General features: G+C 47.8%; 2 protein-coding genes across 2 annotated transcripts; one reads left to right on the top strand and one right to left on the bottom strand.

The window, feature by feature from the left end:
- The first annotated feature begins 8,181 nt into the window (after positions 1 to 8,181).
- MFSD13A (major facilitator superfamily domain containing 13A) lies at positions 8,182 to 19,181 on the top strand. The gene is made up of 8 exons (XM_032795749.2): positions 8,182 to 8,454; positions 9,206 to 9,285; positions 10,032 to 10,481; positions 12,086 to 12,203; positions 13,200 to 13,296; positions 14,180 to 14,351; positions 15,288 to 15,481; positions 16,141 to 19,181. The coding sequence occupies exons 1-8, from the start codon at positions 8,290 to 8,292 to the stop codon at positions 16,392 to 16,394; spliced, it is 1,530 nt and encodes a 509-aa protein (XP_032651640.1). The 5' UTR covers positions 8,182 to 8,289; the 3' UTR covers positions 16,395 to 19,181.
- A 4,555-nt stretch (positions 19,182 to 23,736) lies between these two features.
- Positions 23,737 to 46,504, bottom strand: ACTR1A (actin related protein 1A). Its single transcript, XM_032795750.2, has 11 exons — positions 46,369 to 46,504; positions 40,313 to 40,377; positions 39,507 to 39,582; positions 37,932 to 38,057; positions 36,851 to 36,975; positions 35,138 to 35,354; positions 32,462 to 32,554; positions 31,327 to 31,501; positions 29,565 to 29,626; positions 29,115 to 29,155; positions 23,737 to 28,302 (listed from the first exon to the last, which is right to left on the bottom strand). The coding sequence occupies exons 1-11, from the start codon at positions 46,414 to 46,416 to the stop codon at positions 28,200 to 28,202; spliced, it is 1,131 nt and encodes a 376-aa protein (XP_032651641.1). The 5' UTR covers positions 46,417 to 46,504; the 3' UTR covers positions 23,737 to 28,199.
- Between the last annotated feature and the right edge of the window lie 4,353 nt (positions 46,505 to 50,857).

The raw sequence follows: 50,857 nt of genomic DNA, 5'->3' as shown, positions 1-50,857 counted from the left end.
CCCCCCCCCCATCATAGGGGTCTGTCCTGGGTAAAGTGCTGTGGGGAGAGTGTCTGTGTCCCCCCCCCCCTCCCCCATCATAGGGGTCTGTCCTGGGTAAAGTGCTGAGGGGAGAATGTCCCCGCCATCATAGGGGTCTGTCTTGGGTAAAGTGCTGTGAGGAGAGTGTCTGTCCCGCCCCCTCATAGGGGTTTGTCCTGGGTAAAGTGCTGTGAGGAGAGTGTCTGTCCCCCTCATCCACATCATAGGGGTCTGTCCTGTGTGGGGAGCAGGGAGTAGGGTCTCTATCCCCATTCCTCTTAACAGTCTGGTAGCAGTTTCCATTGTAATTTGCACTTCTCTAGTGACTTTTATCTGAACACTTCAAAGCATTTCACAAACAGAAACTCCATCTCCTGCCCTGGGGAGGTGTAGGTGTGTGTTATCCTCATTTCACAGATCAGGAAATGGAGGTATGGAGTAGGGAAGTGACTTGACAAAGATCACACAAGAAGTCCATGGTAGAGCTTGTGACTAGAACCTAGGAATCCTGCTTCCCCATCCCCTACTCCAGTTACTAATCTCTTCTCAATATTCAGTTTCAAGGGTGTCTGAATGACCAGATGAAGTCCTAGTTCAGATCAAGTTTTCAAGTGGAGATGATGCTGTCACCACTTCTTGAACCATCCCCCTTTGCGACAAAGCAAACAATTCCTGTATTAGTCTCTAAGGTGCCACAAGTACTCCTATTCTTTTTGCGGATACAGACTAACACGGCTGCTACTCTGAAACCTGTATCCAGATGCTGCACAAATAGTGTGAGTGGGTAAAGGAGAACTTGCATTGTTCCGTATTGGGAAGTTCTTTCTTGCATGGGGAAATGCTCATAGCAGTGTAGGTAAATCTGCTTAAACTGGTCCAGTGATATCTTTCAGGATTGAATCATTACAAAGGTTCCTGACTGCCTCAATTTTGGGCCCTGTGACAGACTTCAATAAACCTTTCAGGAAACACCTTATGATCTGGTGATTGAAGCCCTAGGGTGGGAGAGAGAGAATGACTGCAGTTTTCAAAAGATTGTAAGCAAAAACAAAAAAACCCTCACTGACCAGTCCATACTGAAATGAGTTCTGTGGGGGAATCCTGCTCCAATACCATGATGATGAGTGGAGAAGAACTACCTAGACAGAGATGTTCTCTTTAACAGCATGAAAAGTGACACCAATGCTTCTCAGCTTGCTGTACGCTTCCTACTAATGCTAATGAGAATAATGGGCAGGTACTGAAGTGCTGTATCTCCAGGGTTTCAGCACAAGAGTAGTTGAGTTTTGTTTTAAACCTGAACACAAAACAAAATTAAAGTAATGTTAAATATCTGGCTTGTGAGTGAACCTGTCAACTTGATGTTTTATTCAGGTTCTTATACCACCCTTATCACTAGTATCTGAGCCAGGAGACTAACATCTGTCAGGTGTGGGTTGTTCTCTTTCTTGTCCTCTCTGTAAGGAAGAATTTTGTGTGCAGTTATGTCTCTATAGGAGATTGTTTTAATATATTTTTAACATGTACACATTGCTGAGTGTTTGCCAGAGAAGGCAGTTGGAAGACAAGCACCTTGCATTTGGAGCAGAAGGTGGTGCTTGTGATGGTCATTAGTTCCTGGGGGGGTTGTCCTGCTGTCTGGGACAGGTCCCCAAGAAATCTCAGACTTTTGCACAGATGAGCTTTACCCTTCTGGTAAAAAGTTCCATTCTGCCTGAGGAGCAAAGCTGCCTAGAAGGATCTTTATGAGGCAGTCTTTTAGATATGCTGGGCCCAGGCCACTGACTGATTTGAAGATGGACTGAGATATGTGACTCTGTGCCATAAACTCATCTTTAAAGGCACACTGTCAACATCAATCTTTTGATATCAATTACTCTCTTAAAATGTTTTTTCCCGTTCTCTCACTGACAAGTTGCAATCAGTTTCTCCTTTGCTGATTGATTATATAGGGAAACAGTGAAACTGACTACGCATCAGCTGCTGTCAAATGCACAAAGTAGACAAACTGGATCTCAGGAGGCTCTTGCTGCTTTATTTTAGAAAGTCTAGTTGTAATAACAAGAGGTACAGAAGTCAAACAGAAATGGTTTTCAAGATGACTGTGTCCCTTTAACCTTCCCAGTATTACAGTAGCTCATGTGTTCCTTAAATAGTGAGTTAATTTTGTATGGCATAGGCACACCTGGATGTGTTAAAGGCATTCTCAAACCCTTGGTTGCGGCAGTCAAAATAAGCTTCATTGTTTGCAGTGTTGTAGATATGTTGGTCTCAGGATAAAGAGAGACAAGGTGGGTGAGGTAACCTCTTTTAGTGGACCAACTTCTGCTGGTGAAAGGAACAAGCTTTTGAACTCCACAGAGCTCTTCTTTGGGCCTGAATGTCTGTCAGCTTCTTCGGGCGTAAAGAAGAGCTCTGGGGATCTCAAAATCGTGTCCCTTTCACCACAGAAGTTGGTCCAGTAAAAGATATTGCCTCACCTGCTCTGTCTCTGATAGAAAAATCATACATTTACAGAATTTAGAGCCAGAAGGGACTGTTAGATTATCCAGTCTGACCTGTATATCACAGGTCATTACATTTCACCCAGTTACCCTTTATTGAGCCCAATAATTTGTTTGGCTAAAGCGAATCTTCCAGGAAGACTCCATCTTTTATGAAGACATCAAGAGATGGGAATTCACCACTTCCCTTGGTAGTTGGTTCCAAAGCTTAATCGCTTTCACTATTTAAAAACTTGTGCCTTGTTTCTAATTTGAAAATTTCTGGTGCCAGCTTCCAGCCACTTGTTCTTGTTATGCCTTTCTTTGCCAGATTATTTCTTGTTATGCCTTTCTCTGCATTAGCAGCACCTGTTTTTTTCTCCCCATGACACTACCGATATACTATAATCAAGGCAGTGCTCAATCTTTTTGATAACTTAAACAGATCAGGATCTTTAAATTTCTCACTGCAAGACATTTTCTCCAGCCCTTGAATCATTTTTGCATCCTGTCCAGTTTTTCAACATCCTTTTAAAAACATGGCCAAGTACTGATTCTCGTGGAACATCACTAGAAACCCACTCATTCAGTGGGAATTCTGTATTGACATCTACTTTTTGAGATCTGTCAGTTAGCCAGTTCTTAATCCATTTAACATGTGCTTTTTGTCATGTAGTACTAATTTTAATCAAGCTGTTGTGTGATGCGAAGTCAAATGCCTTACAAAAATCTAAGTATTTTGTGTCTGTGCAGTTACCTTTATCAAGCAACTTGTGATCCGTTCAAATAAGGAAATGGGTTTGTTTGACAAGCCCTGTTTTCCATAAAACCATGTTAATGCAGAGCATCAACTAATATAAATCGTGTGAATTATATCATCTGTGTAGCACAAAGTTATATTTGCGTATATGCACCAATGAACGTCATTAAGGGTGTGAACCAGTTAGACAGAAGCACGACTGGATAGTTAGAAAAGAAAAGAGATGTTCAATTTCCTCCAGTATCTGGGTGTCATATGGCTGGCTAAATAAACCAGCTGGGCGCCTCCCTGCCGTGCTTAGCAATTAAAGGGCATGTGATATGTTTCCTTATTTGTGGTGTTCCTTGTCTGAGCCAGTTGGTATCACATTACTGCGCACACATTCCATTGCTTTATAAAAATATAATTATAGTACGAATCCATGTTCTGAGAGTTTGTTAGTATTGTCAGTTGGTATCCCATCAGTACTTGTCTGTAATTCTACCTGTGTCACCAATGACTCCCCAATGGACTCCTGAAGAAACATAGAGGAGTTAAGATTTCTCAGATGACTTGCAACTAAATCCACGGTCCTAGAACTTGACCCCTAGTGCCCCCTTGAGAACAATTAGAAACTCTGCAACAGCTTTATCCATCCAACCCACGGGCTCATGAAGATTAAGAATAAGATATTAGTGGTTTTGTGGAAGATGGACCTGACTGTCTTGGAGTTTCGTTTTGCTCTGGGGGTGGTGCTTGAGGGAAAGAGCTAAGGTTGTCTGGGTGAACTAAACTATTAAATGTGGTGGGTTTTTTGGGTAAAGGAGGAGCTTTGCTGTGAACTTCTTGGGGGATTTTAACCTTGTATCTTTCTCACAAGAAGGGAGAACAAGGCTTTTTTCACTGATGTGATTGATTCTTTCAATCTTAATGCAGAGTTGAAAGATTTGGGTTTTTTTGCCTAGAAATCTCCATACATTTTAGAAAAAGTATAAACTGCTAATCAGTGAGGAACAAGTCATTTAATACAATAAAGGTAAATTTATAGTAAAAGGTGAAAATTGCCCTTTATGGAAAGCTTGTATGAGGCCTTCCATGCTCTGGAGAGTCCCAAGGTTAGAGTATGTGGGATAGGAACGGGGTTTATGGAATGGTTGTTACCTGTTCGCGCTCCAGCTGTGATTGGCTAGAGAACTAGGCCAGATGTTGCAGGAATTCTAAAATGCAAAGCCAGCTTCAGTCTGCTAACATCCTTTGTAACAAAGGCAGTGCCTTCCAGATGTCTTATGTATGAACATCACCTTCTTAGAGAGTAGACTGTAACTGGCAGGAGTGAAACATATGTAGTAAATGCAAACTTTGCAGAAGCTAAAGTTTCTGAAACTGAAACTGCTGTGTATGTTGCTTTTGAACTTAAAATTCCAGCTCAGTAGTTGCGCTTCTGAGATTCAGAATAACTGACAGATATACCTCTCTTGAAACTCTTCTGGCCTGTATTTCTTGAAGCTGAATATTGCAAAGTTCTGAAATATGTCACACACAGCTTCACCCAAGGGAAAAGGCTATAAAAATAGCAGTGGGGCAAATTTAAACATAGTGCTTTTATGGCTCTTGGAGGACAATTAAGTTATTTACATGCAACTTCTTTATAATGTTATTCCTTTCATCCACACACTTACAAATGGAAAAAATGAATGACTTCATGACTACCCAAACAAACTTTAATTGCTTACAGATGTCAATGCTTTAACCTTCTGTGAGAGATTATACATCTGTGATGGAGTCACAGGGAAAACGCAAAGCTTCTTTTACTCCTATTTAAATCAACAGTATGGTATGTAAATGGCAAAATGGAATGTCTCTGGATGCTCCAGGAGCTCTCTTGCCTTTACAAATTCAGGGCAATGTACAGTGTTAGATTGACTCTTTGCTCTGATACGGGCTTTGGGTCAGGGCTTCACTTCTCAAGATACGGAGTTCTATCAGTGCTTGTGAAAGATGCTGACAGCACTGGAGACTTTAGGTCCTCTGTTTTCTCACTAAATGTTTATGATTTAGTACTGCCTTATATTGAGTCAAAGTAGTAGGGAGATTTTTTAGTCTGAGAATACATGGGAATAAAACTTAGTATGGTGGACAGCACCTTTTTGGGCTCAGTGCGGATATCCTGCATAGCCAGAGAAAATAGCTCCGATGCTATTCTTGCATTGGTAAATCAGGAATAACTAGGGTGACTTCAGTGGAATTGCCCCAGTATAAAACTAATGTGAATGAGATCAGAAACGAGCACAGTTTGTTTGTTTGTTTTTTACTCTGCACATGGTAGCAGCCCGTGTTTTCCCTCCAGATTCTCTCCTTTTCCATTTGACAGACTGTTTCCCTTTCATTACTCCTGAGGAAATTCTGCGTCAAAAATTTAAAAATTCTGCACACAACATCTTAAAATTCTGAAGATTTTGTCAATAAATAAATGTGGAGGCTCCAGCATGGCAGTGGGGAGCATAGGCCACTGTCTGCACAGAGGTAGAGATCACCCTGCAGCCCCCGCACGGTGACATAGACTCAGCAGTGAGGCTGCACACACCACAAAGGCCAGGCCTGCCTCACTAGATGTAGACAGACAGGATCAGCCCAGCAGGATCCAAGTCTGGAGGGGCTTATTGTAGGGTGATAGGGTTTGTGTGGGGGAATCTGGTTGCGGGCAGTTTGGTGGGGGAGGAGGAGGTCCAGGTGGCATCTGGATGAACAAGGGTTTATTGGTAGGGGGTTCTGGTGCAGAGGCAATGGGACTCTGCAGGGGGGTCCAAGTGAAGGTGGATGGGGCTCAGCGGGGTGGGGGGGAGTCTGGGTGTGGAGGGCTCAGCGGGGTGGGGGTCTGGGTGCTGGCTAGATGGGGTGCTGGCTTGCTGGGGTTCAGTGGGGTGAGGGGTCTGGGTGTGGAGGGCTAGTCAGGGTGGTCCAGGTGCAGATGAGATAGGGCTTGTTGAGGTGGGAGTTCAAGTGCTGTGGGGCAGTCTGGATGCAGGGGTGGGGTCCAGATGCAGGGGTGTGTGGGTGCAAGGGGTCTCCAGCCGCAGAGGGTGAGGCTTGTTGGGGTGTGGCTTTGGGTTCGGGGGCTCAGTGGGAGGGTTCTGCAGGGAGTGAGGCTTGATGGGACAATCTGGGTATGAAGTGGATCTGGATGCACAGGGGTTGGGCGGATGGGGGAGCAGCTCCCTGTACAGTGACCTATCCCCTACATGGCTGAGGAGCAGTGGAGGCAGGAAGGAGGATGGTGCGAAGCTTCCTGCAGCTGAAGAGGTTTTGACGAGGGGAGTCTGACCCAGCCCTGGCCGCTTCTTGCAGGGGAAGAGGAAGTCCCATCTTCCCCAGCCCTGCTGGGACTAGCAGCTGAGCCTGGCACAGGGTAGGAGCCACTGGCTGGGGCGTCTCCCCTCCCCCAGTGATTTACTGCTTCGCTTGCTGCTCTGGATGCCCGAACCAACGGACTCACACTGCTGGGGAGCAGCACATGATCGCTTTTGTGTCTTCCCTTTGTTTCCCCATCACAGTGTCATTTTTCTGTGGGGAAGCAAAGAAATTTGCGGGGGATATGAATTCTGCGCACATGCAGTGGTGCAGAATTCGCCCAGGAATACTTTCATGAGAGAATAAATGCTGCTTACGATGAATGAGTTAGAAGGAAGTGACTGAGCGTTCCTTGGGCTGGGCAGAGAGCTATTCTTACATTTGCCATAAAGTACTTGCACTCCTGACTTCTGGTAAATGTTGAATGGGTCTGGAATTTTGCCATCAAGTTTCATCCTGGCCCTTGACTCCCCCTCCTCCCTTGATCTAGGCTTGATGCGACTCCTAGTGAAGTCAACAGGAAGATACCAGACTCCAATGGGAGCTGGCCTGGCCTTTAAATGAGTTACTTTCACTGTTTGATAGGGGACTACTTACACTGCTAATATTACAGAATTGACAGTGCCTGTGTTCATCTGCAAGTTAGCTTAATAAAAGGTGAGTTCTTTCTATAAGTGCCATCAGGCAATCCTTGGGACTCAGCTTTTTGTGCTGAAGATTCAGTTCTCTTAACTGTCAATATATTTCACTTCCTTTTGGAAGGGAATGAGGACGTGCCAGTGGGTTTAGTTGTATCGCAGTAGTGACTCAAGGCCCCACTGTGTGAGCAACAGAAACTTCTGTTTCCTACTTCTGGGGACCTGGATTCCAAAGTGGCTTATGTCATGTAACATTGTGGTGTCAACTAGGTATTACAGTGATTTGGTATTGACTTTCCACATCACAAAACTACAATATAACTCAAAATTCAGTACCTTCTGTCTGAGAGAGGCCAGCTGCAGCAAGTCCTGAGTGAGGTGCTTTGTGAGAGAAGTGTGCATGTGTCAGGCTGTATCACACCTGCTCCAACTAGGGCTTATTCCTGCTGCTTTCCTGGCATTTGTTTTTGAGTCTAAAATTCACCCTGGTAACTCTTCTCCTTCCATTTGACTATCTAAAAATATCTGCGATTAGTTCTGTCTCCTGAGAACTGTTTCTGTATGCAACCATAAATCATGTTTCCTCTGGTGTTCTTGCCTTGAAGTGTGGAAATAGCTAATCTATGCTATGCCAGACAACACAGAGCATTAAAGTACAGTACATAAAAACTGTATTCCTACTAGTGAACAGCTGAACCGAGGAGAGCCCTTGATCTAGTCCAATAGTTTGGGCCAAATGATAACTCAGCTTGAGGGAATGGCTTTACCACAGCAGATGGCCTTTAGCATTTTAAATCCCATTAAATCCACTTTTGAACAACTGAGCAAAGCAATCTAATTCTGACTTGATTTGTATCAGCTGGCAAAGCTTACACTCCTGTGGGTGGGTGGGTTTTGTGGTTTGTTTGTTTTTTCAAAGAAATTGACTTAATTCTGTAATCTTTTTCAACAGGAGGAACAATGGACTGGCTCCCAACAAAGAGTCAACAGATGCTGGGGGAAGGTGTCCCACCTGAAATGGAGATGATCTGGAAAGCTGAAGCACTCTGAATGAACCAACATGGGTTTGCGAGTGTTGGGCTGTCTCTTTAATTTACCCACTGCTGTGATCTATGGGTCCCTGTCGCTCTTTGTTTCCATTTTGCACAATGTGTTCCTCCTGTATTACGTGGACACCTTTGTTTCTGTTTACAAGATTGATAAACTGTCCTTTTGGATTGGGGAGGTAAGTTTCTGAGATTTATTTTTTCCTACCGTTCTCAAGATATGCAGTAGGATCTGAAACCAAAGCATCATGTTAGAATATGGGATAACATTTTGGTAACTTAGTTTCTATTTTGGCAGGAAGTGATAAAGGAGCTAGTCCTATTAGGTTTAAATTGGGTGACCTAGCTCTTCTCACTCGTACAAATATACAAAGATAGTGAGTCAGGGGTCTAAACACCAGCAACTTACATTTTAAAGAGTGCCTTCCTCTTGGAGAATCCCAGCACATTTCAAACTACACACAGCAGCAGTGAAGCACAGCACTGAATGAGTCTGAAAATCAGATTTCCTGAGTGCCTGTGTCTAGATTTAGGTACCTGACATTAGGCACCCAGGTTTGAAAATGTTGGCCTCTGTGCGTTATTCCATCACCTCCCAAAGCATGAGTTCAAAAATGACTTTGAGTCATGTATGAAAATGGGTGGTGTAACCCTACTTGCCAGTAGATATTTTTTTATACAACATAAAGCCATTAAACAGTATGACTCTCAGCCTGGAAAGGCGCAGTACGGGCACAGAAAGGAGGTTTTGCAGTATAGTGCCATGGCATATGTGTAGGGTGGTACGTTGTCACTATCCAGTACCAACTGGTTGTTATCCCAAGGAATTGTAATGGGTCCCCATCTGGATGCTGGTTACGTCAGTAACAAGACTCGACTGCTGGAGTGATCCATTGTGGCTTATCTCACTATAGTATCTCTCTTTTCTAGACAGTGTTTCTAATTTGGAACAGCCTCAATGACCCTCTCTTCGGCTGGTTGAGCGACCGGGTATTTCTTAGCACACAACAGTGAGTTTGTGCCATTCGTATCCTCCGTTAAATGCTGAAAAGTTAATATCTTCAGAGTAGGCTGGAAAAGATTTGTGAAAATGTCACCTTAAAAAGACTGATTGTTAGAAGACGAATATTCCCTAGGTATGAAAATCTTAAACTTCCCTGCTCACGGTGTCCTGAAAAGTTGGATGTTGCTGTTGTGGCTTCAGGGCTGGGTGCTGCTTGTCCATCATTTCAGTGTCTGGAGTGTGTAGAGGAGGAGTCATCCACAGGTGTAGTTATGCTAATGCCCTCAGTCAAGTCACCTTGCGGGACTGAGTCTGGAATTCCGGATTTAAAAGCACAAGCCTCTGCTGCTTCAGTCATTTAATATTATTATTATATTTATTTAAGTCCAATTAAACTTGGAGTCAATAGCTGATGTACTAACCGCTATAAGTAATCCGTCCACTAGCGGGAGACAGAGCTACACTGTTATAAACCGTTGAACAATCTGCATTGCCGCAGATTTCCCATGGGATTGTGAAGCAGACAATGCTAGCCTGCCAAGATGGGCTCTGTTCACTCCTGTGTGTTTGGGGCCTGTTATCTCCTCATATTAGCAGAGCAAGACGGGAGCTGAACAAAGACACTTACTGCATTTGTCAGGGTAGTGTTTTGATCTCTTCCACTGCCCTCTGAGCCTTCCCTATCAGGGAATAGAGGGTGTGGCAGGGACACTTCCCAGGGATTGTGATCAAAGTTTTTCACTTCTCTTGCAGGTCAGGGGTGGAGATCTCCTCACCAGAAGTCATTCTTAAGAGACTTAAGGCACTGAGCCGCAATGGGCCCCTTTTTGCCATCTCTTTCCTGGCTTTCTGGGTTTCATGGGCCCATCCAGGTCTCCAGTTCCTCCTCTGCCTCTGCCTCTATGACAGCTTTCTTACCATGGTGGATCTCAACCACAATGCCTTGCTCGCAGACCTTGCTGTTTCTGCAAAGGACAGGACTAGCCTAAATTTCTACTGCTCGCTTTTTAGTGCCATTGGTTCCCTCTCAGTCTTCATGTCCTATGCAGTGTGGAACAAAGAAGACTTCTTTTCTTTCCGGATATTTTGTGTGGTGCTGGCTCTCTGCTCTGTTGCTGGGTTTACTCTGGCAACGTGGTTGCTAAGACAACGATTTGAGACTGAAGTGAAAGTGAAATGGGACCAAGAATCGACTTTAAAAGAGTAAGTGGCACCAAACTACATAGCATCAGAGAAATGCCCATCTGATGTTGTGGGTGTGGGTCTCGGATGGGTTCGTACATAGGGTGGCTAGTCCTTGTTGCCACTATGGCTACGCTCTGTTTTTAGCGTGCTAGCTCAATCAGCTGGGACTTGGACCTGCAGCTCCAAGTGTAGATATACCCTTTGTCTCCGACATCAGTTTTGAAAATGGGAACCTAAGAAGCCCAAGTCACGTAGGCATTTTTGAAAATTTTATCTGACAGCTGTAGCTTCCTCCCTTCAAAATTCAGAGTAGCCAAAACCAAACAAGCTGAGGCAAGACTCAGAAAACTGGCCCACACTAACTAGTCCCTTAAAGTCAGACGTGCCATTGCACATGCCAGAAAGCAAATTTAATCTGAGTGTAGTTATCCTGAGTGCAGGTGGTGGTGGGAGTATCCTGCTTACAAGTGCCTGACAGCCCATGTACACAGACCTTCAGTAGTGGCATGTGTAGTTCTGCACACAGCTGTGACCGGCTCACTGAAAAATAGGCTCTTTATGTCTAGCTTGGCTAGCTGACAACTAGTAGGTGGTTTTCACATCTCCCTACAAGTATCTAAGTGTAAATACCAGTGAGGAAAAGGAGAATTACTCAGATTGTGTATAACTGGGAATTATGAGATAAATTTAAGAGAAGGAAGATTTAGGCTGAGGACCAAGGAAGGTATCCTAATGCTGAGATCTCCTGGGCTGTGAATAGGCTTCTAAGGGAAGGGTTGTGCAACCCTCATCTCATGGGACATCTGAAACTAGACTGGGGCACAGCACTAGAGAATGTATTGCTGACGGTAATCCTGTTCTTGGTGGCTGATGGACAAAAAGTTACCTGTAGCTTCCATCCCTTAATTTCGAGAATATACACTAATAGTAGACGGTGTGTACCTGTTAAAATGTCAACACAGCATTATCATAGAAATGTACTTGCTCTCCTTTTACCATGAGGATGGAAAAAGTAAATGTATCGATCTTGTCCGTCTTACTGCCTGACGCTGGCTAAGCAGGTGGCATCTGTGCATGCTGCTCATTCCAGTGTTCATAACTCACTGTGCCCTCGGGCTGCCCCCTCTGTTGTATCCACTTGTCTCGTCTCTCAGGCTTAGATTGTAAGTGCCCTTTGGGGCAGGGACTGTCTTTGTTTGTGCAGTGTCTCACATCCTGTAAGTGTTCCCACAATAAAACTAACTATAAAGATTGGAACTAGAGTAGTAGGAATCTGCATTGGACTGTAACAGCTGCCCGGGGGAGGGATGCTGGTGCAGATTTGAGTTGCTGACTCACTAGGCAAATATTTCAAGTTTTTTTTTTGATGACCCTGGTTCTGGTGGTTGCTTCCATCAAGGAACAGATATCATGCCAGCTTCTGACTTGCTCCATGAACAGAGAAGATGAATAGTAGAAACTGGTAGGATGAGGAAAGTAGCCAGCATTGCATCAGTGCGTGCGCTTCTGAGCGAAGCAGGGAGCACGGAGTTTACAAGCCTCTTGGGAGTGCAGAGGAAGGGGGGATAACAAAAATTCTCACATGTGCAGAAACAATTAGAATGGTTTCATTGTCCCTGTAGATTGTACATTGAGCAACCATCTGCCCCACTGGAGAAGAGGATTACACTGGGCGAATACCTCAAACAGCTGTCCCGGCACCACAACTTCCTCTGGTTCGTCTGTATGAACCTAGTACAGGTAGGTCTAGCATGGACGCTCTAACCCAGTGATTCAGACGATGAGCTGTTAGCCAAGCCAGTCTGAAATTGATTCAACAGGATATTGCTTCCTTATAAGGAAAGTAGTTGTGTCTGAGTAATGCCATAGCTCCTCTTGGTGCTTTCTGCACCTGCTTGTGTGGCTTTGCACCAGCCAGCTGTTCTGTTACGTGGGGACTCCCTGCGGAGTCTGGGGGCCTTACTTTTCCATCTACAGCCAGGAGGGGTGATTCACTGTAGGCTGAGCTCCTGCTTTACTAAGGAGTGAAAACTCTCAGCCCTTCAGAGACCATAATGTGTAGTTTAACAAGGATGCTGCAGTTTAATGCCTTATCATGGCTGTTGGGGAGAATTACTAGTGCAAAAGCAATGGCCAGAGAAATCCTAGTTCCTGTCATCAAATGCCTTTGAGAACAGCGTGGAAACGTGTTTTTTTTTCCTGCCTTCCTGTGCGAGCGCTGAATCCTCCCCTTCCCCCCACATTCCCATGTCACAGCCACTGGGCTCTGCTCAGAGCTAGTGCTTGGTTCCTCAGCTAGGTGCCCACAGCGGTGACTGCCAAACAACACAACACTCTTCACACCATCGCTGGAGCACTTGCAGCCTCAATTGCCTCTGGGTGTTTGGTTCTCCCACGTAGTAACGCACAGACAAGCTGCTGGGCTGGGCTGGCCTGGCCTGGCCTGGCCTGGCCTGGCTACGGGCCGCTCCTGGTGGCCATCTGTCTACTGGGGCACAAGGGTGTAACTGATGGCTCTCAGAGGTGAGTGCAGGTGGCATCAGAGCACTTGTGTAAACAAAGCACACCGTCTGCAGAACCAGCTTCTCTGCTTCACAGATCCTACCTGTAAGAATTGCATGTTACCCTGGCGCTGGACTCCTAGTGGAGTGGAGCCTAGCACGCTATTGGCTTAGCCTTCCTCTTCTTGCTCTGAGTATTGCTGGTCCAGTTAATCTTCGTGCTGTTTTGTCACAGGTTTTTCACTGCCACTTTAACAGCAACTTCTTCCCTCTCTTCTTGGAACACTTGCTGTCAGATCGGATCTCTCTCTCTACAGGATCCTTCCTACTAGGTGAGCCTGCGTGGGAAACTGGAGTAAGCAGCACCCCAGAGCTGCTGGTTGATACTTGGCTCAGCCCTGATTTCTTTCTTCACAAACACTGAAAGCACTGAGACTCGGGAGAAAGGTGCACTCTTTTCTCCGGCCTCCAGGAGTGGCACATGGCCCACCTATCCCCAGATAAGACCATTGCTGCAAGCATCTTGGATCTTAGACTTTCCCCTCCCTTCCCAGACACACAAGAAATAATCTTTAACATTTTTCAGGGGCCAGAGGGGGAGAGGCAGGCATTGGATCTCTGACCTGGGTTTCACAGATGTAAGGGTGTGTGTGTGAGAGAGAGACCTAGCTCTGGTCAGCTCTGCAAACCTTAGTTGGTGTTGGACCATGCCCAAACTGCCATCCAGATCTGCCTGATTGGCCGTGCAAGGTTCAGTGGAGCCTCAGCTCTGGAATCCGAGGATTGTCTCTGGGTCAGGGCTGAGACGCGTTGGCACTGCCATGTTGTCTGACTTCCACCAACTCAAGCAGCTTCTGTGTGGAATCTGGTCGGGAAAGCACAGAATTGGGAGTTTGCAGCTTCAATCCTGGTTCTAATGCTAACTGCCTGTGTGTCACTGGACAAGTCACTTACCTCCCAATGCTCCCATCTGTGAAATGGGGATAGCACTTGCGTCCTCCGCGGGAGAGTTGTGAAGATTGTTGTGCAGTGCTTGGATGTAGAAAGTGCCATGTAAGGGCTAAGTATTTCACTCAGTTTAAATGTGTATAGCTGTTCTGTGGTTTTCTTCCTAATGCCCTGCTGGATGAACTGAGCCTTGTCTTGTCTCTGCTTGGTCTCTAGGCACTGTTAGATGCTGAAACTCCCTTGAACTGTCTGTGCCTCTCTTCACAGGTATTTCCTACATCGCCCCTCATCTCAACAACCTCTATTTTCTGTCTCTCTGTCAAAGATGTGGGGTTTACGCGGTGGTGCGAGGGCTCTTCTTTCTGAAGCTGGCTCTCAGCATCATCATGCTTCTAGCTGGACCCGACCAGGTGTATCTTCTCTGCATCTTCGTAGCCAGGTATGTTGCTTATCTAGGGTTTCATTGACCTCTGTGCCTGTGGGTGCGCTGGTGGAGCAGTCCTGGTGGTTAGCCACCCCAGCGAGGCCATGAGGCATCTCCAGTTTACAGCTGGTGAATCTCAGGCATACAGATGAGACATGGTTATGCACCAAGTCACTGTCAGAGCTGAGAGTGGAACCCAGAAGACCTGACTCTTGACCAAGTGCTCCAACCACTAGATCATGTTGTCCCTTCTAGTGAAGAACTCCCTCACCTCCAATGGACTGAGCAAGATGAACTGAACAATCCATGATTATACCACACTTCATACAAACCTTGTTTAAGAACAAATGAGGAAATAACACGCTCTTCACAAAGATCAGGCTGTGTCTGCAAATGCAAGCTTGGCTCTGGCGTGTGGAACTGTCCTCACGCAAGCAGGGTGACTACAGGCAGCTGCTTTCAAACATACTGTCACCTGAAGTGTGAACTCAACTTGTAGGCTTTGCCATGTGACCTGTTCCTAGCAGGACTGTCCCTGGACCAGGTGACCCTCCTTAAGGCAGCAGGCTGTACAATGGACTCATGTTCAAGGCGAGGCAGATTGTGGTTCTCTGGATCAATTGCATTTTGGTAGTTCTGGGTGGGTGGGAGGGAGTCTGGGCTTGTGGCTAAGGCACTAGCCTGATACTCAGGAACTGAAACCAGTGCTCTCAGCTCTGTGATGATGTGACCTTGGGCAAGTCACTTCCACTTTCTCTGTGCCCGTTTCCCCATCTGTAAACGGGGCTGGTATCCGCCTTAGAGGGCTGTTTCATGTTAAACTTCATGTAAAGTGGCTGGCAGGTGCTAGGGAAGGGCAAGAGGCATGGTTCTGTATTCGCCCTCTCTGTATTTAAATGCTCCCTGTTTCCATGTGCTGCTGAGTCATACCCTGTCTGCTATGCTCCGCAGTAACCGGGTGTTCACGGAAGGAACCTGCAAGCTGCTGAACCTGGTTGTCACTGACCTGGTGGATGAGGATTTTGTCTTGAACCGCAGGAAACAGGCCGCCTCGGCGCTGTTGTTTGGGATGGTTGCCTTGATAACCAAGCCTGGCCAGACCTTTGCCCCCCTGATTGGCACCTGGTTGCTCTGTACTTATACTGGTAGGTGACGTAGGACGTGTTCTCTGGGGACAGCAGCAGGGTGGGGCTGAGATGAGTGCCTCTGCTGGCTTTTGTGATGTGAAATACTTGGACAAGGTCCACGGGCAACATAGTTTGCAGGATGTTTTATTACTTAACAGGTTGTGTAAGTTAACACTCCTTGTACTTTTGCACCCATGCCACCTGGGGCGGTGACTGTCAGAACTAATAACCTCAACGGGGGAGGCCTGGGCAATGGGAATTGGCTGTAGTGTTTCACTGTGGACGTTCGTACTGGATCCGTGTCCCAGTGAGGCCCCATGTGTTGCATTCAGCAAAGGATTAGCTTGACACCACCGCCAGCCTCTCATGTTGAGAGACATCCGATTTGAACCCAGGCCTGTGGGATCGAGCTCTGATCCTAATCCATCTCCCCACTTCTGTGCTGAATGCCTCCCTAGCAAGATCTGCACCCCTCTGCCTGTGCATTGTTATCCCAGGGATATTGTATCTGAATTGCGCTGAGAGTTCCTTGGGCTATGGGACGTTGTGTTTGGTGGCTATGAAGCCTGTGCACAGACTCCTGAGGGAGGTGTGGTGAGCTCCATGTTACAATGGTGGATGAGGGTGCATGGAATTTTTTATTTCTAGCTGAGTCTTACACACTTTTTTGGTCTCAGGTTATGACATTTTCCAGCGGGCCCCTCTGAGCAACGTGGTGAGCGCCCAACCGAAGCTGGTGTCCAATGCAGCCTGGGAACCAGCTCTGCGCCAGGGCTGCTTTTACCTCCTCGTCTTCATCCCCATCACATGTGCATTACTGCAGCTCCTCAGCTGGTCGCAGTTCAGTCTGCATGGAAGGCGCCTCCAGACGGTCAAGTCCCAGCGCCAGAGCCTGACTCAGAGTCAATCACGAGAGATCAAAATGATCTAGATGTGCCTGAGCCCTTCGGCTCTCACTGACCCTGTGCTGTGGGTGTGGTTACGCCTCTCTGCAGTCCAGGGGATGCAGACTGAGGCGAGGGGGCTTGCTGGCTAAGAACTGAAAGTGTTTACGATTCAACTGTGAAATGCTCACAATGCAGATGTTTCCTCGCTCCAGGGGGTAGTCGGTTTGGAAGGCAGGTGCACCAGCGACAGAGGTGACTGGTGTGTGCTCAGAGTGGGGGTGTTTGCTCAGGCAATCAGATGGAGTCTTAGCTCTTGCACTTTCTGAGGTGCTGCTGATCTCAAGGGAGGGTGGGTGACAGTGGCATAGAGTAAAGGAGACAGACATTCTAACACGGTCTCTAGTGCAGTATCTCACCCTGTGGCGCATCGGTGGGAGAGCAGATGCTGTTGGGCCAGCCCCATGGTGGTTTTGTGCAGTGCTATCCAGGAGTCCTGGGCTCAGAGCAGCTCTGCACTAGAAATTTTACCAGTGTGCTAGTTAAGGGGTAACTTGTTTTATTTTTTACTGCAAAAGTCCCAGTGTAGATGCAGTTATACCAGCAAAATAAGCTTTTGTGAATAAGGCTTATTTGGTTCAGGGAACTGGTATAAGTCACACAGGCAAAAGCACTCTTGTGAGGCTGTAAGCTGCATCTCCGCCTAGCCTGACCTGCAGTCCTTTCTAGTGTGGGCTAGGCCTTTGTCTCCTGCCCTGCTCTCGCTCCCTGGGTCAGCATGAGCAGGTAGGGTTGCAGAGGCATTGTGGTCATCTCCTTCGTGGAATGGATGCTGTTCCTCACCAGGCTCTGCAGCCAGTTACAGGGCAGGCTTGACATTCTCCAGCTGGAAGAAGTGCTGACTCTGAGGCAGGGCTCTGGAGTTAGAAGGGGGTTTACAGGACAAAAAGTTGGGATGGGGGAATCTTCTAGGTGTTTGGGAATTGGGATTTGAGACTCTTCAGTGCAGCTACTCCCTGCTGCCATAATGCCTGGCACTTAATTGACTGCAGAGAAGTGACACAGTTCTTAGATCAAGCCCATTCTGTTGGGTTCAGGACAAGTCTGTTCCCCAGAATCATTTAATGTGAAGCAGAATTTCTTTAGCAAGATCAACGCTCATGTCACTGCTGTAGAAGTCTCTCCTGGGATGTTGCTAAATGCGACACTTCTTGAAGTCATTCAACAGCCCAGAGGAAGCTGGGTGGACTTGCCCATTGAGCTGGGAGCCCAAATGAGGGGAACTCTCTGCTCAGACTCCCAATGCTAATTGCTTTCACGCAACCTGCAGAGGCTTATGTGAATGTGATGCCGGAGTCCCTGCAGTGAACGGGCAGGGTGGGGGAGAGCCCACCTTCCCTGTGTTACTGCCTTTCATCTGGGGGTTGCTTATCTGCTTTTTCTCTGCTAAATGGCTCCTAGTTCTTGAAGCCCATTTTTAAACAGAGTTTAGGACCTCCTGATGTAGGGAGGGGGCTCTAGAGCCACCCCCATCCCAAAGGGAATTGATACAGCAACACCAGCTTTGCTGGGGACCTGTCCACCAGCAAGACCCAGACCCAGTGAGATTACTGAGCACCATAACCCCTCCTCTTTGCAGCCTGCAAGCAAGACAGCAAAGGGCCTTACCACACAAGCCCTGTGCGCTCACAAGCATTCATCCCTGCAGCACAAGTAATCCCCCTGAAATAACAGAACTGCCTCAGCCTGGAGCTGTAGGATTGAGCTCCATGGAACCAAACTGTACCTAGTAAGGGGAATAGTTTTGTGTCTCCTCCAGTCTGGGGGCAGTGGAACCTCTATTTTAAATCATCCTGACAAACCTGATTATGAGCCTTTAAGACTGAGCCCATCCCTCTCCACTGCTGGGGAGGGGAAGCCCAATGCAGCCCTGCTACTAGGTGGTTCTTGTACTCCTAGTTCTTCTCTTCTACCATTAGTGAAATTCAGGCCCCACTGAAGTTTATAGTAGAACTCCCACTGCCTGCAGTGGGGGCAGGATTTCACCCCATCTGTGTAAATAGACATTAGTTTTGTGTCATCAGAGAGTATACGTGCTGAGACTTTAGAGCAGTATCTAAACCAGTGAGAATGCCAGCTCTGATGATAAACTGCTTAGATTTTTTTGTCCTGTCTTATTTTAAACCATATCCTAGTGGTTGACTGACTAACTCAGCAGCCAAACAGAAGTTCTGGAGCGAGATAGCTTGAGGGGTTGAAATCTACAGAAGACCTTCATCACGCTGGGGTCAGAACAAGCGCACATTTGTAGCTAACACAGCTCTGATCCGGGTTGCATGCAGGGGCCATTGATTTGGGACATCGCCTAACTGCTTTTTCTCAGAATGATTTATGCTGAGTGGGCAAAACTGGCTCATGACCAAGATGCATCATGCCAAAGCACTTTGGGATTTGGTCTCAGTTTTAGCTGGAGGTGGACAAGCACCCACCTACTCTCACAGCTGCAGGAGAACAAGGAAAGCATCGGGAGCATGTGAAGGCCAAACTCCCCCATCATGTATTTGCTGTGTATTCAGACAGACACCAGCTAGGTGCCCGCTTTGGGGCTTCCTCTTGTTCTGCTGTTAAAGGTGGAGGCGACCAAACTACTGCCGTTTGACCTCAGGACCCAGCCGCCTCGGGTCTCAGACCAAGATGTAACAAAGCTGCAATAGTTACCGCCTGGAGGCGTCTTTATCTTTTGATGGTTAAATCATAACTTATTTATGTAATTTTTAACACACTTTGACAGATTCTTCATTTCCTAATGAGCTGATTAAAAATGACCTTTTGTGTATTGCTGTTCTGCGGTTCAGTTTGGGGTCAGTTTCTGGAGTGCTTTACAAACCAGCTAGCGCTGGAGAATCACTTTTTAAATTTGCTAAGCTCGGTCTGAAGAGTTCTGGACTAGATTGCTCCTCTTGGATCTCAAGCTCCCAGGATGACCCAAGTGGGATCTGTAGTTCCTGAGGTTTTGGCCCTTTGCATCACCAGTAGCTGCTGCACACAAACCACATACCAGTGTCCTCCCAAATGCTCCCCTCAAGTTCGTTTGCCTGCAGCCCGGGCAGGCGCTCCCTATCCGAACTGCAGCCCTTGGGGCAGACAGTGCCAATTTTGGTTTTGCTTGTGACACTGGGTTTTTGTATCCTTGGTATCTGACCTGTTCCAGGTTCTGCTGGGCTGGGAGCATCAGTCTCTTTCCAGGCCCATTTCCTTGGGCAACATCACCCCACAGGTGCTGCTATGGACTGTAAACCGCACACTTTTCAGTCTTGGATATATGCAAGGCAGCCATAGGGTCCCTGCTCCAAATGCCTACAGTACTGTTGCTTCAATTCAACCCAGCAGGGCAAATCCCACTTGGTTCTCTGGCCTGAAGACCCTGTTGCTGGAACAGGGGAATCTAGGCTTTCCCTCTCCTTAGGGTTCTGTTACTGGAGTTGTTTGGAGGAATGAAATCCAGCTGATTGGGTTTGGGCCTGTGTGTGCACTTGCAGGTGCCAGTGTTAATGATTTGGGGCATTGCTTGAGCTACTTGCTGCCCTGTAGTGAGGGGCTCTTCAAAGCAATAATGAACTGCCTGTAATTCGCCTGCTTCTCAAGAGCCTGTTAGCCACACTACCTGTGCCAAGGCTCAAAAGGAATAGTTTGGAGGTGAGGCATTATTTGTATTCTCTATAATAACTTAGGAGTTGGGTGGAAGTGGACAGTGGGAAGCATGTGCTGAGCAGGGAGGGGGCTGTGCACCGTTGGAGGATCAGTAAGTTCTCATCAGTGGTGTAGGGTAGGATTCACACTCGGGGCCAGAGGTCCCGTGCCCAAATCCTGGGGAAGCCCTGATGGCAGAGTGGAAATTATGGGACCTTAATTTTGTCCCAAATACCATGAGGGCAAACAAACAAGTTCCTTTGTTTTCATGCTGCAGGGTTTATGCTGATTGGTAGCTATGAGACCAGGAGCCCGAGTGTGGAGAGCAAATATCCTACATCTGCTACTGTGGGGTTCTTACACCTGCCTGTTTCTGGCCTCTGCTGGAGACAGGACCTGGAGCCAGTCTGGCAATTCTTCCGTTCCAAGGTTCTGCTAAGGAACTTCAGCTGCTGGGAGTTGGCCTCCATTTCCAAGAAACGGGATTGTGTGGCTGTCACTGAGAGCACTCTGCGGACATCGGCCCATGGAACATTTTTGCCTTGGTTTGTATCTGTTTGACGTTCACAGTCCCTCTGCATCCCTCTGGTGGTGGTGCTGTTCTTTGCAGGGGCTATCAGTTTTATGTGGGACGAGGGGCACGGGGGAAGTGAGGGAATTCAACGGTGTTGGATCTGGTGTCTGGCTCCCCTCATTTCACATTCGTCTGTTGGCTCTGAGCACGAGTGAACTCGCAGCCCCATCTGTGCACAAACCTCCTTCCCGCAAATACAATTAGAGGTAACGTTCTAGTGACTGCTCCTGCCCCATCAGATGGCTCTTCCATCTGTCCCGATTCCCCTTAGCTAATAAACACTTAGTGGCTGGAGCCAGTGCTGCCCCTTCCAGCGTGGTTCTGCTACCAGCCAGCTCTCATGGTGGCGTTTCTGCTCTCCTGTACACCTGGAAGTGAGGGAGCAGCCACCCCCCTGGACCAGTTCTCTTCTCCGGTTAGAAAGTAGCTGACTCCGTTGTTTGAGCATGTGTACTTCTCCCATGGAGGGGGAGCGCAGTGCTGTCAATTTGACGCGGGAGGGGTGTGTGTGAGGACTAGGACCTACTCAGAAATTTTACCACTTCCCCTTCCTGCTGGACTTCCCTCCCTCGCCTCCTCAGTGGTCTGTTCTTCCAAAAAAAAGCCCCTCAGACATTGGTCTTCAGCTGGCATTGAACGAGTCACAGCCACCTTCAACTCCATTGCTGCAGCGCTCTATTCTATGGGAAAGCTGTAGCGCCTGGACACCATCTTAAAGCTTCAGGCACAAGTGCGTTCAGGGCAGCATTGCCTGACCTATTAGAGCAAAATTGGGGTGAACACTAGTGGGCCCCCTGTGGCAAAGGTTAACCCCTGAGCCTAGCCATTCTACCATCAGCTAGGTAATCCTGGGCTATAGCTTTCCTCTGTTCAGCACCCTACTGCCTCTACACCAGGGGTTCTCAAACTAGGGGTCAGGACCCCTCGTGAGCTGTCAGCCTCCACCCCAAACCCCATTTTGCCTCAGGCATTTATAATGGTGGTAAATATATTTGAGTGTTTTCAATTTTTGGGGGGGGGGTTGCAGTGCGAAAGGGGTCACCAGTACAAAAGTTGAGAACCTCTGCTCTACACAGACAGGAACTGCTTCCTTTCCTCTCAAAGCCACCTGGGGACAGGGTAGGAAGGGGGCAGCCCCCTATGGAACAACTAGCTGAAAAGTGACTGTTTCTAAATAAGTCAGTGCATGAGCAGCTGAGCTAAAACTAGCCACAGGTGCCTGAGTAACCCTGGGCAGTGGTTCACAGCGAGCTCCAACGCAGGAAGCCGACTGAATTCAATACAGTCCAGGGCTGGCACTTTCAGGGCATGCTCCACATCTGACTGTCCCAACCATGATGCTTCAGCCAAAACAGGAAATGAAAATGCAAAGCAAGGGCTGAGGAAGCTGGGCTGGGATCCTCTGAAGTAACTTCTGGTCTGGCTCATGTGTGTTCTGCTCTAGAACCATTGGCCTTCAGCCTCACACAAACACCCCAGGGGCTTGTCTTTGGCAGTCTTCTGCTCCACAGAACAGGAGCAAACGCCGGGTGGAAACTAAGTCCGGTTGATAGGTCCCTTGTAAAACATGGTCTTGTACTTGTTCTGGCCTGTCTTCCAGCTGTGATTACTGGGCCTTCACCTTTACTACTTTCAAACCAGAGGTCGCCTCTTTCCTGTCAGCAGGGGTCCGCTAGGTTGTTCAATAATCTTTGCTAACCATCATGCTGTGAAATGAAGTCTTAAATGTCCAACTGCAGACTCATTTGTTGGCTCTGACAGGAATCTGTCCCTTTCCTTTCAGTCTATTGCTCCATGTGGAGTAGCCTGTTGTGAACGGTTCCACCAGGCTGTTACCTTCTCTGGAGTTAGATTCCTCCTAAGTGCCCCACTTCTACCGTGTTGGCTATGGTAAATTACCCAGCTGCTTGGGGCAAGGGCAGATGGAGATTTAAAAAAAAAATACATCTGTCAGTTATCCTCTTCCCCCTCAACTTAGAATCATAGACTATCAGGGTTGGAAGGGACCTCAGGAGGTATCTAGTCCAACCTCTGCTCAAAGCAGGGCCAATCCTCAATAAATCATCCCAGCCAGGGCTTTCTCAAGGCTGACCTTAAAAACCTCTAAGGAGATTCCACCACCTCCCTAGGGAACCCAGTCCAGTGCTTCACCACCCTCCTTGTGAAATGTGTTTCCCTAATATCCATCCTAAACCTCCCCCACTGCAACTTGAGACCATTACGCCTTTTTCTGTCATCTGCTACCGCTGAGAACAGCTGAGCTCCATCCTCTTTGGAACCCCCCTTCAGGTAGTTGAAAGCAGCTATCAAATCCCCCCTCATTCTTATCTTCTGCAGACTAAACAAGCTCAGTTCCCTCAGCCTCTCCTCACAAGTCATGTGCTCCAGACCCCTAATCATTTTTGTTGCCCTCCGCTGGACTCTAATTTTTCCACATCCTTCTTGTCCAGTTTTGGGCCCCACGCTACACAGTACTCCAGATGAGGCCTCACCAATGTCGAATAGAACGGAATGATCACGTCCCTCTTCTGGCAATGCCCCTCTACAGCCCAAAATGCCATTAGCCTTCTTGACAACAAGGGCACACTGTCAACTCATATCCAGCTTCTCGTCCACTGTAATCCCTAGGTCATTTTCTGCAGAACTGCTGCCTAGCCATTCGGTCCCTAGTTTGTAGCAGTGCCTGGGACTAAGTGCAGGACTCTTCACTTGTCCTTGCTGAACATCATCAGATTTTTTTGACCCAACCTTCAAATTTGTCTAGGTCCCTCTGTATCCTATCCCTATCCTCCACCGTATCTACCACTCCTCCCAGTTTAGTGTCATCTGCAAACTTGCTGAGTGCAGTCCACGCCACCCACCAGATCATTAATGAAGATATTGAACAAAACCAGCCACAGGACTGAGCCTTGGGACACTCCGCTTGATACTGGCTGCCAACTAGACATGGAGCCATTGTCTGTTTGGTCCCTTTGTCTTAGCCACTTGGAATGCTGTGGAGTGAAGTGTACAGCCCACAACAGTAACTTCTGTAATGACCACTAGCATTCCAAGGGAAGAAATTGTCTCCAGAGCAATTGCTGTAAGAGCCCATCCAGCCTCCCCTGCAGAGAGATAGATGCAGGTTTGTATATGAACAACTTTATTTAGGTATGTTGGGCGCCAGCAGACACCATGGTGGGGAGAGGTGTGCGAGGAACAGCGCGGGCTGATAGAACAAATGCTAGATTGCAGACAGCACCTCTGGCTGGTCAATGGGGCTTACAGCAGAACCCTGCCCAGAGCTGCTGCTCCTGCTAGCTCCGAGTCAGGCTGAGGAACATGGGCTCAGGCAAGAGAATAGGCAGCTGTCCTTAACATAGTCATTCCCTTTTTTCATGCACCACCTGCTATCTGATACTGTCCAACAAGGAGAGAACAGTACAGCTTATTTTCCAATGGAACAGGCTCTTCAAGTTAGCGGCTATCCCTCAGCAATGGGCTGTTACAGGTTCTCTTACTTCAAACCACCGTTACTTTGTTCTTAGAAGGACTGGGATTAGTAGGAAGCTAAACAGCAGGGGAAATGAAGTCGGTAGCGGGGAGGGGAGGGGAGACAGTGGAGCCTTTGCAACACCTGCTGTAGTGGTTAAGCCTTTATAGTACCTGCTACTGCTTGAGTCATGCTCTGGGTACCTAACGTGCACTGCCCACCAGGTAGCTGACCTCCCTGCCTTGTCCAGGTGCGAAGCCAGCACTGAATGGAAGTATGTTCCCAAACTGCCCTCTCCCCATGGGGACTGTTGCATCCCATTGCTTTCTCCAACCACATCTGGCAGCTTTTGCCAAAGCCAGAGGCTCCTTCTGGTGCTTTGCAGCTTGAGTAGGTTAGTTCCGGGCCCGGGTACAGCCTGCATGGCTGAATCTGCTCCCACTTTAGAAAGTGAATGTGCTGCAAGTCATGCAAACAAATGGATGTGGGCCAAGAACTTGTCTACCTGCAAATTAAAGTCTGGGGCCTAAATTCTCATTTCCCTTTTCTCTGCACCAGCAACTGGCAAGCACTGAAGCTGTAAGAAGTGTGCAGCATTTGCTAAAAGTGGTGATCAAAACAGGAGCAGCTAAGACACGTGGGAATGATATAAGCTGATTTCTTCCTTGTGGGGCTGGAAAAGCCACAGTAATTTCTTAGGCTCATTTTTGATGATGCAGCAAAGATTTTAAACTCATGTTTAGCTCTCAAGAGAGGCAGTAGACTGGCAAAGGGGGCAGGCTCCATGGGTGGCACTAGCTGCTTTCAGCTGAGGGGGACCCTCCTCCAGCTCCTTGGCCTATTCCAAAGCAACCATTTAAATCCCATTTTGGGAGTGCACAGACCTTCAAGAGGCAAGGCTAGTTAGCCAGAGTTGCAAGGGAAGGAGACGGGTACAGCTCAGAGGTAAATTAAGAACAAATCGACATCCAGCTGGTGCAGGCAGGCTTGAGAGGGGAGTGTATCGAGGGGTTACGGAAAGAGAATCAATAAACAACTGACATACAAGGCTGTGAAAAGATGATCATACTAACCCCCGTGCTACAATTATAACCTAGGTCACTTTTACCTTGGTGGAGGGAGGAAGCAGGGGCAGGACTAGCTGCCTAGGCAGGACTAGCTGCCTAGGAGAACAGGCCCTCATTGCAGAGCTCGCTCTCTCCTGCTGTCTGCTTTAGGCTATGTTGCTTTTATAACAAGCTGCAGCCTACACAGCTCCTGCTAACATTTTATAGACTACTGCCCGCTGTCCCCCTGCTACTGCTAATCACCTGACCTCTGAGTGAGACCTTCCACAGAAAATTCTCTGTACTCCATCTGCTGCTAGCCTATAACTCGTAACGTCACCAAAGTCTCACTCCAAAATGAAACCGCATCTTGCCACCCCGAGGTCTCTCTCGCAGGAGCTTTTGCTAAGGCCAGGAGCCTGAACATCTCACCACTGGACAGTCAGCACTAACTGGTGTTAATGAGGCATAGTGGCAGGCTGTCCATTAAGGCATTATCAGTTTACACCAATGAGGACCATGTGTTGTGATAGGAGGCCCTGATCTTACTTGAGTCAACACCCCAGCTGCATTAAGGTCTGGCTCAGGCTTACTGCGCCTCTGTGCATTTTTAAAAGGTGGTACTAATGGCACTAGCTGCAGTTTTTGGTGCAATATATCAAATTAAATCAGTGGTGCAGGAGCTACTGCCACGGAAAGGTCCTGTCTTCATTGTTCTTAAATGGGTGTCAAATCTGCTCTTGTTTTGCCCTGACTGGATTTTAAGACACTTGAAAGTAGCTGCAGTCTCACCAAGTTGTATTCAAGAGCATGGCACTGCCAGCCTCGCTCATTTTAGTGGGGATGGAAGGTGAGACTGACTCCCACTCATGTTCTTCCTGGTGTAAACAGACAATGCCCTGCCAAAAGGAGTCAGAGAGGCACCAGGATTCAGCTGAGAGCAGCCGCCTCCTGGAATTTATTCCTAGGCAGGCTAAGAAGAAAATTCTCTCTCTCCAAACACACAGTATCACTCCACTGCAGAGACCAGATTCTGTTCTGCACAGGCAGTACCAGGCAGAAGTTGTCCTGGAGCCTGTCAGTACCGCAGCTGCAGGCATGATGCAGCACAGGGAGATTAACAGGGGAGGGGTAGCTTGTGAAGCAAAGGATGCAACCGTACAGGTGGGAACTACTGCTGTTTACAGCTTCCTTTTCAAGCCCCAAAGCAGGGATTTACCGCAGGCACGTTACTTTAAAAAACACAAAACTCTATGCAGACTGTCTTCTAACTGCGTAGGCTTTAACACTTTTTTCCCTTTAATGATAAGCACAACAGCTGCATTTGCATCTTCACATGTCTGATGGAGGCAGCTGGCGTTTATAATATAAAGCTAACTGCATATTCTAAATCCAGGACTGAATCTCCAACTATCCATGTAGTATCTAAAATAAAAACAGGTGGTTTAAAAACAAAACAAAACACACTCCTTCCATGCCCCTAGAGGTGCAAATCTGTTAGGTGATAGGAAAAGCTCTGGGTTTCCCCAGGATGTTTTCCTCCTACTCCAATCTTGTTCTTTTCGAAGACCTAGACTTGGATCTATATAGAGATACGATTACTACCCTGACTCCACAACTCTGGTGAGTTCTCCTCTAATACTTAAGTGGCTAAGCCAGGCAAAATATTTGGTTCTCAGCAGCAACCTCATTTAAAAACCAAAAACACTGAGACGTAAAAAGCACCAGCTGCTTCCTCCCAACAGAACATGCTCCCAGAGCAGGTCCGTGGCCTTACAGCCGCGGTAGCAGTGTCATACCAGAAGGGTTAGCCTGGTGTAACACTCCAGTGGAGTGAAGAACTAGTGCTCAGGAACCCGCTGATAATGCCAGCGTACTAAGTGTTTATTGTCCTCTCATTTGGTGCATTCCTAGAGAATGCTGACTCACTAACAGTAACCAAGGAGCATTGCAGGATTGAGCAGCTGGCTACTATGCTAAGCATGTGTGCTGTAAACATTAGCGTTCGCATTAAACAATGGAAAACTCAGTACAAGGGTGTTGGAAGGAGAGGGGCAGCCGCTGCCCCTGGAACCAGCAGCCCTGTTAGTAACTTAGATATTAAACATTTCAATAAATAAAATAATTCAAAAGTTACAATGTGCTTTTTTGCCCAAGGACGGATCAAATGGAAGAGGTTTTGTCTGGCTGAAAATGGATGGTTCCTTGACCCTGCTGTGGGAGAAAGGGGGAAATGCAGCCTCCTCTCTTACAGAGTGAGAGAGGACACAGCCCTGTAAACCTCTCAAAACAAAATCAGAGCAAAACACACCAGTGCCTTTGTACCCACCCTGGGCACCTGCTTCCCAAGGAGGAAGAATGTCAGCAAACAAGAGCCTAAGATCATAACCGTCTAGTACAATCAGAGCGGCGGAGGGGTGGTTGTGACCTACACCATGCAATACAAACTAAGTCCTGTCAGCAGTTTCTCCAGCTGTGCAGTCGTGGTCCACAGCCGCAGAGCAGGCTAAGAGTTTACACACACACACACCCAAAACAAAACCAAAAAAAAGGGGGGGGGGAGTTGTAACTGCTCCTAATGTGTTTTTTCTGTATAAAAATATATTAAAAAAAAAAAGCTGAACTGGCCAGTGAGAGAGAGACAGACACTGCTGGGCACCCCCGCAGGGTGAAGCAGCCAGTGCTGTGGAGTGCCGGAGGGTAAGGACATGCCAGGCTTTGGAGTCTTCGGCTACGTGACAACAACCTGACTGGTTGCCTTGCAGTGGTCAGACCCCTTCTGTCCAGCTGTTCCATTTCTAAGCCATTCCCTTTCTCTAGAGTGACAGACGTGGCCGCGAGAGGAGTGAAGGTAAAAGGAATAGGGTCGACCGGAGAAATGGGGCCTGGTTATTTTTCCTCCTACAGTTTAAAATTAAAAAAAAAAAAAAAAAAAAAAAAAAGGTGATCTAATCCTTCTCCTCTTTGCTCCATGACATTCTGGGGCCATGCTCTGCACACACACACACACGCACACAGCTCCTCATAGACACTCGGACTCAGAAAAGCGAGTGTAGGACGGGTCCCAGGGCTAGAAGGTTTTCCGGTGGATGGCACGGGCTCCATCTTCTTCGTATTCCTTCTTTGAAACCCACATTTTCTTAAAGGTGTCCAACGAGGCCAGAATAGAACCACTGGGGGGGAACAAGTGAGTGTGTTAGCAGAGTGGGACAAGCCAGTGGCTCTCAGTGTGGGTCTTGTTCCCTCAGGTGTTATCTGGACTGAGGCGGCACCTTCAGGCTGCTGCCAGGGGCCAGAACCCCAGGGTGCTAACCCCTGTGCAAACACAGAGGGAGAGTTCCTGCCCAAAAGACCTTACAAACCAAATCCCCATTAGCTTCAGGCCCAGGCTGGTTATGCTGAGCTTTCAGCCACCATCATCCATGCTTTGTCCATGGGGGAGCTGAAACTGCATGAACACCCAGCAAGTTGCAAAACAGGCGTTGCCAGCAAAGTGGATTTTCTTATTTCAACACCACCTTAAATAGGCACAGTCAGATAGGAGCCTATGGTCCTGATTCCCCTCTCACTGACTGGTCTAAATCAGCAGTAACTCCACTGAAGTAACGGTATCAATGAGGGGAATCCAGCCCCAAATTCTACCTCCAAGGGCCTGCTCCCACTGACTGGGATGGTGCAGGATGAGATGAGAGTGGAAGGACAAGAGGAGACCATTGGGTACAGCAACAGGATAACATGGTTAGCAGTGTTTCCTTGGCAAAGGCTGCACTTATGACTGGGCAAGTCCAGCATGGCTTTATGATGGAACAGACCATGCTGAGGATTAGGGACAAGACCAGAACCCTGCTCACAGCAAACATGACCCAATCTGGTCGGGGCTACCCTGGGTCTAACAGTGGTGGGGGCAGGGCTCAGGGTTGAGCTACATGGTTAAAGCCAGGCTTGGAGGCCAAAGGGCTTTACGGGGTTGCTGTGCAGTACGTACCCGATCCACGTGGAATATAATCTCTCCTGAGGAGCAGATATCTGAAAGGAGAGGCAGGGAACTCAGATTAATATTGTCCCTAGGATACAAGCTGCTCCCCAGTTACACCCTCCTCCCCCAAGTCACTCCCATCCAGTAGACACATGCATTGGGCCTGCTTCTGCCCTCAAGCTGCGCTGCCAGGGGACGACCATGGTCATGGTCAGAGATCCTGAAGGTGGGCTGCATTGCCAGTAGGATGCCCATCTCCAGAACCCAAATGGGTTTCAGTTCTAAGAGCAACCACCACAGGGGTGCCTGGGCTGTTCCAGAAAAGCTGGAGTTGGTTTGAAGGGCAGGGCAGTGGCCACCTCAGCCTAGTGTCTCCAAGGGACTCAAGGCTGCTGAACCTCGCCGGTCCACCGCAGGGGAAAGGCAGGCCAGGAAGCCTCAAGAGGCAAGCGCCCTTACCCTTATTTTGACGTCCTTGGGTGCTAGTTTCTTCACTTCGCTCAAGAGCCTGTCTCCAAAGCCTGCACAGAAAAGGAAACTTGCTTTAATTTGGGCCCCTGAGCACAGACCCCGACTAGTTTTTGCAGATGCAGCAACGCTCTGCGCAAAATACTGCGGGGTGACAGCCCTACCTGACGATTGAGCTCACGCCTGTAAAGTTCCTTCCCAGAGTCCTGAGCAGGCTCGGGGAGCCCACAGAGCATAACCAGAAAGAAGATCCTGATACAGTGGATGTAGGGGCTTCGTATAATTTACAGAGCTGACCCACTCTGTATTTTTACAGCATCTAGCACACTGGGCCCAGATCTTGGTTGGTCTCTAAGCACTAACCAAGATTCGTGCTAATAATAACTGGATTCACCCTCCCAGCCAACCTGCTCCCTCCAAAGATAACCATTCCTGGCTGGGATCGGCAGAAAGGCTTTATCAGGACAAATGAGAAGACAAACTGTCCCTGAGGAGAAAGGAGAAGTCTCAGAAGAGCTTGGTAGGCTTGGCCTCCTGTTTCTATCTGGTTGAGTCTCCCAACTACAAAGCTCAAAGAAGAGTGAGTAGGTGCACCCTTCTCCCCCAACTCCTGTCCCTCCAGTGCTACCAGATGGGGGTGGAAGACCAGGAAGCGGGTCCTGAAGAGTTTCATCCTTTTACCAGAGGGGTGGACTCACGCCATGGTGCAGAGCAGCCCTGCCACATAGTGGAAGCAGTGAGCCCCATGAGCCTGTCTGAGTCCCAGTGAGAGCAGAGTGGGGGAGAGGCAAGCCTGTCTGTCACTCATTTCACTGCAAAGCATGCTGGGAAGTGGGAGGAGTCTGTCAGCTTTATAACACAGACTCTGCTTCTGAGGGACTTGCAGGGAGGCTTGCACTGAGGAAGTGGTTGTGGGTGACCCCTGGGAAGCACAGATCAGGAGGACCCAGGAAAGAGTCATCTACATGAGTAGTATTTGTACCTTGACTCCTGCTGCAGTGTCAGAGTTCTTGGGATTTCTATTACAACTAGAAACAGGTTGTTCCATTAGCATCATCTCAGAGTGTAACAGACACCTTGGCTTTAAGAACAAACTCTCCCTCTACATCCGTCTCTTATCGCCCCCATTCTGAGGTGGGCAGAGACATCCAGATGGGGATGTAGCTACCATCACTCCACATGCTCAGCTCACACCTGGGGGGATTTCGACAGCCCTGCCACTAAAGCAGAGATCTAAGGGAACTTCAGGACATGCACCAACCTTCTATGGATTTAATAAAGAAACTGCCCTAAAATAGTGCAACGGAAGAGCAGAAAGAGCTTGGCTGTCCAGTCCTTTCTTAGACAAAATGATGATGGGAGAAGGGGAAGGACAAGATAGCAAGGGGAGAGCATCAGTGACATATGTGGGAGCCGGATGCCTTTAAGAAGTCTCTACTTCAGTCTACAGAAGCTTGAGGGGCGATTCCAAGCAGGGGAGGGATTATCTAGGGGGACACGGGAGGATGACTAGGAGTAATGGGATGACACTGGATGTCGACAGTTCTGGAGAAAAGAATAAAGTCTCAGGCTGTGGCATCATCTTCCCAGGGAAGTGGTGGAGTCCCCATTGCTAAGCTGAACAAAGCCTCACTCCTCCCCTGACCGTCTGAGAGCAGCTGGAGGATCTAACGGGGCTTTCCTAGGATTCCACGACCTCACCCCATCCCCAGTAGTGTGCAGGGCATCCTGCCAAGGTGAAAGGCAAAGAGACCTTTGAAGAGCGTGGAGCCCCCAGACAGTACAATGTTGGAGAAGAGCGTTCGCCGCAGGTCCATGTCCGATTTCTGAACCGCGAACACCAACACCTCGTGCAGCCCCTCGCACTCTTCTCCAATCAGGTCAGGCCGGAACAGTAACTCAGGGGCTCGGAAACGGGCAGGGCCGATCTGCAAACAACACGAGGGAACAGGTTAGCTTCCAGTGCGGCACAAGCAGCAGTGTGGCCTATGCCTGTATAGCAGAGATACTTAACCCTTCAATGACCGAAACATCAGTGAGTTATAAAGAGTCTCTCTGGCCTACCAGATGCTTGTATGACATCATTAACATGCTGATGAGGAACAAAGGCTGATGGGCTGCTCCCTTTAACACACAATAACTCAAGTAGCTTCACAGAGCCGAAGATTTCAAAGATCTCATGAACATGAAGCAAGCCTCAACATGCCACTAAAGTACTCAGTCAATTATTACCCCCACTTTATGGATGGGGGAAAGGGGGAACTGAGGAAGCAACTTGCTCCTAGCCCCACAGCAAATGAGCAACAGAGCTTGGAACAGAACTTAGACCTCCTAATTCCAAGTCTGGTGTGCTAGGGCAAAACAACCCATACTTTCTCCCCTTCAGCCCTCACCTGGAAGGTTTCACCTTTAGGTTTCTTTCCAAGTCATTCTTCAAAGGGATTGTTTCTGTGCTGCTAGAGAAGATAAACCCCATCTACAGGTTGCTGCTGGATTTGCAGTAAGCTGAGACCCATTCATCCTGTCCCTGATCCTGCAACAGAACCTGCAAGTGCAGACCCCTGGACTTGAGGTCTCTGTGTCACAAGAACAGCATGTGTTTCTGGATCACTGGGATTTCAGTGAGTTACAACTGAGAAGCAATCCTCAGGGGGAAGCTATATTTATCAGAAACTGTTTATCAATTGGTTCAATCACTGTAGGTCTTTAGAAAGAAATAGAGAAGGAACTATTCTAAGCTTTTACGAGAGAAATCCTGTCCCCACTGCAGCTACATTTTAGCAAGAGATTCTACCAAGATGTCCCAGCCCCGAGCAGTGAGAGGGCCACGACATTCTACTAACACTGAACTTCTTGTGAAAAATAACTTAATATTTGTCCTTACGCACCTCAATAGTGCTTCCATCTGGCAGGTAGTACTGGGCTTTCTCGGTCTCTAACGTCTCGTCCTTCTGTGGGTTTATTGATAGGTAACAGGCACGCTGCAAAGGGAACGCAGGGAGATGAGCAGGACTCCAAACAAAACATTTTTCTTTGGTAAGAGAGCAATTTTCAGCAGAACCTTCTGTTGGGACAAACAAATCTTTCAGATCAATCTGAACTGAAATGTTTGTTAGTCTACTCTGAGCCGCTGAGGTGTCTCATTCTAGTCCCCACTCACTAGCTGGACTACATCTCCCATGATGCACCTAAATCTCCTGGCAGCTTAGCCACTATAGGGCTTCATGGGGAAACAAAAACATTCTGACATTTTCAAACAGAAGTTTTGTGAACTTTTTGTTCTGAAAGAAGCTTTGCTATTTTGACTGGATTCCTGTTTGGGACACACGTATCAGAAAGATAGAAATGCTTTCCAGGCAGCTCCACAAGCTAGTTAAGAAGGAAACAGTGTGAAAGTCACAATGCAAAGAATAAACTATGAAAGCGTTAAGCCCAGAAATCCATTGCTACTGTCCCTGCTGACCAGGCTGAAGCAAGTTAAAAATCCTTTTTAAAATGATTTCCTCTGAAATCCTCAGTACTTCCAACTCCGGTCCTTCAGAAATCATGTCAGGCACCAAAAAACTCATTATTGGTTTAAATATCACATGACAAATAATGAATTACTGTTTCTTTTTTATTCTTCCTCCTGGTTTTAATCCTTTAGGTCACACTTTGGGTGCATTTTCAAGCTTTTCTCCACAACCAGAAGGGGGGGCAAATTTTCATTAAAAAAAAAAAAGTAAGCAGAGATTCTCATATTTATCCCTTGTCTCCACAAGCTGAGTCTTCAAGGAAATCAAACAGTAATGCTCGTGATAAAATCGTGAGCTGGCAGCACTGCCTTCTGCCTTGGTGAAAACAAATAGCAGAAATCACTGCAACCCCTGGTGTTCGTCAGAGAATGATGAATTCTGGCATCTCTTCAGTGAAGCAGGAAATACGGGGGGGAGAGAAAGCTCTTGCATGTGCTAACTCTGCACTCCCGCAGCCCCCACTAGTGAGGAGGTTCAGCATGCAAGTCTGGGCTCGTCTCCATTTTTCTTCTGGAGCTCAGCTTTCGTAAGGGTACGGTTCAGAAAGTCATCACTTTGCTGGGAGATGGTGAGCCTGACCGCTAGAGCAGAGATTCCAATACAGGTGGCTTTGCGGTTTCATTTTCTAAGCGGCAGAGCGCACCAAGGACTCTGGCCATTTGTACGAGCGTTTCCAAGGTGCAATATACCCCCGATTTGGACGCATGCATGTTTCTCACTTTTCCCCATCCTATCAAGCCCAGCATCTTGCATGGCACGGAAGCTACAGGATGTTTTCTATCCACTTTTGAAGAGCTGAAGAGAATCTTCTATATTTCTCTCTAGCCACTGAAATACCAGCCCTTCCTCCCCTGTAATCAGCACCTACAAAACAGAAACAACAGACCAACCATCTACAAGCCTCACATCTCCAGAGCTTTGTGCCTTCTGAAGTCCCAGCAACTGCAGTGACCAAGTGCAGGTGCCTCTCCCTTAGCATGCTAAGCAGCTACACTTGAACTGGACTCCCAAGCCACAAGCACCTTTTCTATCTCCTCTCACTCTCTCTTGCTGGCAGGAGATCACAGATTGTGAAAAAACTCACTGAGACCAGGCACATGCATCTGTCTTAATCCAACTGTACAGGCAGCAATTATCTGAAGGGATTATGCAGTATGGGAGTTATCCACCAGACGTCGCTACACAGCGACCACAGTCAGAAATTCCAGGGCTTTGGGCTCTAATCACGACAGGACTGATCCTGCAGTCTGAATGCCTGTATGTATTTATGAGCATTTCTGTGCTAGTCACTGCAACAGCTCAGCACCTAGAGGGGCAAAGCCTCCACTGAAATCCACCAGTGGGAGTCCTATGTGTGTAAAACTGCTGGGCGACATCCAAAGAGATAAGCAAAGCTACTGCTAAGAATCAGTCAGTCACTCTTGTAGTGAAAATATTCATCTCCCATCCCCCAGTTCTGTCCTCTTCTTTGGCAGAGATGAGCTGCCTTCCTCCATGTTTCTAACAGAACAGTAGCCAAGATGGCTCTGGTTTGCTTACTTCCCTGAGTGTGCATATTTGTGAGAGACTTTGCCGCTAATAATCACAAAATACTGGGCTCCTAAGAAGAGGGTCTCTAATCTGGGTGCTGCATTTTAAATGTTATCATTGCGGATAGTGAAATAATGCAATACGGAACATTTCACACTTCTCATTCTGATCCGGCATGGATTTAACTAGTCTTTTTTCCTCAGAAGATTACTGTAGTGCTAATGGAAGGCGTCACCCTGCCAGCCCTGGGGACTGGAGTTCTGCATTTATCTGCACAACCAGTATAGCACAGGCATTGGCAATGCAAGTTTCCCCCACGCTGACCGGCCCTGACATGAAGAGATCCTCTGTCAGAATCAGAAGGGAGTTCTGACTTAATGGCCTATTCAGTTTTTAGGGGCCCTGCTGCCAAGACTGCCATCAAGGAGCTGGCCACTAAGGATCTGCACCCCATTTCAGAGACTCCTTGGCTCATCGCCGCAGAAATCACCCCTAGACCAATCACAGACACCAGGGCACCTCTTTGATAGTTTTGACGATCTCGAACTCTGATGACGTGTGGAAGTCATAGCCTTCTTTCCGGAGATAGAGGCGAAGGAAGCGGGATACATCGCGGCCAGCAATATCAATCCGCATAATGGAGTGAGGCATAGCAAACCCTTCGTAAATAGGAACTGCATGGGTAACGCCATCTCCGGAGTCCAGCACCACCCCTGTGGTTCTCCCTGTAGCGTAACTGCAACAAAAGAGGGAAAGATTGTATTTGAGAGACAGGCAGCGAATTTCACAAGTGTTACCTGGACTTTTACCTGGCTCAGCTGACGCCATGATTACACTCCAGACAAATACTAAAGCAATGAGAGAGAAACAAGTAACTGCAGAATAATTCACCTTACTTCTCAAATGGGCATTTCTACTTTTGTTTTTAGTAAAGTTTTTCCAATTTTGAGAATCTCTGTTTAATTTTGGCCTTGAGGGAGGATCTGGGATGGTTGTTTTGTAATAAGATTTTACAGAATGCAATATGGATCAAAATAAGTAGATATAATTAATATACGTAAAGGTTGGTAAAATTAGAAAGTGAAATGCAAAAAGTAAACGACTGGAATGAAGAATACCATGTTAGAGTAAAAAAATGCATTTAACAATCCAGTGGGTTACTAATAAAAAAGGAAGGATTTGAAAAGAAATAGAATTAATCCCAGTGTCACTACCTAATCCATTTGAAACTGAACCTCGCACAAAATATGACCATTTTCTAAAGCCTCCATTGGTTTAATATGGCTTGGTAAAGACCAGGATGGAAGTCCTTGCAGAAGAACTCTGCAAATCTTTTTTTAAGCCAGCCAGTCACACACAGTTCCCCCAACTCCCAAAATGCCACACTTGAACGCAGCTAGAGGGGCAGGAAATGTTACATCGGCCAGCTCCGGTGCCTCACATTGCCTAGAGAGCGCTTCTGGTTGGAAGCATGAGCCCGGAGCTTTTCACAGCGAGCACAATATGGCTGCAATGCAAGGCCATGGGGCGAGAGGTACTACTTTGGGTACACTAGCCTTTCCCCCAACCATTGCCACCAACAACCGTGGGACACTAGTTTAGTCAAGGCACCAGCAGCCACCAGCATTTTAACCACCACAACCCACTACTGCAGGCAGACCTGAATGACATGGTGGTAAAATTACAAGTGGTGGAGAGATCCTTCCCCTTGTTTACACCAGCACTCCCACAAGTGGAGCTGAACTGACACCTACTCAGTGTGGCGCTCTGCCTCCTCTAGCCACGGCTGGACCAAACAGAGGTTGAGCCTGCTGCAGCCTTGGTTAACAAAGCTGGGTCTTCTCGCTCAGGCAGTAGAGGCTCCTGCTTTAAGATCCCCAGGTTCAAGCCCCACCGATGATCTAGGGTGCAAAGTTGCAGACTGTGCCCTGTACAGAGATTTGAGCGTGGTGGACCTTGTTACACTAGCAATGACTGGAGAGATTGCTCAAAAAAAGCCTCATAGCCTGTATATTTCTACTTCCTTCCAGGAGGTTAAGGTCAGAATTAGACATGGGACAAAGCTGCAACATCAAGCAGGACCCAAACACCCCCGTGGCTTTGGGATGGGCAGGTCTGTCTCCATTTCAACAGTCATTCTCCAAAGGAACGGCTGGTTTGCAAGACAATCCCACTGAAGTTTTATTTCTGCCCTTCTGCTCAGGATGTGCGGAGGAAGGAGAAGATACTTACAGGCTGAGCACCGCTTGCATGGAGATAAAAAGCGCTGGCACATTGAAGGTCTCAAAGAAAACCTCAGCGGCTCGCTCTCGATTCTTACGTGGGTTCAGGGGAGCCTCCGTCAGAAGCACAGGGTGCTGGTTTAATAGAGACAAAACAGAACTCAGCAGAGGGGTTCGTTCTGCAGCTCTGACCCGCTGCAGCTGGGAATGCTCTATCACAGCTAGACGGAGAAGGGGGGCTCTGTCCCCACCACAGGCTGCGAGCGTCCACACGGACTGGGGATGGGGGGCCATGACTGGGAACATGTTCCAGAATAACTCTGTTTACTCGCACACTTTAGGAACCACAGGGATATAAATAGCAAAGTGGGATGAAGTTAAGGAATGAGGGAACACTGGCAACCAGTGAGATCTCAGAGGCTGTGGAATAATCTCCCACTGGAAGGGCTGGAGAATCCTCAGGACTTGGGCCATTTCAAGCTAAATTAGACAGAGCACTGGGGAACAGACTATAGGGGACCATCCTGCTCTGACCGAATGGATCTTTTTCCAGCTGTCCACTCAGAAGTCACATCATTAAGTTTCCGGCAGGGCTGCCTTTAAAACGCAGGCCCTGACTAGGGGTTGCAGGCTTCAGTTCATCACCATAGAGCGGAAACACTTCTAAGCCACTTCCAGAGCCATTTCGCAGAACATCTCGCAGACGCTGTCCTATTTTATTTCTCTGTCTCTCCAGGTTGGGTGCACGGGGTTTACGCCTCCTTCCTTTCAAACAATTTCATTAGTAAACATTTGGTGAGCAGACAAAGCAGGACAGGAACGATTAGAAGCACCCAGCCTAGCTCAGAAATAATGGGATGCTGCACTGGGGAGAATGTGTGTGCAGGGGTTGAATGCTGGCTCAGCAGTAAAGCTACAGTATCATATTAGCCACCAGGTCATTCTGCTTGCATACTTCCTGGCGGAGGTCTAAAGCGAAGCAATAATTTTTGATGAATGAACAGGAACATTTATAGCTTCGGCAAGGAAAAGCAAAGCTTACAGCTTACACACACTTAGCAACAAAGCACCGGGCCTGCATGCAATCTCACCTCTTCTGAGAAAGTCTGAAGCTGGTCTTTCGAATATACATAGTGCCAGATGCGCTCCATGTCATTCCAGTCCTTCACTATGCCATGTTCCATGGGATATCTGATCGAGAGCAGACCTCTGTGCTCCTAGCCACACAGAAAAGACAACGTAGCATGCCTTTGAGCGAGATTTCCAAACATACTCCTCACTGCCCATTAACAGTGACACTGCTCCTCTTACAGAGGCATCTGCTTGCTGTAAGTGCCAAGGAATAACACTGAATGTCCGTATTTAATTATAAAGGATAGGATATCATCAACCAATATACAAATATCCATAAACTGGTATGTTTGTTTCTCTAGTTTATGCATGATGGGAAGCTCTAATGGGGTTTGCACTGACCTTTTAGGAGAGTCTATAGGCCAATTCAGCCCCAACAAGGTCGTTAAGGGGGCTGCAGTCTGGAGTGTGATGTGCAAGAAAGGACTATATATGGCAATCTTCTTGCTCAGGCTGTAGAAACCAGAAGCGAAGGAAGATCTGGTATTTAAGGTTCTCGACCATGAGAGATGGGGGTGCAGCGTGAGAAGGAACTATGAGTTGGCTAGAGAAAGGCCAAATATAGGAACACCCAGGGAGGAGTGAAGTGAGTGATGGAGGAGGCTGTGGGCTAGCTTCCTCTTTCTGGGCCTGCAACAGGGGTGTCCAGGTAGGGTAGAAACAAATCCACCTCCACCCTGTGCATAAACAGGGGCAGATGCTGGAGGAAAGGACTGCTATTGGTACTGATCAGCTCTGCATCAATAGGGGATGAAGTTGGATGTGTGAAGGAAGACTCTCTTGCTTCGGCCAGAGGGTCAAAGAACTTAAAAACACACAAACACACACACAAACTGGCCTACAACAAGAGAGAGACTGCAGATCAGCACGGGAGGCTGAAACACAGATCTGGAGTGGAAACGGGGCACAACTTTACTCAGTGACAGAGAGAGAGGAACCTGCTATCGACTCCCATCACTCCCCACTGAAATGCCACCACCTCCGGAGAGAAAGACAGCAGATGTTTAACACCACACAGCAGTCAACGAATGTTGTATCCAAATCAAAATGGCAGGGGAGATTAGGGAGGGAGGATGTAATTGTCCAACTGGAATCAAGCCAGGACACTGGGGGGTGGAAATCCCACTCCAGGAAAGGGCTATGGACTCCAGATACGATTGTTATGATCAGGGCATTAGTTTTATGTCCCTTTTGACAGGGATATCATCTAAAAGAAACACTATCCTCCTACGTGCACAGAGAACAGGGAGAGCACAGAAAGACTCTGTAGTTTCTGAGCTAATATAAAACATGTTTAGCTGAAACAACTAACGCTACCACCCACGGGCAGGGCACAAACCTCAGCTTGCTGCAGGCAGCACCCTGCACTGGAAGGTCTAGACTACTCCCCTTCGCAGCTCTTCCTCTTCCAGTGGTAACATTGCCCTCCACTACTGCTGCAACTCTTCTCAGCTGGGAGCCATGACATCCCCGGGGAGCCTACACCCAGCCTACACCCAGACACATGGGGATCCATGACAAATAGACGCTCTTACCTCTGCTTTTGGCCCAATGAAAATGTCCCCTTCTAAAGCACCAGCCATGACACGAACGTGCTTTGGTCTGCCCACACTACAATCGAGGTTACAAGTATTAGAGAGTCTCATGCAAGACAGGAGATGTACCCGAGCACGAACTAGTCAGTGCTTCTCTATTCCCTGAGAAGCTATTGCTAGCAATGGCGGAAGGGACTACTTCACCCGGGTGAGCACACATACACCCCCGGGAAAGAGTCACTCTGGTGAGCTAACAGCTGTCAGCAGTGCCCAGGCAGCCAGACCCCGGAGTCCTTTCTCCACTAGAGCTCCCATTAACTTCCACAGCCATTTGACATGAGTCAAGATGGTAGAACTGGGCTCAGAATAAATAACTAAAGATATTTTTTACCCACCCTGTTTTTGTTTTCTCAGGTTTCCAGAGTATCTCAGGTGTCTAATAGCAGGATGACCAATGTTTGTACTGGGGTTACATTAATTCCACCTTTGGTCTCTCTCTAATTCTACAACTACAACCAGTTACTGGGAGCCCACAGGACTTGACTCAAAGCCACACATAATTACCCTTTGCATGTTTTTTAGAAACTTCAGACAATCTCAGAGTATTTAACATTCCTGAACTCAGCTCCAGGACCCCTCTGGAAGGTGAGTATTATCTCAGTGGCAGAGCCAGAGATAAAACCTACTTCTTCAGATTCCCAACACTGGTTAAACCACAAGACCGTTCCTCCCTCTATGTAGACTGCAAATAGTCTGGGATACTCAGAGCAACTAAACCCCCCCACCAGAGTTACGAGGGTACTTACTAGTTTGGAAAACAGTACTTCGGTATCTGGTCACCTGCAAAACCTGCCTTGATCACACCCGAGCCCTGTGGGAGGAACAGAAAAGCGTGTGAAAAACAAGTAAATAATATTGACTAATGCTGCATGTCAGTCACATGGCACTTGTGCTCACAACAATTTAAATACAAGCAGCATGTTAAATGCAGCACGAGCAGCCCTCCCTGGATCATTTCGACCCAGCATAAAGAAAGCCCCCCGCACAGGCGATCCAAATCCAGCCAAGTTCTGCCTCCAGAAGATGTGCTTTGCAGTGTGCTAAGGGAGTAATTTCCACCCTTCACTGAAAACACCTTGCTGGGCAGACCTGGAGTGTGAAAGCTGAGGAACATCAGCAAAAAGCATCCGACCCTCTTGGCCGTTACCCTGGTGCACAGAGCAATCCCACAACATACAGTCTGCTTCATACAGCAGATTATTTTAGACCCAAACACTGTCACCTGTTTAGCATCAGAAACAGGCTATGGGCTCAACAGACACAGAAAAAGAGGCCTCAGCCCCAACAGGCTGCCGGTCTAATCTAAACAACAGACAGATGGCAGAGAGGGCAACACAGAGCGAATAATTAAAGGGCAGAGTTTAGCAAAAACCATGCCAGTTTCATTTCTTAGAAGGGAAGGCAGAGGGTTCACAGGCCTTTCAGAAGAAGCATGCCTTAGGATGAGGTTTGGAGGGAAGGACTGAGCCAGGGAGGAGTTTTAAGGGGAGAGCAACCCTGTGGAAAAGACTGGAGTTGAGGCTGGGAGAAGACGCTAAGGGGGTGCACTCTGGGGCAGGGACAGACTTGTAGTTCTGTGTCCCTACAGCGCTTAGCACAGTGGGGTCCTGGGCCGTGACTGGGGCTAATAATAATCGGCAGAGCTAAGGGGACAAGTAGGGAGCAAAAGGGAAACAAGAGCAGAGAGGAACGTGGGACCTAAGCTGCACAGGGCTTTGGATGCGACAAGGAACTTGGATCAGATTCAAGAGGAAGCCAGTGAGAAGAGGCTGGGTACGGCAAGGATGGTGGATTTTTTTTTTTTTTTGCAAGAAGGCACTATTCAAAGCAGCAAAACCCCACAGGAGCATGTAGAGTAGTTAAAAATTGAGCACTTTGAATCTTCGGTAACAATTGTGCCAGGCGGCTGACCTCCTGGAGCTGCGGAAATCTCTCAGACCAAACAGCAAAGTGCACTTCTCCTCATGGATATTTTCAGGATACCTCCTGGGAACGTGGCTGACTACCACAATCACTGCGGATCCTCTCCCCTCCTCCGCTTCCTCTTCCCCTTTCTGTAGGAGCGCCAGCTTGAAACAAAGTGATCTCAGGGAAACTCCCAGGTTTTTAGTATAAAGAGCAGACTGGAGAAAACCATGGAGTAGGATAATCAAGGTTTGCTCACTCAGGACACTGAAAACGAGCACCTTCGTGGAAAGGCAGGCAAATAAAGAAGAGAGTGGAGTGAGGCATGTGACACATGCTGACGCCAAGTGATTCTAATAATGGGGTTCTCCATTCACCTTCAGTGACTCCACAACCTGACTGCTTGGTTTACAAGTCAAGAGGATTGTTCTATCGGACACACAGGATCTCAGACAACCAATGGTGCTCTTAGGGTGACCAGACAGCAAATGTGAAAAATCAGGACAGGGGATGGGGGATAATAGGAGCCTATATAAGAAAAAGACCCAAAACTCAGGACATCTGGTAACCCCTTAGGTGCTCTTCACCCACAGATCTCAAAGCACCCCCAAAAAGCAGGTTAGTATCTCTGTCGTCACCTTACAGACAGGAAGGTCGACAAACTGATTCACCCAAACCCACTCAGCAAATCAGTGACAGACTAGGATTATACTCGGATCCTGCCTCCTAGGCCAGTGCCCTACCCACTGAATCATGCTGGAGCACTGTGAGTCACCCCCATCCTGCCAGCAGAGCACAGTTAAGACGTTCTGCGTGACCCAGAGAAGACTCCTGCTTGGTGGCCCCCAATTTTGTCGGATCGCTGCACTAAACCTACTCACACTCGGAAATGATTGTGAAATAAGAGATGGGGTCAGCGTGACGTGGACGCTTTTCTGACCAGCCATTTTAGAGCAAAGCCATTATTCTAGTCTACAAAACACAGTCCTGAGCTTCCTAGGCAATAGCTTTAATATATACTTGGTAATTCACAATTTCACCCTAGCAAAGAGCAGGATAAATAAATACAGTAAGGCAACCTCCTCCAAAGACAGTTCTTATTTAATATTTGAGTCTAGATAATAACTCAGTACACTGCCAGCATGCTTGGCTCCAGGGAAGGAGTTGCAGGAGAACAATGATGCTCCTATTTAACACTGAGAGGTTCCCAGCAAGGGATGCATTTTTAACTTACTTATTAAAGTTCAAAATCAGCTGAGATTATTTATCCCTCAAAAACATAAATTGGACTTCAGCGGAACACATGAGCCTGCAGGACTGGGCCCAAATGCAGTAGCACCAGATACTAATCCAACTGCAATAGTTAGCCATCTCTCTATTATGAGAGTTGACAATGCTTTCCAGTCTATTTAGCTTCCCTGTAAACGCTTTAATCTTTCTAAACAAAGCTACACTTGTGTGCACTGGGCAGGTGGATCTATTTAATCTTTGCTCGCTGTCCCAGTAGATGCACACAGAAAAGAATTTAAGTGGTTAAAAGGACACTGACAGGTTAAGAATCATGTTTTTAAAATATGTATTTTGTGGGGTTTTGTTGTCCTGGAGTGAAGTTCATTTCAAGGAATGTGGCAGAAACAATTTTAAGTACAGCAAAAACATGTGACCTCCCCTCTGTCTACAACAACACTCCACACCAAAAGCATATTACATTTATTAAGACTGATAGATTTTTCTCTCTCTCTTCCTTCACCAGTTATCCTGATTGGTTTTGCATTTTAAATATGGAAAAACACCCTAAAGATTGTTTTGAAGTCAGTGAAAATATATTTTGTTTACAATACCTAAACTTTGGGAGCATGCTACCTAAGCACACCCCTTTCACCACCTTGTAGTGAACTACAAAACTGATTCACTAATCTTGAAGGGGGTTTATGATCTGAATAAACATGGAATTCATTGACAGATTAAATCTACTCTGGTCTCACTCTTTATGGAAATAACACTTCCTCTTTCACTTCCATTTTGGTAGATATTCTTTTGACAACATCAAGAGCATAAAAAAACATTCACTCAAAGAAACAATATCCAGTAGTGCTGTATCAGCTGTGGAAAAAAACAACATTCAGATCACAAAGACACACTGATTCCCCTCTCTCAGGCCAGGCCTCACGTAAGCAGGGACGACTACAGGGAGGTAAGTGGAGTCAGTGCTGAATCTGACCCTTCACCTCGATTGGTTTCATTTATGTTCACCAAGGCCACCCATCCATTGATTTCAGCGAGGCTTCATGGGGGTGCAGCAATCTGTTCACATGATACTCATCGCAGAATGAGGACTCAAGTAATTTACAATTTACTTATGGGAAAAAGAGGGGGTGTTAAGCCAGTATTGTGCAGCAACCCCGACCTCCAGCTTTGTACAACAAAAGCCTGGTGCTGGAAACATGAGTATACAGCTGGCAATAAATAACAGTAATAGGTAAAAGTAGGTATTACTAGTGGTAACAGCAGGACTGGAATCGCGACTCTCTGGGTGTGTTCTCTATCCTCACTTTAGGCCTCTGTTTTAGGCCTCATTTTACATGCCTAAAACAGATAACACCCAACTCTGTAAGGCCCTTCAAGGCTCTCTGATGAAAGGCACGACAAAGAAGTGCAGAACAGTAGTATATTGTCTGTATTATTTCCACTTTCTCTCTCTCCTTCTCCCAGCACTCTCCTCTATCACTCATGGACAGCCCCAAAATCGCAGTGTCACTGTAAGATCCTGATCTAGGAGCCTTGCCAGTGAAAAATGCTGATCTCACAACATAAACTGCTCGATTATTTCTCTCACATATACTGCAAAAAATCTCAGTTTAACTAATCAGGGACAAAGTGAAACCAGATATGCTAATATGCCTCTTTATACCTTGCTCGACCCCTAGCAGTATCTGCATATTATTAGCACTCAGTTCTAATAATATTTCCTTTGCATTTCCCCCACATTTCTCATCCTAGGAGCTCAAAAGCCTTTTGCCAAGGTGGGTAAGCACCACTATTCCCATTTTATTGATGGAAAAACAAAAGCACTGAGAGGTTAAGCAGCCTGCCCAAGGTCACACAGACTTAGTGGGAGGACAGGGCATGAGGGGACCAAACTGTCTGGATCAGGTTTCAAAGTTTGAAGGGTTAAGATACGGTATTCCAGTTCAGAAAAATCTCTCTACAAGGAAAAGAAGCCAGGCCTACCAAGTCAAACCCTGCAGAATGAAACAAGAGTCACGCCTTCCATTCTGACACATACAAGTCACAATACTGAAATATATTTGGAATTAGTTACTGGGAAAGGCACGTTGGCAAAGAGGTATGAAAAAGTTCAAGAAATGGGTGGATTTCCAGAAGGCAATTGAGATGGACAGTAAAAATGGAATAAGGGGGAATTAGGAATCACCCAGTATAAGGGCAGACATGCTAGGATGTCTAGAGTGAGCCTAAAAGGTCTAAAGTTGCAAGGTACAAGAAAACAGGGAATGTGTTCAGAGCTGCAAGGCAAGCAAGCCCATTTATTACTCCTGAATCCTTTTGTCAAAGGTGATGGAAAAGGATGAGAGCACAGGCAGGATCCCCTCACATGACATGTGAACAGTAAAATTTGTTTGGAATATTGGCATCAAGGGGCTGAAGGGAGGAGACCGAGCATGTGACCCATTGTAACAAAACAGGTTCTCTCTAAATCATCCCCCTCCTTCTCTCACCCTTTACTGGACAGTCCTTGTTGTTGAGAGGCCTCGTGGATCAGAGCTAACGAAACCGCTGTCTGCATGGGACTCTAAAATACATCACTAAGGCATGGAGCCAACCTCATCTATAATCCTGAGGTGCCTCCCATAGAAATTACAGTTCTGGCTTGAATCAATGAGAAGGGCCATGGGCTAGAACCTACCATCTCTGCAGGCCATGCCCCAACTGTTAAATTCATGGCAGTGCAGTGTATCCTGGGAGCAGTCATCCCCATGAGCCTCCCTTCTGACTGGTCTGGAGATGGAGCAGTGCATGCTGGGAGCTGGCCCCACAGGGTGCACACTGGGCGCGGTTATCCCCATGAAGATGGCATACTCCTCTACGCTCAACATGGAGCAGTGCATGCTGGGAGCTGTCCCCACAGGGTGCACACTGGGAGCGGTTATCCCCATGAAGATGGCATACTCCTCTGCGCTCAACATGGAGCAGTGCATGCTGGGAGCTGTCCCCACAGGGTGCACACTGGGAGCGGTTATCCCCATGAAGATGGCATACTCCTCTGCGCTCAACATGGAGCAGTGCATGCTGGGAGCTGTGTCACTGAGGGGGTCCACTCCTCCTGGGCAAGTCAGCAGTGCATGCTGGGTGCCTGATCAGGGCAGAGCCTTTCCAAGCCCCTCACCCCAAACCTGCCCAGTCTGGTCAGATGTCCTGGCAGGGCAATGGACCATGAAACTTGAAGGGTCCCAGCCTATACCTATGATAGACAGCCACGGTAGCCAATCACTGCATGTGCATTACTCAAGGGCGGGGCTCGTCAGGCATCGCATGCGAGTGACAGCCGAGAGAGCCAATCAGATCATCAAAACACTCCCGTGCCGAGCACCTCCACGGAGGTAAGACCGGTCGACCCAGCAGGTTCGGGTGATCCCACCTCCGGTGAATGACAGGCGCGAGAGCCAATGAAAAAGCGGGAAGGAGAGCGTTCACTGAGTTCGGTTGACACGTTGCTGTGTCTGGGCGGGACGAAAGCAGGACGGGGCGGGGCTGAGGGGACTCGCCCGGGGAGGGGGAGCAGCAGGGCGGGGCCCGCTGACAAAGGGATCGTGCTGGCCGTGTCTTTCCCGCCTCCCCTTCTCTGGTGCCGGCCTGAGGTGTCCGGGCCCCGACTCACGTTATCTATCACCACGGGCTGGTTCGCGATCACATCGTAGGACTCCATAGCGGGGACTCGCCGCAGCCGCAGCCGCCAGCCAGGGAGCGACAGCCCGGGCTGCAGGGCGCATGCGCAGAGAGGGAGCGCAGGGCGGCTTGGGCGCTGTGCGCTTTATAAGCGCTGCATGCTGGGAACTGTAGTCTGTACGTGAGGGGAGGCCCAGGGCATCTTGGGAATTGTAGTCTGTGGGTGGGTTCTGGGGCTTGGGGGTGGGGTCTGTTTTGCCTGACATAGGCTGTAGTGTAGGCATAGCCTTGTGTTCACCTAGATAAGTGACCAGAGAGACTTAGGCCACATCTGCACTACCACTTATATAGGCAAAACTAAGAGCTTCTCCCACCGACACAGCGCTGTCCACACTGCTGCTTTTGTTGATGAAATTTTTGCCAGTTTTCACATCCTGATGACAAAAGTTTTGCCGACAAAAAGTGCTAGTGTAGACATAGCCTTAGTCAGTGCTTCATAGTATCATCGTCTAATCTCTTAGCAGCTGTTTTTATTTGCTAATAATTAGAGCTGTTGACTAATTGCAGTTAACTCACATGATTAACTCAAAAAAATTCACTAGGGAGTGGTGGCTGCTAGCCAAGAGCCCAGCTCTGAAAGCTGAGACACCTCCAACTGCAGCACAGAAGTAAGGATGGCCTGGTATGGTATTGCCACCCTTACTTCTGTGCTGCTGCCTGCAGACCTGGGCCCTCAGGAGCTGCCACTATCCAGCCACCCAGCTCTGAAGGCAGCAGCACAGAAGTAAGGGTGGCATGGTATGGTACTGCCATGCCTTCGTTTGTACTGCTGCTGGCAGGGTGCTGCCTTCAGAGCTGTGTGGCTGAAAAGCAACAGCTGTTGGCCGGGTGCCAGCTCTGAAGGCAGCGCAGACGTAAGGGTGGCAATACTGCAACTCCCCCTAAAATAACCTGGTGACCCCACAACCCAACTCCCTTTTGGGTCAGGACCCCAGTTTTAGAAACCCTGGTCTCCTCTGTGAAATCTGTGTAGTATAGTGTAAAACCACACAAAAGACCAGATTTCATGGTCCAGGACGTGTTTGTCAAGGCTTTGAATTTGGTAGGGCCCTACTTATGGAACTATTCATAAGTGTATAAACTTAAGCACATGCACAAGACTTTGCAGGATCAGGGCCCTGACTCCAGTTTCTAGTGTAGACTGGTACTTCACTGTGTGTTGCAGGCAGGCAGGCAAAAGCCTTGGTTAGACAGTTGATAAATCATAGTTTAAAAAATGTCTGATTTAATTATGCAAAGGAAAAATAGGAGCAATGTAATTAAAGGTGGGGAATTCTAAAACAACAAAAACCATTAAGGTTGCTAAGTGACAATAAGGTTCCTGTGTTCTGTTCCCAATCTTGAATACCTACAACCTGTTCATATTTGCTCGGCATAAGAGTGAGACATGGGAGAAGTTGAGTGTGCAGGCAGGGGCTTAAGACAAAATCCTCTGCTGCTGAGGTTGCTGATGTTCTAATACTATCCAGCCTGACTGAACTGGTCTTACAATCATAGAATATTAGGGTGGAAGAGACCTCAGGAGGTCATTTAATCCAACCCCTGCTCAAAGCAGGATGAACACCAACTAAATCATCCCAACCAGGGCTTTGTCAAACTGGGCCTTAAAAATCTCTAAGGATGGAGATTCCACCACCTCCCTAGGTAACCCATTCCAGCGCTTCACCACCCTCCTAGTGAAATAGTGTTTCCTAATATAGACCTCCCACACTGCAACTTGAGACCATTGCTTCTTGTTCTGTCATCTGTCACCACTGAGAACAGCTGAGTTCCATCCTCTTGGAACCCCCCTTCAGGTAGTTGAAGGCTGCTATCAAATCCCTCCTCACTCTTCTCTTCTGCAGACTATATAACCTCAGTTCCCTCAGCCTTTCCTCATAAGTCATGTGCCCAAGCCCCCTAATCATTTCCATTGCCCTCCTCTGGACTCTTTCCAATTTGTCCACATCCCTTCTGTAGTGAGGGGACCAAAACTGGACGCAATACTCCACGTGTGGCCTCAAAAGTGCTGAATAGAGGGGAATAATCACTTCCCTCAATCTGCTGGCAATTGTCCTACTAATACAACCCAAAATGCCATTAGCATTCTTGGCAACAAGGGCACACTGCTGACTCATTTCCAGCTTCTTGTCTACTGTAACCCCCAGGTCTTTTTCTGCAGAACTGCTGCTTAGCCAGTCGGTCCCCAGCCTGTAGCGGTGCATGGGATTCCTACGTCCTAAGCACAGGACTCTGCACATATCCTTGTTGAACCTCATCAGATTTCTTTTTGGCCCAATCCTTCAACTTGTCTAGGTCACTAAGGACCCTATCCCTACCCTCTATTGTATCTACCTCTCCCCGCAGCTTAGTGTCATCTGCAAACTTGCTGAGGGTGCAATCCATCCCATCATGCAGATCATTAATAAAAATGTTGAACAAAACTGGCCTCAGGACTGACCCCTGGGGCACTCTGCTTGATACTGGCTGCCAAACAGACATCAAGTTGTTGATCACTACCCATTGAGCCCGACAATCTAGCCAGCTTTCTATCCACCTTTGTATGGGACCTCCCACAGTTGCCACAAATTTTCAAAAATAATGACCAATGGCTCTGCAATCACATCAGCCAACGCCCTCAGCACCCTTGGATGCATTAGATCTGGACCCATGGACTTGTGCATGTCCAGCTTTTCTAAATAGTCTTCAGCCTGTTCTCTTACCACTGAGGGCTGCTCACCTCTCCCCATACTGTATTGCCCAGTGCAGCAGTCTGGGAGTCTACAACTTCTTTGAGGGGCAATAATTTCTATGGGTGTGTCAATTAGCAAGTGAGTTCTGACAGCAGGGAGGAAAGTTCTCAGAGAGACACTGCCTCGGTTCGTCTATGGCAAGAGTTACCAAATTGGTGCACACTGGGCAGTGTTCTAAGAGCAGTTTGTAACTGCCCTCAACTTTAATATAGAGATGCAGCCTCTGATCTCAGCATGCAATGGGGCCCTAAGAGAGGAGGAGGGGAGCTATCTGGGCCCTTTCGGGAAAGAATGGGGTTCTATGAGCAGGGCCGTCCTTAGCCATAGGCAGAATAGGCAGCCGCCTAGGGCACCACTAGGTCTGGGGGCACCGCTCTGCGAGAGCCTGAACACAGGGAAAGCAGTGGAGAATGTAAGAGCAGGGCTGCTGGGTCCTAGAGAGAGCCGAAAGCAGCACAGTCTGAGGGAGGGGATTGGCTGCTGGTGTCTCTGGGAAAGGGTGGGGGAAGGAAATCACCTGTGAGTGTGACTCTTTCCCCTGGCGTGAGGTGAGGCAGGCTCGGCAGCTCTGGCAGTATCCTTTGTTGTCCCCCATAACATCCATTCTTCTCCCCTCTGCCCCACAGAGCACCCCCCCTGTTTCTCCCTCCCCCCCACGGAACACCTCTCTCTTCCCCCCCCCTCCATCAGGGCTGGGTTGGTTGAGGGGCTAGGGGGGAGAGGAGACTGGCTGGCTGCCTGCTGAGGAATGAAAGTGAAAAGTAACTCACTTCCTCGGCAGGCAGCCGGATTGGAAGGGTCGCACAGGGCTGGGCTGGGTAGCCAGATAGCATGTGCAAAAAATCAGGACAGGGGGTTGGGGCAGGGTGAGCAGATGTTCCACTTTTATAGGGCCAGTCCCAATTTTTGGGTCTTTTCTTATATAGGCTCCTATTCCCCCCTCCACCCCTGCCCTGATTTTCACACTTTGCTGCCTGGTCACCCTAGATAGGGGTAAATTGGTGCAGGGCTATAGGAAAGTCCAGTCCAACATTTTTTGTTTCTCTGATGAAAAACTTGAACCCCACCCTTCACCAATACACAAAACTTGTCACAAATAATTGTCAACAAATAATTTTTCTGTTTTTTGGCCAACAGAATAGTGATTGTTAAAATAAAAAAAACCAATATGAAATTGAATTCAGGATTGTTTGGCCAACAGTTTTTTGGCAAAAACAAGTTTGTTAAATGACACCTTTAAATGCAAAACACAGTACTGCTTTTCATGCTTGGCTCACCCCCTAACAATCTGCTGGTCCAACAGCTGCAGTTAAAGCAGGAGAATAGGTGGACAAAACTGCACGACAACCAAAAATCCACCTTCTTGGGGGTGGCAATAAGTAGCAACAGCAGCAGGCAAACCCGCCAAGTCCATCACAACGCGCAATGGGCACCCAAAACTGCTTAGCCCCAACACAGACCATGGTGGAAAATTAGCACGCAAATCTGGGATCTTCAGGGACGGGGCACCCCATGGAAGCCACAGCAGCTTCATTCCTGGGCCCTGTTGCCAGCAACCCCCCAAATGGAGATGGATCACTACAAGCTCAGGGAGAGAAGATGCGCTCCCCAGCTTAGGGTGACAGAATCCAGATGTCATGATGTTTTTAGGGCCAGTCTTGAATATTTGGGGCCTTTGTTCTTATATAG

The sequence above is a fragment of the Chelonoidis abingdonii genome, chromosome 16 (genome assembly GCF_003597395.2).
Source record: "Chelonoidis abingdonii isolate Lonesome George chromosome 16, CheloAbing_2.0, whole genome shotgun sequence".
Classification (NCBI taxonomy): domain Eukaryota; kingdom Metazoa; phylum Chordata; order Testudines; family Testudinidae; genus Chelonoidis; species Chelonoidis abingdonii.
This window is presented reverse-complemented; position numbering and strand designations above follow the sequence as displayed.

What these genes read in the sequence shown, in the direction of transcription:
- ACTR1A (XM_032795750.2), bottom strand. Translation starts at nt 46,416, where the DNA reads ATGGAGTCCTACGATGTGATCGCGAACCAGCCCGTGGTGATAGATAAC. An exon ending in TTCAGACTTTCTCAGAAGAG is followed by an intron (nt 36,976 to 37,931) that starts GTGAGATTGCAT and finishes CTATTAAACCAG; the next exon opens with CACCCTGTGCTTCTGACGGA. An exon ending in TCGTCAAAACTATCAAAGAG is followed by an intron (nt 32,555 to 35,137) that starts GTGCCCTGGTGT and finishes TTCCCTTTGCAG; the next exon opens with CGTGCCTGTTACCTATCAAT.
- MFSD13A (XM_032795749.2), top strand. Translation starts at nt 8,290, where the DNA reads ATGGGTTTGCGAGTGTTGGGCTGTCTCTTTAATTTACCCACTGCTGTG. An exon ending in GTATTTCTTAGCACACAACA is followed by an intron (nt 9,286 to 10,031) that starts GTGAGTTTGTGC and finishes CTTCTCTTGCAG; the next exon opens with GTCAGGGGTGGAGATCTCCT. An exon ending in CAAGAATCGACTTTAAAAGA is followed by an intron (nt 10,482 to 12,085) that starts GTAAGTGGCACC and finishes TTGTCCCTGTAG; the next exon opens with ATTGTACATTGAGCAACCAT.